Source organism: Mustela nivalis (assembly GCF_964662115.1).
Source record: "Mustela nivalis genome assembly, chromosome: 20".
NCBI classification, from domain to species: Eukaryota; Metazoa; Chordata; class Mammalia; order Carnivora; family Mustelidae; genus Mustela; species Mustela nivalis.
Genome location: NC_139039.1, coordinates 15102253 through 15174341, shown reverse-complemented (window position 1 = coordinate 15174341; position 72089 = coordinate 15102253). Strand labels below are relative to the sequence as shown.

The following is a 72089-nucleotide window of genomic DNA, read 5'->3' as shown; positions in this document are numbered from 1 at the left end:
GCCTTCAGCTCAGGTCATGATCCCAGAGTTCTGGGCTCTCTGCTCAGCAGGGAGCCTGCTTCCTCATCTCTCTCTGCCTGCCTCTCTGCCTACTTGTCATCTCCGTCTGTCAAATAAATAAAATCTTAAAAAAAAAACAAAAACACATATTCATTTAGTACTAGGCAATGCAGAGTTTAGGTAAGGCCCAATAATTACCCATAAAAAATGGTCAGCCTGAGTGACGGGAGCAAAAATAAGAGAAAATTGCATCTAAGTTTGTTATCATACTAATTTTCTCCCCTTTGCGGCTATTAGTGACTCTCTCTGTCGTGATATATTTGGTACAGAGTAACTCCTTCAGATGTATTTTTCCTCAGGTAACATTAAACTCACCATTATCCATTTTACATAACCTTAATGTATATCCAGAGATGCCTCCTCTCCCATGAAGTATTTTAGTTGGAGATCCATTTGAAGAAAGTTTTAAGTAACATTTACCCCTGCAAGTTGGAAACAAAAGAGTATAAACATAACGCACCCCTCTAGAAGATGGGACAAGAGTGTCTACATAAGTCTTCATAGGTCTTACTTCCCTCCGTTGCAAGATTCTGGAGATGGGGAATAGGTAAAAAATTGGCAGCGTATGGTGTCAGTACACATTTTCTGGCAAGCTTCATGCCCTTTTGCATCAACAATGTCCAGTTCTTCTCCCAAGAAATCAGTGTCGTGGTAAAATGAGGAGTGACAAAACACTAGGCAGCAAACCACAGATCAGATATGAGACACAAAACCTCAGCACTGGTCAGGCTTGGCTGTGCTGAACTCGAGCAGGAGAAAGTGCTTTCACAGCTTACCTGGGACACTGTGCCTGCAGCTTTGCAGACTGAACCCAGAAAGAGCTTTGCTCTTTTTAATGCGCGTGCTCGGTAATCCACTTTCAGATGTTTTCAGGAGACAAAGATTTCTGAGGATAAAAAAGTGGGGGGGGGGATGTAAATATATCATGTAAGACATATCAAAGAGAAGAACCATTTTTTATAGCACATACAGAAGGCAATTAATTCATGTTGATCCCGGACAGTGAAAAATTTTTCATTTTGTAAGTACTCTTCATATATCATTGAGTGAAACCCCATGATCCACAGGTGGCAGACAGATCTTCAAAACGAAACCACCTGCCTCCATAAAAATTTTCTGAGCTGGTTCTATTGTCAGTGTTCCAAGCATTTTCCTTCTTTACCCACTTTCTTTCAAATCTCCTAGCCCAACTCAAAGATTCCATCACTTTTATGTTAATGGAGAAACCTGGCATCCGGAGTTGCTGGGTGACTCTGGATGGCAGATTTATTCCTGGCTTAGACAGGGATAAATGCATTCCAACACAGACTCCGCACAGGGAGCATCTTCCTAGAAGGAAGGAACTTTTCCTAATTATCCCCAAATCACAGTGTAAAGCAGAACTGTCCCAACAGAATTTTCCGCAGTGATGGAAATAGTCCATGTCTGTGCCATCCAAGGCAATGGCCATTAGCTACATGTGGCTAGTGAGCACTTGGATGTGGCTAATACAACTGTAGAAATGAATATATACTTCTATTTAATTTTAATTAATTTAAATTTAAAAAGCCAAGTCTTGGCCTCTAGTGATCATCCCCTTCTCTCACCCTGTACTGAGGATCCAATGTGTTACTCCTCTTACAGACATTGAGAATTTTATAAAAGGAATACAAAGAAAAAGGACAGCAATGAACCCAACGGTATCAAAGCCATATTTCTAATTTGTGGCATTTATCATTGTCCCAAGGCTCAATCTTTGAACCTCCTTTCTTCTCTGCCTGCTTTCAGTCCTTTAATGTTCTCACCCAGTTTCAGTCACTTGGATTACCATGTACGCTGGTAACACCTGAACACAGATCTAGAACATAAACCTCTCTTCTTCATTCCAGATTTCTCTTTCCAATTGCCAATTCAACACTTCTGGATGTCTACTAGGCATCTCTTCCCTCTTGAAATCTACATCCCCGTGATGGGGTTTTCATCCTCTCAGCTCCCTGGGCCAAAAGTCTTAGTGCTATCATTGACTTTCTTTCCTCCAGAGCCGACGTCAAACTCATCAGCAAATCTTATTGGCCCTATGTGGACAATATATCCCAATCTGATGACTTCTCTATCACTTTCACTCTGGTCCAAATAGGGCAGGGTTTTTATCTGTTTAGTTCATTAATAGAATCCCTGGTGTTTAGAACAGTGACTGGCATACAGTAGGCACCGAATAAATTACATTATGTTGTTGAGTAAATGAAAGCAACAGATATATTTTCATGTGACAGAGTTAATAATTCTGAAAGTGGCTCAACGGAAAACCAGGCTTGCTTGATGGACAAGGAACTTGAGGGCTACCCTGGCTGGATTGCTCTTGGGGACAATCCCCATGTAGGCAACCAAATCAAGTGAATACCAAGGATTCTGAGAATTCGGATTCAGACAATATAGAGAACCTAGATTTTGAAGCAAACTTAAGGGTTTTTTTTTTTTTTAGTAACTCTTATTAATGAGGGGCAGCAACCCCAAAAGATAACCCTTTAATGATCAAGAAAATTCCTATCCTTTACTATGGTTTCCTGTATCAATACCCATCAGTAGGGAAACACCATCTCAAGTCTCAAAACTCCCTCCGCGGTTATCCCCAATTTCATTAATATAGGCCTTCACTTCCCCTTCTCTTTATGGTGATTGGGCATTTCACTGGTATTCCTAGCTTTTTCTGCTCAATGATCTCAAACTGGGCATTGGACGAAGTTGCCTCTTAATGGTCATCCATGCTTTCTTCATTCCGTTAAGAGCTAGGCAACTCTCTCTTTGCTGAAGGCAGGGACCTCCCCCAGCTAAAGAAAACAAGAGTCCTTGCTAACATGGGATTTGTGGCCATTAGGCTGGGAACAGAAAGAGAGAGAAGCAAGGAATTCTTCTTTGCAAATTTGATCTACTCTATGCAAGCATTTAGATCAAATGTGTAGCAGCTCAGAATTGTTAACAATGGATTTTGAGCAGTTGTTTTAAAAGATACCACATTAATCTTAATCTGAACTCCTTACCTTTCAGATTCCTTTGGCCATTCTTGAGAAAAGAAGGTAAAAAACAAACAGCTGGGATGGTGAGTACAAATGCGGCGACAGACAAAGGCATCTGGAGCCACGACACTGTCAATGTTACTGTCTGCAAACGCTGTACCAGGGAAAATGTCCCTAATGCAAGCTGCACAACAGAAGACACTATGCTTAAGGAATCAGTTCTCCCATACAATCGGTAAAATCCCAGTTATCATATTTGTAAATGCCATATGAAAATTAGTTAGGGGGCGAGGGAAGTATGAATAGGCTAAGCACAGAGGAATTTGAGGGGGCAGTGGAAATTCTCTGTATGATACTGTAATGACATTGTCCAAACCCATAGAATACACACCACCAAGAGTGCATGAGAAAGTGAACCATGGACTTGAGGGGATTAGGGTGGGTTCACGTACGTTAATCAACTGTAACGAACATACCACTCTGGAGGGGAATATTGATTGCGAGGGAGTCTGGGCATGGGTGGGGCACAGGCGTGTATAGGGCATCTCTACTTTACCCTCAACTCTGCAGCAAATCTAAAATTGCTCTAAAGTAATAAAGTCTCCATAACAATTTTTTTAAAGTTTTTTGTAATCTCAGGATCTTCAAATTTTTCTTTTAAATGAGGAAACGTAAAGTGATTATTTTAAATTCCAATGTGGCTCTAATTATACAGAACATAATGAATTTTTTCACAGGAAGAAGGTAAAAGATCATTTGGTCCGTCTCATCAGTGAGCACCCATCGTACATACCATCAGCGCGCACTTACTATTTAATGGCCAAACCATCTCACGGAGTAATAATAGTTACCCAGGTTAGAAAGCGCACAGGATTTCAGTGAAAATCCAGACACCACTGAACCGAGCTTCATTATTCTGGTTGGTAGCCCCATTTGGGTGTATTTCAGTAGACAAATGTTACTAAATAAAAACAAAAATGGAAAAATGTTTTACTCCTCTAAATACAAGTAGGAAAAAACGTAAGGTGATAAGAAATTCCAATGTAGACATTACTTGGGCATTACAGCTAAGGGGTCACTCTGAAAAGCGTGAATCAGAGAACTGGACAGCTGGACTTCAGTCCTTGCTCTGCCAAGACCTGGTGGGCCTGTGAATTTTGTCAACTATGTTTTTCATCACAAAAATGGCAGCTTTGGAGGAAGGATGGTCTAAAGAGTATCGGGTAGGAAGTAATGAATTCTCAAGCCCTTCTCAATTTTAGCAGTTTAACTTTTTTATAATGCCCAGCAACTCCCAAGCTCCTGGCTTGCTATGCCCATTGTGTTAAGTCTTAGATATAAATAAAATATGTAAAAAGATACATGAACTAAGCTAAATATAAACCATGAAATCTTGCTTATTAACTTGAGGGTTTTATCATTGTTTTTGAAATAAATCTCTATTGCTTTATTTGCTTTGCACTGATGTCCTTGTTGTGACTATGGAGAGTGGCAATGTTAAAACCCAAAGGTAAATCCAAATACTAGTCATTTGAACTTATTTCTCTTTCTCTCTTTTGGATTCTAGATAAGTATAATTTACCACAGAACTCAAAAACATCACAAATATTTGTAAATGTAAAAGTCAGAGACATTTTTTTTCCCTAAACTTTTTTTAAAAAGAGAACACAGATTCATCATTAGAGATCAAATCCTTTTTATATCCTACCCATTTATCTCTGGAATATTTCAAAATCCAATATGGGAAAGATTTTAAAACACTTCACATGGGTTTCAGTTATTTAGTCTTAGGTAAGAAACTTTCATTTAGAAAGACCTGAGCGGGTTTTTCCTTTTGGTTCTATAATCCTTTAGGCCAGGAATGGCATAGTCAGACCAATTATAACTCTCAAAACTGTCAAGGAAGAAATGTGTCATTTTTAAATTAGTTAGGAGATGGGTTAATCTTTTTTTTTTTTTTTTTAATGTAACAATGTCAGTAAAAGACAGACTCCTTACTATAAGGAAATGCATCCGAGTTGGGCTTGAAACGCACTTTCTGTGAAGAAGACTATCAGCACTGTACTTACTATAGTGATGTCATTTAGGAGCTAAAAGTAAATTCTGGCATTCAGCTAAAGAGAAATTTTGTTTTTCTTTTTTTTTCTCCTTTTTGAAAAAATTTTATCTTCTCAGTGTTCCAAGATTCACTATTTCTGCACCACACGCAGTGCTCCATGCAATTCATGTTTTTCATCGGATAATGTAATGATCTACTTACTGTTCTTGGGTTCAGCCCATTGCTCACTCACCGATGCTCTGCGCTGGGAAACTGGCTTGTTGCATATGTGAAAAAGTGACAGTGCACATCATTTGTACACCTCTCTTGGCATTCCTGAACATTCCTAGCAATTGAGCCATTATAGTTCATGCCTTTCATGTCCAAGCCCACATACACCTTTTTGTTGCAAGCTGGAAACAAAAGCAGAAAATGGCAATCTTCCAGACTCCAGGGGCAACCGGAATAATGCTACCTTAGCAACTGTCCCTCCTGACTTACTCTTTCCACACTTACTGCCACTGTTCCTCAGAAGTCCTTTGTTTTCATCTTAATCTGCTTAATTTCTACCCTCAGGTGGAAGCCGCAAAACAATACCAATGTCCTTCTTATATTGCAACAATGTAAACTTGTAAATCACTGTTTCAGTTTCCCCCCCTGGCCTCCCTGATCTCCTTTAACCCTCTGACTGATTGACTAAACTATCCAGGAATCTTTTGACTATTAAGACAAGTGTCATCTCAACCTTTACAGCTGCTCTTTTGATTTGAAGTCATATGTTTAATAAGGACTTTTATATAAAACTTTAAGCTGGGAAAGAGAAAGACAACAAATGAATGGTGAGGACTAATGTAGTAAGATCATGTCCTTTTATTGTGTAAATTTTAATGAATGGGGGGATATGCATGCTTAGTTTTTATTCTACACTGAAGGAAATAACTTCATTTGGAGACTCTATGACCATACAGCAGGGTTTTCTAGATAATTATAAAACCATATGTGATATGACTATACATATACATCACAGTAACTAGTATTTACAAATTCTAAGACAACTTACCACTTATTTGGTGTGAGCATTGCTTGAAAGAATATCCAGAAATGGCTCCTGTCATATTCACCCTTGGCAGTGTTTCTGTTACACTGTCTTTCAGGATACAAGTAAACCTATTTAAAAAAAAAAAAAAAAATTACTGCATGAGAATTTACATTTTAAAAGAATGGATCTTGGGGCACCTGGGTGGCTCAGTAGATTAAGCCTCTGCCTTCTGCTTAGGTCATGATCTCAGGGTCCTGGGATCAAGCCCCGCATGGCTGTCTCTGCTCAACAGGGAGCCTGCTTCCTCCTCTCTCACTGCCTGCCTCTCTGCCTACTTGTGAGCTCTGTCTGTCAAATAAATAAATAGTCTTTAAAAATAAAAATAAAAGAATGGATCTTAAAAGCCAGCACACAGAAAGTCAAAGAAAAAGAAACAAACTCCTCTATCTCCTGCCAAAACAAATATTTTCTTGGCAAAACTGCAAATTTGTTCCTCATTCCAACATCCCTACACTTAAAAGATCACATATTGTATCTCCTACTACCTAGAAACGGGAGTGGGTGAACTCTGGCCTGTTGGTGAAACAATCCTCCACCTATTTTGCCTGGCCCATGAGCTGAGAATGGTTTCTATATTTTTAAATGGTTACATTTTAAATGGTTATAAAAGTACTTAAGTAATATTCTTGATTTTGCTTTTTGACCTGTAAAGCCCAAACTATTCCCTGCCTTGTCAAGAAAAAGTTTGCCAAGCTCTGCTCTAGATTCTAGAATAGTAATTTCATAAGTTTTGGGTACTATGTAAGTATCTATGAATGTGGCAACAAGACACAAAGATGCTGATAACTTAATTCTGTAGTAAAGCTTTGTTACTGAATTTTCAGGTTCAACATGGAAACAAAAGTTGTGGATGGAATGTCCTAAAATTTTAAAAATGTAACTCTAGGGCACCTGGGTGGCTCAGTGGGTTAAATGACTGCCTTCAGCTGGGGTCATGAAACCCAAGTCCTAGGATTGAGTCCCATATCGGGCTCCCAGCTCAGTGGGGAGTCTGCTTCTCCCTCTGACCCTCTCCCTCTCATGCTCTCTCCCACTCACACTCTCAAATAAATAAAATCTTAAAAAAAAATAAAAATAAATGGGGTTATGGACATTGGGGAGGGTATGTGCTATGGTGAGTGCTGTGAAGTGTGTAAACCTGGCGATTCACAGACCTGTACCCCTGGGAATAAAAATATATGTTTATAAAAAATAAAATAAAATTTTAAAAAATAAAATAAAAATTAAAATAAATAAAAATAAAACCATAATTATAAACATAAAACCACTAAATGCAATTTGTGATCAAATGCAAATGCAATCTTCTGGAGAAGATTCTGGTTAATAACTATAAATTATATTTGGGGGACAACTGAGATGATATGAAGGGATTCTTGTTAAAATTATATGTTTTTCATGTAGGAAAATGTATGCTGAAATATTTAGGGGTGAAATGTTACAATGTCTTCAAATTAATTCAAGTGGTTAAACAGATAGATTAGATAGATAATAGAAAGAGAGGCAGATAGGGAAGAAATGGCAAAAGTCTTGGTGGTGTCAGGGGACTACTGTACTATTCTTTGAAACTACCATTACAAATATTTATCTCCTGGGATTAGGAGGGAGACAAACCCTAAGTGACTCTTAATCTCACAAAACAAACTGAGAGTTGCTGGGGGGAGGGGGGTTGAGAGAAGGGGGGTGGGGTTATGGACATTGGGTAGGGGTGTTTTGGTGAGTGCTGTGGGGTGTGTGGACCTGGCGATTCACGGACCTGTACCCCTGGGGATAAAAATATATGTTTATAAAAAATAAAAAATTAAAAAAAAATTTATCTCCTAATAAAATAATTGAGGGAAAAGCACCAGTTTAAATAACATCCAAAATCAATAACAATCAAAAAGCAAAGAACAAAATGATTAAGAGGCATAAAAGTGGAGAGAAATAAGAGAGAAAGTGCACCATTAAAATTTAGACCACAGAGAAGTTGGAAAGTCCACACTGAGGGGCACGTCTGCTCCTCACTTATCTGCCAAAACACCATCCTTTTTTTCTGTAATATTTTGTATTTTAATTGAAAGACAGTATGTTTTCCAACTATTGACCATACATTTTATAAAATGGTAGATGAATACTCATTGGTAAGTAATCCTTATGTAAAAACTATTTCTGCTACGTAGAAATGCAAACATTTACCATTTGGCAGGATCTTGAGAAGACGATTCAGCCATGAAGGTGAAAAGCAAACAGCGTGGGTGGTGGGTGCAGACGAGCTGGCAATGCCTGGCACTTGGTGTAAAGACGGTAGTGATGTCTCCTCCTTCGAAGCAGGTGTCTGTGAACAGCTCAGTCACACAGTCTGTGATGTAATACATTGCATGCCTTATTTTGGATTTTAGTTGCATGTAACTGATTAGAAAATAATCTCACAAAGGCCAGCAGAGCAGGTCTACATAACAGAAAATATGCCTGACCTTGGAAATCAGAGCAATCAATACTTTTATGGTAGTTTATTGGGTGAGAAGCCTCAGACAGAAAAAGAAATCACAAAATGGCACGTTTGCCTTAATGGAATGGTGCAGATGGGGGTTGTCTGGGAGACATGGGAGCTTTGTGGGTGACTGAATAATTGCACAGAGCTTTACTGGCCCAAGATGTTCTTTAGCGTTGCCACCTGCTTTTTCCTTTCCCTGCTGATTGCTTGTTGGAACTCCACGTTTCTATGAAACAAAGGATCCAGACTGATCATTTTTCAATAGTGCTCAATGGCCCTGGATGTGATATTTGGTATCATATTACTATTTTTTTTCAAAGATTTTATTTATTTACTTGATACTTAGAGATCACAAGTAGACAGAGAGGCAGGCAGAGAGAGAGGAGGAAGCAGACTCCCCGCTGAGCAGAGAGCACGATGCTGGGCTTGATCCCAGGACCCTGGGATCATGACCTGAGCTGAAGGCAGAGGCTTTAACCCACTGAGCCACTCAGGCGCCCCTCAAATTACTATTTTAAATGGGCCAGTTTAGTAACAGGAACTTTAGATGCTCAGAAAAATAATTGAATCCGATTATAACTGAAACCATACACAGGTTTGGTTTTTTTCTTTTAAAGCTAAAGTGCATAAGATTAATTTTTTTTCTGTTTCTAGGAAGATATAACTAATATTCCAGATTATGACTCTTTGGGTCATTATTATTTAGGCTGTAGTTTTTAATCTTGGTATATTCCTATTAAGAAGTACTACTACACCGCCCATGGTCTTCTTAATATCTTTATATACATTTACTATATACATACTACATATGTAAATGTATACATACAGATTTGGTAAAAATGAAATACTTAGGGAGGATAAAATATAACTCAAATACTTATTGTAGCAATAACCAACATACCAAATATATAGGAAAATATGTAAGTAGGGAGCAGTAAAAACGATCACTAGAGGCTTACAGGATTTAGGTAGCCCATGGCATTGGATGGGGGAAATTCCAACTTTATTTTCTCTAACCTCTAACTGAAATGTGGCATAGACTTCTCTTGTTAACGTAAGTAACAAAGCACATAGTGTTCACGGTATCTGCAACTTTGTCATAGTGCAATTATAAGATTTTAAAAGAAAATACTACCTGCAGATACCTTAAAATACCATTATCCTCATGACTAGTTTGGTAGTAATTATTACTCTGCATTTTTAGACCACTAAAATTTTAGACCACTAAGATACGAAGCACATCTATTTTTATATCAGAGTTCAGGGTTTTTTTTTAATACATTAATTAACTATATTGCAATATACTTGATTTTCTTGGTAATCCTGTGTATTTTTACTTTATGCCTTTAAAGACATTATTTTGAGAATATAGTCTCCATGGATTTATGGGGAAAAAGGAGTAAGGATCCCTGCCACAGACTCTGCTCAAAATCCACCATATACACCTTCTAAATTACCCAACTACAACCTCTGCAGATAGCATAATTTTCTCCAAAATTGGCAGCTAGCCAAGAATGACCTGGAGGTTAACAGAAACCTGCCCTGGCTCAAGTTCTGTGTTGCTTCCAACAGAACTATACAGCAGTTCCCCCCTCCCCTGCCTTAATGAAGTCTATTGACAGCTCAAAATACTCCCACTGCCCACACATCCCACCTCTTGGTGCAAAGCAAGTACTAATTACCACCAAACTAGTAAGAGTGATATGGATTTGGATATAAATATAGGTACAGATGTGTATATAGACATACATACAGATTACTGCTATTACGAAGAGTTCCTGTACATTCCCTGTTTTGAAAACCCCCAGAGCCTTAAGTGAAAAATAAAACTATGATATCCTTCCCTGGAATAGATGTCATGGGACCTCGGTGTGATTTCCATCCCTGGGATCAATCCCTTTTGTTTCCTAGTTTTCAAGTCAGGGAACCAAGTTCTTTCCAATTCATACCCAAGATTAAGCTCTACTTACCACCAGAAACGGAGGCAAATAAAATGAAATGTACCACTTGATATAATAAAATCATCCTACAAAGAGAAAAATGTTCATGTGTTTAAAACATAAAACGTGAATTTATAATTCGCTTACTGCCATCAGTGTTTACAAGACATAGGGAGGGAGGGAGTGGTTAATTTCATAGTGTTCCCAGGGTTCTTACCACAATGCTGAATTTTACTTTCCCCACACCCCAAGACATTCTTCATCATGGTTGTGTGTAGAGTTCAACACTTTCCTAGTTCTGAAGAACCCAGAACTGACAGGGCAGATTACACCCCACATCTTTGTTTTCTCCCCACCCCCACCCCCACCCCACCTGCCCCTCACCATTAACCAGACATTTCTCACTGCCATGATCTGACCCTTCCCCAACTCCAATTTTTCCACTTTTATTTTCCCTTACAAATTGCTTCCTTACTTTCCATCACTGAAGTCTCTATAGCTGTTGACTCCAAATGATTTTCTACTTACGAAGTTTCCCATTTTAAAAATTCTGCTGCAAATATATTCATAGACCGTCTTGGTCATCCATAAATGTACTCATCCCCACAAAGTACTGATTTAACTCTTCTATAAAAAACCGACCATCAGTGAGAAAATTCAAGATTTTTTTTTTTTTTTTTTTTTTTTTTGACAGAGAGCACAAAGTACACAGAGAGGCAGGCCAGGGCAGCGGGAGTGGGGGCAGACTCCCCACTGAGCAGGGAGCCTGATGCGGGGCTCGATTCCAGGACCCTGAGATCATGACCAGAGCCTAAGGCAAGAGACCCTAACCCACCGAGCCACCCAGGTGTCCCAAGACTTATTTTTTAATATTGATCTTGAAAACCTTTTTAATTTGCAAAATACTTGTCATTGATTACAAATGATTAGTCTTCTCTCATTCTGCATCTTCTCTCAAACTGATTAGAGATATAAGCTTCTAAAATGTCAGGTCAGACAAATTTTAATAAACCAATCACTCTCCATTGTAAAAAAAAAAAAAAAAAAAAAAAAAAAAGAATTTTAAGCCCCAGTGGTAGAAAAAGGATAATTGCTTGGGAGAAATCTTAAATAAGAATTTTCAGAAACATACCTGAGAACATTTTGTTTGTTTGTTTGCAGCATTCTCAGCAAGAGTGTTTCTCTTCTTCCGAAATAGTCTTCATCCTCCTCTACATGAACTTATGCAGGTAACGCTCACTAATATTTACTTTAACTGGTTCCCAATGTTATGCAACCTTGTCTCTTTGTGGAGCACTTCCGCAAGGCCCTTAAAATCTCGGCATATCAAAAATGTTCATCGGTCGAGTTGCTTGCTCTTTTTGTCTTATTTTACTGTGTCTTCCCAAAAAAAAAAAAAAAAAAAAAAAAAAAATGATGCCCAGAGAGATTGCTAGAGAACTTGGATTTGTCTGCATGTCTCTTAGCAGTTGGGCAAACTCCCATTAGTGTATGCCTGCTTGCCAAAGGCTCACAGAACCACATGTTCAAATACCAGCTGTTAATCATTAAACCCCGCCGAACCTGAGCCTCGCACTCCACAAAGAAAACAAGGACGACCTGAGGGACCTACTGATGCTCAGTAGAGCAGCGGGACGGAACCTCACCTGTTGGAGGTGGGGAGGCTTCTGCCGGGGTCTATGCTGATAGTTCTAAGAAGCCAAGCTCTTTTTTATTCCACTCACAAACACTGAAAGTCTAACTTACCTTTTTTTTTTTTTTAAACGGAAAAATATGGGGCTTTTGTATCTTTCTTTGGATGTTGGCGCCCTGAGACAAATGGAGAGCTGGGAAGTCACGTGTCTAGCCTTTGCAGGAAAAGCAATAAAAACAGAACAGGTCGATTCTCTCTGCCTTGGAGGGTGCCCCCTAGTGATAGGACCTGGTGCAGCTCACAAAGAGGAAAGCTTGTGAAACACTTTCTTGGGTTTCGCCTGGTTATATTTGTTAAGAGCCTTCCCATTGATCTTGAAAGAAGGGCTAAAATCTCTACAGAAGCCGAGGAAGAGGCATGTCCTCTGTTACTAGTCATTAGTTTACTATTCATGGAACTGCAGCAGAAACCATCTTGCTGCTCTGTAAACCAGCTACCTGTAGGTCCTTGGCCAAGTTGCCTTATCTCTCTGAGCTTCAGGTTCCTCATTTATAATATTAGACAATAACTAGCCCTAAAGATTTCTATGTGATTTCCTGGAAGCCTAAAGAAATTAAAAAAAAAAATTTAAGCCTTTTTAGGGGTACCTGGGTGGCTCAGTCCATGAAGAAGTCTTTGGCTCAGGTCATTGTCTCACCATCCTGGGATTGAGTCCCTCACATGGCTCTGTAAATAGTGTGGAGTCTGCTTCTCCCTCTCCTCTGCCTGCCACTACCCTTTCTTGTGCTCTCTCTCTCTGTGTCAAATAAGTAAATAAAATCTCTTTTTTTAAAAAAACCTTTTCAATATATCTGATTTACATATACTTTAGTTCCCTCACAAAAATAATGTAGACAAATAAATAAATAAATTTAAGAGAAAGATAATTTTATGGCTCAAAGAAGACTTCTATTTTCCAGAGAGAAGCAAAATAAGATTTTTATATTCACAAATGAAGTCACAATTTTAAAAAAGTTCTGAAGAGGAAAGAAGAAATAAAATTATAGGTTTGCCTCCATTTGAGATCTTGCTGAAGTTATTGGTATCAGAGGAAAGATACTTTGTTCAGGGACACTGTACTAATATGAGTGTGATCTTCCGATCTTAGAAAATGCCACAGTTACTTTGAGCCTCTCGATATTTGGAGATAGAGACAATCTCATTTTACGTCCATTATAACAAGGTCAACATTATCTGAACAGTTTCTGACAGTGTGTTGGGGTGCCTGGGTGGCTCAATTAAGTGACAGACTATTTTTCAAAAATATTCTTTATTTAAACTCAATTAGCCAACATATAGTACATTAGTTTCAGATGCAGTGTTCAACAATTCATCAGTTGTATATAACACCCAGTGTTCAGATTCTTCCTCTCCCTCTGTCTTCCCCGCCCACCACCACTCACATGTGCTCTCAATAATGAAAGTGTGGAATACCTAGTCTCCATTGGCCAACTGCCTGTGTAGAAAGACAAGCAAAGATTAGGAACACTGGACACCGCTTTCAAAATTTGCAGAAATGGAACTGCAGTAGAAGAGAACTTACTGAAGGAGACAGTGAGACTATCATTAGTGAAGTGAAGTAGATTTGAAGCTTAGCCCCATATAAATTCATTGGAGACTTTCTGAAAAGAAGAGAGAGGCCAGTGTTATGTTGCAGAGGGCAGAAAATGATAAGGGGGATTTGGACTCAGAAGAAGGCTTTATGCAAAGTGCTGGGGACTGTGTGACATTCTATCTGGAAGGCAGTTCTTCAGACAGTTTTAATTCCTCCATTGCCAAGATTGTGTGACCAATCTGGACACAGAGTCATTAACTGCTTTCTTGAGTTTCCCATTTGAAATTAAGTACATTCCAGCCAAACAAAGAGCCCATATTTACGATGCGATGCTTTTTAAGAAGCTCAAACACAGAATGGCAAATTTATGCCAAGACAGGTTTATATGGAAAACTGATATATGAAGTGATATAAGGTCCTTACATCCTTGATTGTTTACTTCATGAAACCACATCTCTATCCTAAAGCTCCAATAAAAAAGACTATAATGATAACCTTCCAATACTTTTCGGAGAAACAGAAAGACTCTAGTGACAGCAATACTTCATTGGGAAACCAGATAATATCGTACTAAGTTTGGTTTAGCTAGTTAGTGAAACCTCTAAAGCCTTTGAGATAATATAAAAATTTCAAAATATTTTTGTCCATTCAAATAAAAGCATAATAGGAGTTCTGCTTGCATGGAAGCTCTTTGAGATTAAGTAGACCTTCCTTTCAAAGTGACAGTAAGTACTCTAAAGACTTTTTTCAATTAATGCCACTGCAGTTTAGAATTCCAACGTCAACTGCTTTTATCTTAAAGGTAAGTTTCCCCACCACCACCACCCAGTGAATTAAAAAGCTTTTGAAGGCTAATGGAAATAGGGAATTACTAGACAAAATCTTAGGAAGAATCTAGAACTTAGTCTACAGAGACGCAAGTGCAAGTCAGAGCTTATAAGCATTGGTGACCTTAAATCCCCATCTGGGACAAAGGAAACCACACAGACAGACACATTGCAGGTAGAGACCCCGTTTTAGGTCACAGCCACAGTCAATTTGCTCTTGGAGCTCTTCTTGCTCTCATCAAGATTTGCTTTGAAAAGGGGCCCAGACTCCCATATCCTACAATCCCATTCTGCCATTCCCTTTTCATTATAAGGTGTTAATGCTGACCTTCAATTGGGGTATCTCGACACTGCCATTTTTGATATTTGGACCAGATCATTCCTTGTGGTGAGGGACTGTCCTGGGCCCCATAGGATGGTTAGCAACATCTCTGGCTTCTATCCGCTGGATGTACCCCCTTGCCCTGGTGTGAAAACGGAAAATGTCTCTAGGCTTTGCCAGATGTCCTCTGAGTGAGGATTGTTTGCAGTTGAGAGCCACGGTTTTAGATGCTAATGAAAATAACAAATAATGGCTTTCAATGCTCCCATCACCTTTTATCCTTTTCATAGAATGAGGCAACATAATCAGGACTAGAGACACAATCTCGGATATATGAATGCCATGTTCAGTCTGAATCTGTCCTTGACAGTGACCTTGAACTCATCAAGTCTCCCACGGCCTCATATCTAGAATAAAGATGCATTCTTTCATAAGATATTCACTGAATGCCCATTTATATGCAATATGAATGAAAGAGAGCCTCCTTCAACGTTGCTCACAATTTAGTGAGGAGATAGAGGTAAACAATAATTAAAAGTTTTTCATTTAAATCAGAGGTTTCGCACACCTTGGTGAGGAACCAGATGGATGTTGGAGCCCTGGGCTAACCTCGGATTAGATGTGCACCTATCGGATACATGGGCACATGGGGGACATGCCAAGAAGAGCAGTGCAAGCTTCCAGGCCTGGCACTGCCACCACCCTCTCCTGGGTGGCACAGCTGAGGACCCACAGCTCCTCCTCACTCCTCCTCGTGAAGGTGACGTCATCCCAACCCCTTGCCTTCTTAGCCTCTCACATTTCTCAGTCCCACTTGGTTCTTCCTGCGTGACGGGCTCCTCTGTTCGCCCCCGTACATGACAACACCGTGAGTAACAGAGACCAGGCCCGGACCGCGGGCCCCGATCAGCAACTTTAAAATAATCGTTCATACCCTAGGGGAAGTCCACATTTCAAAACTCTGCTCCTGGTATCGCCCAGATGAGGTCATTGCCTGACCAGTGTTTTGTCCAGCAAGCATTCCAAAGTCCTGTTCAAACACCCATTTGAATTAGTACTAAAAGCCAGAGATAGGCGATTCTCATAGCAAACCACTTTTTTTTTTTTCCTTTTAAAGATAAAATGACACCCACACAGAACAAGGGCCACTGTATCTATGGCATGCCAAAGTACAAGGTGAAGACGTACTTGTTTTTATATTGTAGAACCCAGCCACGTTTTATAAAACCTAGAGCATTTTTGGAGTAAACTCTTGGGTCTTCAGATTCCTAGTGTGTGGGGTATGACTAACTCAGACCTTTTGGTTTTCCTTCCGTCCCCTCTCCCCCATCTTTTTTTTTTTTTTAAGATTTTATTTATTTCTTTGACAGAGAGAGATCACAAGTAGGCAGAGAGGCAGGCAGAGAGAGAGAGAGGGAAGCAGGCTCCCCGCTGAGCAGAGAGCCTGATGTGGGTCTCGATCCCAAGACACTGAGATCATGACCTGAGCTGAAGGCAGCGGCTTAATCCACTGAGCCACCCAGGCGTCCCCCCTCCCCTCCCCCATCTTTAAGCCCTTTCTATCCCTTACTGTGTCTTTGAGTGTGGAAGGAGAAAAAAAAAAATTAGAAATTTCACTTTTCTATTTTTTCTACTTATTTTGCACAATATTTTGTCAACGGTCAACTTTGTAAATGTGAACTCAGTTTAATGGAACTGAATATACAGGCTAGTGTCGGTTGCAGTAATCCTGGACAAATTGGAAATTTGTGACCCAGGCAGATTTACATTAACTCTTTTCTCCAGGGCTACCATAAGTTGACAAGACTGAATTTCTTATATACTTTATACCCAATGCTTCTTGAATTACTACTGCAGAACCCAAAGCCATGGACATCCCCACTCTCACCGCACAGAGCAGATTCCTTGTCCTCCATGAAGGCTGTGTGACACCACCCCTTCCCAGGCCTCTCCTGTGCACCCAGCCCCGGGGCCTTGTGCCAACACCAGCTAACGAGGTAGGAAGGCCCAGATGTAAAGCTGCACTGTTATTCTCCCACGTTCAGAAAACCCATCTCTTTCTTGGAAAACTGAATCTTCTGTACTTGGCAAAACAAAACCCAAGCTTACTGGCTCTTCACTCCAAGTGAAGCAGGCAGTAGTAGGTTTTCATGACCATGCAGGTGAGGAAGAAAGAAGAAATTACCAGCTCTAAGAGAGACTGAGCCCCAGAGCAGGCAGTCAGACAAGAGTGATCCCCGTCCAAGCACTGTACTAGAATCAGGAGTACCTTACCTTCCATTCTGTCTCACAATCAGAAGAAAACACTGGTAAATCACATTCTTTTGCCATTTTATTTCACAACAAATAATCCTGGAGATGTTCAGTTGTTGTCGCCTGTTATTAGCATCGTTACTGAATGTCTAAAGCATGCCTCTACACAACATTTTCCTCTCAGCAGCGCTGAGTGCATTGTCTCTTTTTGCCCTTATGACAAGGACAGGAAGGAGATACCACTCTCTGCATTTTTGCAGACAAGTGCCCCAAGGCTCACTATTTGGCTTGGACCCAGCCTGCAAAACTTACACTACAAACTGGGCTGTTTCCCACTGCTAGAAAGCTTCTTCATGCTGGTGTCTTCATCAAAGACTGGTGTGCTCGTCACTGACCTGTGTTTTCTCTAAAATCCAGTCCACATACTCCGCAACTTTGGTGTAGACACCTGGCTGTTCTCTGCGGGCACAACCATCACCCCAGCTGGTGATGCCCACCAAATGCCAGATTCCGTTGTGTTTACAAACTAATGGACCGCCAGAGTCTCCCTGTGTCACAGTGGGTGGAAAAATAAAATAGAAAGTTTGAGAGATGTGCCTTTCAACTTCTTTAGTCACACTGCACACAACACACACATCCAGGTCCTTATAGTTCTTCAGGTGTCTTCCATTCCTCAGTAGCTATTGGACGTGATCAAAATAATTTAATTCAGTAATGTGTGGTTGTATTTTTTGTTTAGTCCAACAAGGAAATGTTTACATCATGATCTCAATGTCGAATATATCTAATGCTCTAATATTTTAGTACTATTATATGTACAATGGTGCTCCCTTAAATATAGTGTGCTTCTGCACAGATTGTGAGATACATATATAATATAATATAATATAATATAATATAATATAATATAACATAAATTATATACATGTATATTCAGTTCATTAAATGTTACATAGGAAATTGTCAGATTATTTGGCTCTGAATTTTTAAAGAAAAATATAATAAAATATACTATGGAGAATATATTTTGCGGTTGATTTTTCTCAAGCAGACCACTGTGTGTTTTTTTATAATTGAATATATTACCTTACAGGCATCTTTCCCTCCTTCTTTATAGCCAGCACAGATCATCTGTTTGGTTACTTCATAATCTCTGTACTTTTTCTGGCATTCTTCATTTGGTACCAAAGGAATATTTGCCTTTTGCAGAGTATTTTGGATTTCCCCTAGGAAGTAGCCAATATGAAACTTCAGAAAGAGGAAATACAATGAGTATGAAAATACAAAAGTCTTAAAACAAGTCAGAAGAATGAACCTTTCATTAAGGTCATTTTTTTTATGATGAAAATAGTAAGGGTGGGGATGCCTGGGTGGCTCAGTGGGTTAAGCCTCTGCCTTCAGCTCAGGTCATGGTCTCAGGGTCCTGAGATCGAGCCCTGCATCAGGCTCTCCGCTGAGCAGAGAGCCTGCTTCTCCCTCTCCCTCTGCCTGCCGCTCTGCCTACTTGTGCTCTTTATCTCTCTGTTGAATAAATAATAAAAATCTTTAAAAAAATATATAGTAAGGGTGAAAAAGTAGAGTTAATCACACCAACAGAGAGAGAGAGTAAAAGAGAAAGAAACTGAGAAGCAGAGAGAGGGAGAGGGAGAGAGCACATGCCATGTATTGGCCTGTGCTGTGCAATGTTAGGACCACCCCAGCTCCTCGGGCTGACCAAAGACTTTGCTTCCAGATTCTCTGCTATCCTCCTAGCTCAAAAGAAGTATCTCAGAAATTCCCTCTTATCACCTCCAACCCCAAACCTGGAAGTCCTTACCTTTAAGTTTTTGTTTTATATAATCAACATGATCATTTAAAAATACATATTTACAAATAATTGAATTTCTACCGGTGTCTGGGTTCCCCTTGAACATACGTTGGGAGCTTTCCTTGTTTAGTTAAGGTTACTCTTTTTTTTTTTTTAAGATTTTATTTATTTATTTGTTTGACAGAGAGAGATCACAAGTAGGCAGAGAGGCAGGCAGAGAGAGAGAGAGAGGAGAAAGCAGAAAGCAGACTCCCTGCTGAGCAGAGAGCCCGATGCGGGACTCGATCCCAGGACCCTGAGATCATGACCTGAGCTGAAGGCAGCGGCTTAACCCACTGAGCCACCCAGGCGCCCTAGTTAAGGTTACTCTTAAAATGTCTTCCTGTCTTAAGGTTCTAGTCAAAAACTTGAAAATTTTGAATTCTTTGAATAAAGGACTACATTAGGAAAGAAGGAAAGAGCTTGACAAGCCTAAATATGTAAAGAATGATGCCTATACTGTCCCTTATAGTCTCTATCAGGAACAAAATTTTGGAAAGGGAGAATAGTCTGTTTCCTGGGAAATTCAAGGGCAAATGAGATATATCAACTACCCGTGGGTCAGGGGTTCTTAAACTGGGGTCCACAGAAAGAATTCACTCGCTCTATAAACTTGGAGAGGAAAATGCATCTTTATTTTTACCGTCTCCAACTGAAGCCTAACGCTACCTTCAGTTATGAATGCAGGCAATAAAAAAGGCAGAATCAGCAGTGACTTTGATGACTTTGCCATCAGCCGAGAGCACAGATATTTTTGCATCACAGTCATGATATTCTCACATGACAGATGTGGCCAATAACGGAAAATATCAGTTAATTTCAAAATTGTGGTAGTTACTTGAAACACTTGCTATTTAACATATTAGTAAAGAAACTCATTTATTACCATGTTACATCTCTTAAAAGTATTTTGATAACCCTATTTGCAATTTCACTGGTTTCCTTCCTATTTCTGGGTATTTTCTTTAAGTGTTTAAAAGCACCATTACAGAAGGGGCTCATCAGCTTCATCGGACTGTAGGAAGGATGCATGAAACAACAAAAGATTTAGAACCTTCCAGAAAGAGAGACGGTGTGCCTGCCTATATTCCTGGCGCTCAGTAGCAAGGCAGAGAAACAGCACTGAGAGATGGGAACATTATGAATAGTGAGGACAGGACAATCTTGAGTGATCTTGTTAGCCCCATATGGGACCAGTCCTTTATATGAAGTCAAACAAGTGATCTTTATTAGTAAGTAAGATGCTTAAAAGGTTACCTCTAAAGTTTTCCAGACCCAAACCAAAATACATCTCAGAAATCACTGAGGAAATATTTGGGAATGGATAGACTGGAAAGGTCATGAGTTTGGAGAAAATTTCACACACACTGATTTAAATCCCTCCATGTACTTTAACATAAAAAACTTGTCTTAGGAACAACATTTAAAATGCCATACTGTACCTTTTTCTTTTGTGAAGCCCCATCCAGTTACCCAACAATTAGTATAAATTGTATTTGTATCAGCTTTGGAAGGTAGGCATATTGGTTTTTGGAATTCTGAAAGTTAATTTTGAGATTAGAGTTTGGTTAAATAAAGTTACAGATATTGACCCAAAATACACATTTTCTTTTTCCCATATTCTCTTTCTATAGAGTAGCACCAAGAAAAATCACCCTTTCACTTTCTGCTCAGTTGCTAAGGTCAATGATTCAAGAAAATTTCTCTTTACCAGACTCATTTTCACATGACATTTTGCGTGTCAAATTTTCTGGATTAAATCTTAAAACTCAGAACACACATTCTGTCAAAAGCATTTAGAAGTTTGTGTGTTTTACCCTGTGTGTGATACTTTTAAAAGTAATAACAAAGTGTCTCCATTGTCAGAGGCACTATTTTAAGTGCTGCTTAAGTACTTAAATTATTAACTGACAATTTTTAAAACCAACAGGTGACTATCATGCTCATTTTACAGATGAGGAAATCTGAGGAGCAAAGAGGTAAAAACAACTTGCCTGAGGTCGTGGAAATGATACCTGACACAGTGGGCATTAGCCAACTGTAGTGCCTTGTACCAGAGGCCTTGTCTTCCACCACCAGACTACCTGCTTCCTAGAGTTCCTGCTGCATCGGTGTCTCTACTCAAGTTAGAGGCCTACTTGCCTTCATGCATTCTTAATATGCCCAAAGCAATGGTAGTCCTACTGTTCTTGTCAAAGGGAGCCATTCTTCCCAAATGGCCATGTGCATTATTTCAATAATGTATATGCCTTTCTATTCCTACCTGAAGAAACCAATTACTATTTCTTCCCCCATAAACAGAAGAGATTTATCCAAGTCACAGGTGTTGTTCCCCTTGGCAACTCCTCACCTTGCCTCCAACACCACCAAGCAGAAAATAAAGACAATCTCTCCAGATTCTGCCCTCTTGTTCAAGTTGATGTGAAATTAAAACCACTGAACTCGGCTGTATAGCTTGAATTATACATACCCGTATAATTCAAAGGAGTCTCGAGTTTTATTAAGGCAATATCATGACCACCGCCATCTGAGATTTTGTAATTTGGGTGAATAATAAGCTCTTTTATTTCTGAGAAAGGTGTTTCTTTTGTTATCTCTGACAGTTTTAAAATGCCACTATAAATGCGCCAAACATTCGACAAGGGAAGCCTAGGAGGGAAAAATAAAGACCTATGTGAAACCAGAAAGACCAGCCTTTGATATTGGCCCATTTTCCTTTCAACTTCACCTTTTGAAAATAGTACTTTTCTGGGAAGAAAATACTACCACGATATATTTTTACTTAACTAATTTTTCTTCCTTGCAGTTTGTCATCACCACCAGCTGCAGTACTGAATCTCTGAAGATTTAGTTAAAAACACTGAAATGTACATTTATGTAGCTATTTAATGTTACTAACCCCTCTGTGTTCTCTCTTTCTCTTTCACTCTCTCTCAAATAAATAAAATCTTAAAAATAAATAAATAAATAAATAGATAAGGAACCTCCATGCTGTTTTCCAGAATGCCTGCACCAGCTTGCATTCCCACCAACAGTATAGGAGGGTTCCCCTTTCTCCACATCCTCGCCATCCTCCTTCCTGACTTGTTAATTTTAGCCATTTTTTAAAAGATTTTATTTATTTATTTGACAGACAGAGATCACAAGTAGGCAGAGAGGCAGACAGAGAGAGAGGAGGAAGCAGGCTCCCTGCTGAGCAGAGAGCCTGATGCGGGGCTCAATCCCAGAACCCTGAGATCATGACCTGAGCCGAAGGCAGAGGCTTTAACCCACTGAACCACCCAGGCGCCCCTAATTTTAGCCATTTTGACTGGAATCTGATTTCTATTTCCCTGATGCTGAGTCATGCTAAGCACTTTTTCATGTGTCTGTTGGCCATTTGGATGTGTTCTTTACAAAAATGTCTGTTCATGTCCTCTGCTCATTTCATGATTGGATTGTTCTTTGGGTGTTGAATTTGATAAGTTCTTTACAGATTTTGGATACTAGCCCTTGATCTGCTTTGTCATTTGCAAATGTCTTCTCCCATTCTGTCCATTATCTTTTTATTTTGTTGACTGTTTCCTTTGCTGTGCAAAAGCTTTTGATCTTGATGAAGTCCCAATAGTTCATTTTTGCTCTTGCTTCCCTTGCCTTTGGCAATGTTTTAGGAAGAAGTTGCCAAAGGGGCACATGCACCCCAATGTCTACAGCAGTAGTGTCCACAATAGCCAAACTATGGAAAGAACCTAGATGTCCATCAACAGATGAATGGATAAAGAAGATGTGGTCTATATATACAGAGTGGAATACTATGCAGTCATTAAAACCCTGATATCTTGCCATTTGCAATGGCATGGATGGGTCTAGAGGGTATTATGCTAAGTGAAATAAGTCAGTCAGAGAAGGACAATTATTATGTCATCTCTTTGATATGAGGAATTTGAGAGGTAGGGTGGGGGGTCATGGGGGGAAGGGAGGGAAAAAATGAAGTAAGATGGGACTGGGAAGGGAGGTAAACCATAACAGACTCTTAATCTCAGGAAACAAACAAAGGGTTGTGAGGGGGGTGGGGGTGTAGGAAAAGGGCGGCTAGGTTATAGACATTGGGGAGAGTATGTGCTATGGTGAGTGCTGTGAATTGTGTAAGACTGATGATTCCCAGAGCTATACCCCTGAAGCAAATAATACATTATATGTTAATTTAAACATAAATAAATAAATAAATATTCTCTGTCTAGGCCTCTGGCTGCAGCAAGGTGAGTGGGAGCACCAGGCATGGGGCTCTGAGAGGAGCTCCATGGTGATTTCAGACAGTAGCAGTCAAGCAGAGAATCACAAGCTTCTGTCAGGCCAAGCTGAGGAATATAGAGTCTCCCTCCAAAGACCACTGGGCAGGAGAAGCAGAGTGAAATTTCCTAAGAACCTAGAGGATTCTCCACCCCTGTCATCTTGGAGACAGCCCAGTCCTGACATGCAGAAAAGCCACCTGCAAAATGCACAAGTGACAAGCTTCACCATGACCCTAACGCCCTGAGCAGAAGCCACCAGCCTGTGGGTTTCTCAGAGGACCCCTCATTCAAACTGCCAATCCTCCAGTTTGCCTTGGACTATTAGGGAAAATTATTTATATGTTTAATGAAAACAAAACACATCTCATGGCATGGCCAAAAAACAAAATCATAATATAATAAAACATAAAAACAAATATAAAAAATAATAAAATATATTTTGAGGAGTGTGAAAACTTATATTAATTCTTTTTTACTTAATTATTCTTTAAAAGATTTTATTTCTTTATCTGAGAGAAGAGAGAGAATGTTCAAGCAGCTGGAGGGGCAGGGGGATAAGCCAACTCCCTGCTGAGTGTGGAGCCCAATGCCCAGCTCAGTCCCAGGACCCTGAGATCATGACCTGAACCAAAGTCAAACGCTTAACCATTGAGCCACCCAAGTACTTCTAAATTAATTTTTTAAAATATGAATACATACAAAGTCAATCTAAAATTATGTCTATAGCAAAGTCTTATCTTGTGGTAAAGATTTGAATATTTTTATCATCACTGAGAGATGCAAAATACATTTGCATAAAATTCTAGAGAAAACCATGCAGCTAGGGACAAGGTGGTTTTCTTTCAATTAAATCAGTGTTTCCATGTATATTATCTCTTATAAACTCAACAACACTGAGCCTTCGAGAATGAAAATTCTTAATATAAATTGGAAAAGCCACTATAGAAAACAATATGGAGGTTCCTCAAAAATTTAAAAATAGAACTATCCTAAGATCCAGCAATTCCATTTCTGGGTGTATATTCAAAGAGAATGAAGATACTTCCTTGAGGGATATCGGTACCCCTGTGTTCATGGCAGAATTTGTTATAATAGCCAGGACACAGAAACAACCTAAGTGTTCATCAATGGGTGAATGAATAAAGAAAATGTGATATAATATGTACAGTGCCTACATACACACATACAATATATACATATATGTATTATATACACACATATGTGTATTTAAGTCTGTGTGTGTGTGTGTGTGTGTGTGATGGAATATTATTCAGCCATAAAAAAGAAGCAAATCCTGCAGTGTGCAGCAACATGGATGAGACTTGAGGGTATTATGCTAAATGAAATAATTAGACCGAGAAAGACAAATGTTACATGTTTTCACCTGTATGAGGAACCTAAAAAACTGAACTCACAGATGCAAAGAACAGACTGGTGGTTGTCAGGGGAGTGTCGTGGCAGGAATGAGTGAAGGGTACAAACTTCCAGTTATAACGTGAATAAGTTCTGGAGACCTCATGTGCAGCACCGCGAGCACAGTTAGCCATACCTGAAATATCTGAACGTGGCTAAGAGTGTGAATCTTGAAAGTTCTCACCACATTCACAAAATGGGATTCATGTGTGGAGCTGGGTCTGTGGATGTCTTAACTAACCTTACTACGGTAATCATTTTGCAGTGTATGCCTATATGACAGCATTACATCATAAACCTTAAATTTACACTTGCTAAAGCTGGAGAAAAAGAATGAAAAGTCTTGGTCCCAAACTGGGGTACATTCAGTAAAAAGAGGACCCGCTATTCTCCTTCCCAGAGTCTTTCCTACCAAGTCAATAGCTTTCCCCTTGTGGAGCAGAGCCACTGACTGGAGCTCCCATGAAGCAATGCGGAAACCAGGAAGGAGGCCCGTCTGCCGCCATGTCCCAGACTCTGATATACTTCAGTGGCCGGATGCCCAACCCTGACCTACGGCAACCAGAGCCCTACCCTTTTATTTAGTCAGGGGAAGAGGGAGAATTTTATGGGGCAATGGGGAACAACTTTCTGAGAAAAACTGAGTATCTTTTATTTTTAGGGCTATTAGTATTTCTTGCTATTCCTATGCTTTGTCCATGTTAACATTTCTTATTTAATCATAGCTTATATTTTTGGAATTTTTATGTTCCAGGTATAGGTCTTTAAGTGTGTCACTTAACCCTTCTCATAACCTTATGAATTAGATATCATTCCTCTTCATATTTCACAGATCGGGAAATAAAGCTTAGAGAGATTTACAAATCGCCCAAGGTCACTCTAATAAGTGACAGAGCTGGGACTCAAGTCCTGTTTTAAATACGAAGTTGAAGTGTTTTAGAAATATCATATCGGATTTTATCCACTGAAATATATAGGGTAATAAATTTGTTTTTTTTGTTGTTGTTTTCACTATTACTATTCTTTAGCGCATTTGTGAATCGAAGAGCTGGAAGTAAAATCTCTATCGCCCTGGAAATTAAGTCTTTGAAGAATATACTTGGGGAGTGGCAGATGCAGGTGGCAGGAAGTGGGCATTTTCCCCTTATTCTTTAAAGCAGGAATGACATCCTCTCCCGGGAGTGTCAGTCCTGTGAACAGACCACACTGTGTTCTGCTGGGTCAGTTCATTCAGTGCTCAGACCCTATGAGTTGTTCAACAATTTGAATACCAACTTTGCTTTAAAATGTCTTTGATTAGTACACTGATGGGCTGATCGAGACACCAATCACAGATTCTTCCAAACAAATTTGCAAGTTAAGGGTACCTGGATAAAATGCATTCAAAACTTACCCATCAAAGCAATGGGCAGCAGTTAGCACCCACTGGTGTCCAATGATTGACCCTCCGCACAGGTGGCTCTGATCTCTCAGCTTCACTTGCAGGCTGACTTGCCAGGGCCACTCTCCCCAAGAAGAGTTGGTTCCTCCAACAATGCGTGTGTTTGTTTTTGTTGTGCAAACTAAAAAGAGAGTCTTGACCTTAACGGTTGGAATTCAAGGTGAGTCAGAGTTCACCTCAGCCAAGGAAAACAGAATACATAATTCGATTATCTAAGACCAAGCAAGCTATTGAGACAACACAGACATCCCTTGACAGTTCCATGAAAAAGTGAGACTTACTTACCAGAACTACCCCCACTTTTACACAACCTCAAAGAATAACCAGAGCTCGCTCGTGTCCTGTACGTAATCCTAGTTGGCGAACCGTCCAAAGATAATCGTAAGGAACAGTTGCACCTAGATAAAATGATCGATATAAAGATTACACCTTGACAGAGGGGGATAATTCATGAAATTGTCTTGCTGACTGTCTTTGAAAAATAAATGTTCACTAACTTCTTTCCTCTACAGTCTTCTGGGCGTAAAGAATAAGTAAAAAACTGACAGCGAATCATCTTTGTACAAGTCTCTTGGCAAACATTCACTCCTTCAACAAAGGTCACGTTCAGTTCTTCCCCTTCAAAATCAACTCCTGAGTAAATTTTGGGATGACAGGGCTCTGTGTGAATTAGAGATGTAAAAAGTTATAAGATGAAAACAGCAATAAACCCACACTTATCCAGGTTTTTGGTACTGAAGACTGTTTTCATTGCTATTACTTGTTAGAAGATCATACAGTGTATCACATTTTATGTACTATTATTATTGAATCACATTACCAGGCAAGGTTTTGCAGGTTAAAAGGCTATATCCAGACATGGTGTTTTCCTGAGGAGTAGGGGAACTTGGTGTCCCGCTTCTGGAAGTCTTAAGAACACAAACATTTCTATTTAAAAAAAAAAAGTAAAAAAGAAAGTAACAAAACTGCATTAAAGGCAAATACAAAAGCGCATCGTATTTTTGGAAAGCACCTCTGCAAATTTCATTTCTCTGAGAAACTCTTTTCAAAGTGAAGCACACCACAGGACTGTAATAAATCACAGAGATTAAATGTAAACCAAGCCACATCTCCCTCTGAAGAAAACTGATAGGCACAGATAACCTGGAAAGGGCAGAATGGTAAAGTTCCACCTTCTCATTGAGAGGAAAAAGAAAAAAGAAAAGGAAAAAAGAGCCAAGACCAAATTCTGGGGGCTACTGTATAACTATGCATCCCTCTCTTAGGTCTGTCTTTGTGTAGAAGGACCAGGGCAAGTTATCAGAGGGTAAAGAGGTCAATCAGGATAATTAGGGCTCTAGTTTCTGAAACACAGGAATCAGAGACGACATTAATGGCTATGCTGCCAGTGAGTGGTTTTTACTTCAATTTAATAAGACAAAATATTGGGGCGCCTGGGTGGCTCAGTTGGTTAAGCAACCATCTTTGGCTCAGGTCATGGTCCCGGAGTCCCGGGATCGAGTCCCGCATCAGGCTCCCAGCTCCATGGGGAGTCTGCTTCTCCCTCTGACCTTCTCGCCTCTCATGTTCTCTCTCACTGTCTCTCAAATTAATAAATAAAAATATTAAAAAAAAATAAGACAAAATATTAAGATCAGTTAGAAAGGTATCTGATCCTTTCTCCCATGAATCCAATGCTATGTTTCAGGAAGAGAATGTAGGTGGGAAAGATGGCTCAGCTCTTAACTCATCTACACCTGGCCGGAAAGTACCTCCTTCACCCGTGGCTTCAAGTGCTCGGAGGGAAAGGAACAGAACTATAAAATTACAGTGATGACAGGCAGGAGCAAGTGTTACACAGTCTCACTCACCTTTGTGGTTCCAGATGCCACGCCTTTGTGTAGAATGTAAAGAAGAGGCAGCTGGGATGGTAGGTGCAAATAGTTTGACACACAAAAGCATCAGGGGTGACAGCTCTGCCGACATCCACATCTGAAAATGCGAGGTGCTGGAAAATGTCCATGCGGCAACCTGTGAACTCACAGACGGAAGACAGCCCTCAGCAGGTGACGCGACGCTCAAGGGACTTGTCCTTTGTCATCACGGCTAAGGAGATTATGACTGTTATTTACAGTACCAGATATCCTAAGTGGAAAAAGTGTCAGTTAAAATATCCTCAGACTTGTGGGGTGCCTGGGTGGCTCAGTCGTTAAAGCATCTGCCTTCAGCTTGGGTCATGATCCCAGGGTCCTGGGATCGAGCCCTGTATCGGGCAGTCCGGCTCAGCAGGACTCCCACTCCCCCTGCTTTGTTCCCTCTCTCACTGTGTCTCTCTCTGTCAAGTACATAAAATCTTAAAAATAAGTAAATAAATAAATAAATAAAATATCCTCAGACTTGTTTGCCATTTGGAAGAAGGAAAAATTGGTCTAAATCTGATAAGAGATATATTCTTATATCAGAGAAATGAAACACCTCGACCTAGGCTCTCAACTCCATCCCAACTCATGTAAAATATTTAGGCTACTTAGCATACGCTCAGCTTTTCTTTCTATTACCCTGACCCTCAATTCCAGATTTTAGGAGATAAGGTTTTGTGTTCCATTTTCCTGAATATTATGAAAAAGATTTTGATAAAAACAGATTAACAAAAACATCAGGTAGCTAAGAAAAATGCCATGGGCCCATTGAAATTAGAACAGGAGAAAGTCCACTTTCATTTTCCACATATAATCTTATTTTTTATTTATTTATTTTTTTTAAATTTTTATTCATTAGAGAGAGACAGTGAGAGAGGGAACACAAGCAGGGGCAGTGGGAGAGGGAGAAGCAGGCTCCCCACTGAGCAGAGAGCCTGATGCAGGGCTCAATCCCAGGACCCCAGGATCATGACTTGAGCTGAGGGCAAATGCTTAATGACTGAGCCACCCAGGCACCCCTAATCTTATTTTTTTTTAAGATTTTATTTATTGATGAAAGAGAGAGAGAAAGGGACAAGAAGACTCCATGGTGAGCACCAAGTCTGACATGGGGCTCGATCTCAGCACCCTGAGATCATGACCTGAGTTGAGACCAAGAGTTGAAAGCTTAACCAACTAAGCCACCTCTACCTCTGGTCTTATGTCTTAATTACACTTTAATTTGTGTTCTTATTATTTACTCACTTTACTCAATTTGATTACCCAAATTTTATTTAAATTATGGAATAATGATAGCATAGGAAGGACAAAAAGAGTACTAATTTAAATGAACATAGTTGTATCAAGATAATGTACCTCCATGACATAATACCTACATAGGGGCAGTCTAGGAAATTAGGCCTCAGTTAGTTAAATCTTTCCAAAACAACAGCAACAACAACACACACAGACTCTAGAAGCTGGAAGAGAATTTACAGATCACCATGCCAACCTACAACTATATCCCCTGAAGGATGTCCCCAACAAGTTGTTTACCATTTACTAAGATATTCACCGTGATGAGGGATGCCTGGGTGGCTCAGTTGGTTAAGCAGCTGCCTTCGGCTCAGGTCATGATCCCAGTGTCCTGGGATCGAGTCCCACATCTGGCTCCTTGCTCGGCAGGGAGTCTGCTTCTCCCTCTGCCTCTGCTTGCCATTCTGTCTGCCTGTGTTCACTCTCTCTCTCTCTCTCTCTCTCTCTCTGACAAATAAATAAAATCTTAAAAAAAAAAAAAAGATATTCACAGTGATGAGGTGCTCACTGCCTCATGGCAAGGCCCAATTGCTGGACCATTCTAGGTGTTAGGTATGTTTTTCCTATTTTCTTCATAGGAGAATCTACCTTAATCTGTCTAATGGAACCACACAGATTAATCTAATCCTTTCTCTAATGAAAGCCTCTATAAACAAAAATTAAGACAGTCATCCTTATCTTTTTTAGCTTAAATGCCTTTAACCGGTCCTTCTAGTGATTTTGTGTTTTCCATTACTTCTAGGTATCTTACTCTCCTGGCTACCTCCTTTTGAAATGCTCAGGGTTGACCGTTGCTACATACCACATATGCAACATGAGCTGTATACAATGTTTTGGTCACTCCTTGGCCCATCTAGATGACAAAAACACAGGAGCTAACATGTTAAGAACCATTCTCTTTTTTATTTTATTTTTTTTTTTTAAAGATTTTGTTTATTTATTTGACAGACAGAGATCACAAGTAGACAGAGAGAGAGAAGGGGGAAGCAGGCTCCCTGCTGAGCAGAGAGCCCGATGTGGGGCTCGATCCCAGGACCCTGAGATCATGACCTGAGCCGAAGGCAGAGGCTTTAACCCACTGAGCCACCCAGGCGCCCCCCATTCTCTTTTTTAAAGCTAGTTTTTTGGTTTCGTGTGTTTTGTTTTGTTTTATCAAAAGCACCACAGGATGTGAGTGGAAATGGCAGAGGAAGGTCCTCTGAAAATCCTCACCTCCATAGAAGAAATGGGAGCACGGGCAAAATTGTCAAAATCAATGTTTTCAGAGCTCTAGAAATTAATCAAAATTAATCAAATTATAACAGTCCAGGGAGCACTTGTTCAAGAAAAATGACTGAATCTCTCTAAGAACAGTGAGTTTTGTGGGGTTTTCATTTGCCTTGTTCCCATTCTCTTCTTCCCAGCACCATGGAAGCCTTGAAAACAGCCCCACCATCATGCTGGAAACCAGCCAGTAGTCCAGCACCCCTAGAGGGCCAGACTGGGTTTGGGGCTACTCCAAGGCCCCATTCCCCTACCCAGTTAAAACCATTATTTGACCTGTCTGGAAATTCTCAGGAGAATTCCACTCACAGGGATTGAGTTTATTTAACGTGACTCAGAACTTCCTTCAGTATTAACAGCTTTTTCCTTGTATGTGTTTGTCAAAAACAAATAAACAAAAAGTGCCAAGTATGTAGCACTGCAGCTTCCTAGGGCAACAGGAATTGCTGGAGCCAACAATAAGCTGACAAAAGTCTTAAAAGGAAAGTGAAGGGCAAGAGGATGGTGGTGAAAGTATTTATTTACCACATTCCTGGGAATCTAGAAGACCATATGTAAGTACAGGGCTATGTCCATGACCAGGACTGTGCACATGTCCATGAAAGAGCTGAGAAAGTTCTAAACGCTCAGGCTAGCTGACATTGCACCTGGGGTCAGCAAAAAGCAAAGGCCAAGGCAAAGTTGCGAAATGCCTGTCTGCACATTGAAGCCATGCCCAGCACTCCCAAAAAACCCTGTCAAAGGCTGGAAAACACTGATTCCGGGCAGGTAAGGACCAGAGGAGAATGGAAACAAATCAGAAAAGAGATACCCTGTTGCTAACTTCCCGATCTCCCTCGGAGTGGGCTGGGGGTGAGTCCTCCCCAGAATCTGCTGCAGAATTCGCAGGAGTTGATGCTGGATACTGTGTAGCATTGAGTATTGGTGATTCAGTTTCAGTAACATCTTATTGTGGACATGCTGGCAATTAAGTGAGGTGTAAAGTTATGACAATTTTCTGGATAACTGAATTGAAATTACCTAAATGTCTGAAACTATAGCAGTTTCTTGATCATTGTGTTGAGTCATTTCACTACGCAATGGACACCACCAAGAAACGATCTTACGGTTTTCTCCGCAATGTCACTGCTGTAGTTCCCTAGAGCTGCTGTAATAAATTATCACCAGTGCAGTGCCTGCAAATAATATAAATTTAGTATCCCACCATTCTGAAGGTCAGAAGTCTGAAATGTGTCTCACCTGGCTACAATCAAGATATCGGCAGGGCTTTGTTCCTTTGGCAAACCATTCGGGAGGACGTACTTCCTTGCTTTTCACGGCTTCTAGGCTACCTGTGTTTCTTGGCTTGTGGCTCCTTTCTTTATCTTGAAAGCCAACAATGTAACCTCTTTAAAACTCTCTCTCTCTCACTATGACCTTTCTGTCTTCCTCTTTCTCTTATAAGGACTCTTGGGATGACATCGGGCCCATTCACAGAATCTGGAATAATCTCCCATCTCGAAATCCTTAGCTTGATTACATCTACAAAGCCCCATTTGCCATGTAATATAACATAGACACATGTTCCGGGTATTAGGATACAGATGTCTTTGGGGGACTCCAATTCTGCCTACTACAATCACACAGGAAAAAGTAGCCATAGAATTACCAGTTTCTGAGAGTGCACAGGGCTTCAGAGAGAATCCAGATGCCACATGAGTCAACACCTTTATACTGGTGGGCGTTCCTCCTGGACCGTGCTTTAAAAGGCAGCTGTTTCTAAATGTGAAGAAAGGAAGTTAACTTCTCTTCCTAAATTGCAAAGACATGTGTAGCAATCCTTTTTTGCATTGAAATAATCCTTGGTCAGTGGGAAATAAAACAATCAGAAAATTGAGTTTGACGCTGATTGGCCCATGTCAAAGAGACATTTTTCTGCTCTGCACTTGTAAGGTTATGGTGAGAATGGGATGGGCGACATTTTTCAACCAAACCCTCACTCTCCAACCAATGGAAATTACTCTCCTTAGCAAAATGACACCAAAACAGAGTAAATAAAAAAGCAAAATGGTTAGGTCTGAAGGCCCTGTCTGGTCTTCCACCGGGGGAAAAAAAAAGTTACAGAGAGTACCATTAAATCTTAAAAGAACCCCAAAAGATCAAACACTATGCATGTTACTTACCGGTGCTCTGCACTATAAAATCTTTCAGTGGCGTATGTGAAAAATTGGCAGTGAATGCTATTGGTGCACTTTTTTTGGCATTCTTCAACACTTTTTACCTTAGAGACATTAAAATTAACTCCTCTCATATCAATTCCTTTATGAATGTCTCGGTAACAAGCTGTACAAATAAAATGCACAGAGAAAATTTAGTAAGCTTCCTTCCAGAAGTACATGATCATTGAGTCAGGGTAGTTTCAAAGGATCCCGTCCTGCTTTTCACAACTGCACTTTTAACTACAAGGTTTAGGTTTTTTGTTACATCGGGACATTATCAAACTCTTCTTGAAATAAACACATTCCAGAATGTTTCAGAGCACTAGCCCTGAGAAGCAGGGGGAAAGGGTTTGTTTCCAAAACTGTATAGTATATGAAACTGTATAAGTAATATTTCACCCTGAAATTATCAATGAGCAATGGAAGAGAGAAACAAGGCAATGATAGTGAGGGCCCTGATGATTGTGCTAGGGATCTAGCACAATCGAAACAAACTCATATGTCCTTGACAAACTAGTAGGAAAACAATATATTGAGGTGGGCAAGGCAGTGGATAATTCACAGTGATTCATGCACATAGGACTTTGTAGATTCTAGAAATGAAGTGTCTTTCCAATTCTGCTGCGCACGAGAAAAGAAACCAGCTGAGCTGGGATAGGACACTTACAAAGTAAAAACATATCTTTATGATCAGTGCAAAGCTATAAACCTACCTATAAATGTTTTAAACCAAAACTGATCCCGAGTTTGGGGACTTTATGTCCTTGAGAGTAATTACTCACTTTAATTTGAGATACTCGGGTAGAGTTAGGAGGGAATATTAAATCAAGTTCTGAAGGATGAAGTTTGAGAAAAAAGTAACAATAACTAGGAGTATTGAGGAAAGCAAAATACTGTTCTTTAACTTGTGCTATGATAGCATAATTAAAAATAATTCTTAAATGAATGATTTGCCCTAAATTGTATTAAGATACAAATTTGACCTTATAACATAGGACATGTACTCATCCTCAGGTAAACTACATATTGACTAAGTCACATATCCTTGTGTCCCTAACTAAGGACAGGTTTCCATATAAACAGCAGACACAAAGCACACATGTGTATTGAGGGAGTGGTATTAACAGAGGAAGGGAGGAGAGAAAACCTTAAAACATCTGAAATTTGAAAGTACAAAATTAACTATAAATAGTAAAGGTAAAATAGCAATGATGGACAGTCACAACATGGTTCTTTCAAGTTTCTGCCAGCTTGTCAGTTGAATCTTTTTAGTACTTTTCGCTTTCAGATAGACCAGTTATGTCGGAGAAATTGCTCATATCTCCTTTAAATTAGGATAGGATTAAAAACAGTTTCCCAAGACATTAGTAGCAATAAGTGTCAGAATTTAAGTTTCCTGGCCTCTTAGTCCTCATATTTTCTTCTAAGAAGTATAATTCTCATTAGCAAGATTTACAGAGCCCAGACCTTCAGTTTGGGGGCTTAATGAGGTTTCTTAACTTCTGCATTATTGACATTTGGGACTTAACTTCTGCATTATTGACATTTGGGACCAGAACATCTTTATCAGGGGGGTGTCCCTGGGCCTTGTGGAATGATTAGCAGCATCTCTGACCTCTATCCACCAGATGTCAGTTGCAAGCCCCTAAGCTGTGACAACCAAAAATGTCTTCCGTCATTCCCAAATGTGCCCTTGATGAAGGACAAAATCACACCTGGTTAAGGTGTGCAAATTATCTCAAGTAAAACAGGGAGAGAGACCGCCCTCGGTATTCTCTTTAAGATTCTTAAAGTCAGGGACGGGGGAAGGGGGCAGCTACCATTGGGATGTGTATTCACTTTCGGCAAATCATACCCTGTAGTGCTGACCTCATAAGTAATAGGGCCCTTGAGCATGGAACTGATAACGGGAGAGGGAGGATACAACCAGTTAATAGCGCCCCCCCCCCCACCCCATTATCTTTCTGAGTGCTCCCTTCAAAAGTCCAAGGTAGTACAGAGTTTGGGCAGAAGACATTTTAAGGTAAACCCATTATTCACTCAGATTTAGCTAGAAATCAACAGCTTACCACTTATTTGATGACCACATTGCTTTAAGGAATGTCCAGAAATTGCATTTCTCCGTGACACTCTTGGCAGGGTTCCTGTAGCACTGTCTTTCAAGAAGCAACCAAATCTGTTTTTAAAAGTACTTTCAGTTAAAAGTAGAATAATAAACACACATTGAGGAGATATCTGAGGTTTTTTGGAAACTAATAAATATGTCCAGGAATAAGGAAAATAATAGAGCTTCCCTGACACTTGCTGGAAAGAACTACACTTAGAGGAAAGTCCACAAAATCTAACAGTCTTTGTAATATCTAACTTCAGCATTCTTTTTCATTTTTAAAAAACACTTTTGGGCGCCTGGGTGGCTCAGTGGGTTAAAGCCTCTGCTTTCGGTTCAGGTCATGGTCTCAGGGTCCTGGGATCGAGCCCTGCATCGGACTCTCTGCTCAGCAGGGAGCCTGCTTCCTCCTCTCTCTCTTTCTGCCTGCCTCTCTGCCTACTTGTGATCTGTCTGTCAAATAAATAAATAAAATCTTAAAAAAAAAACACTTTTAAGTACAGAAAGTTGATCATATTAAAGAGGTAATGATTTTTCCTGTGTTCCTATAATTTGGGGAATTATGTTCTCACCTGGTCATTGTTTTTATTTAAGAAATTAAATCAGTCATGAGAGTTGGATCTATCTGTAGTGTTCAGCTTTTTTATTAACTCCTTCTGGTTCCCACTAATGGTAGACTTCATTCTATCTCTGCTGTTAATCCTAACGATATTCTTTCATAAGGATTCTAGAACCTAACTCAACAAAGTTGATGCCTCACCCACAGTCTGGGTTTTCTGTACAAGTTTAACATGTAGAATCTGGGGGTGATGCTCTAATTCCTAGTCTTTAAATTCAAATGGAATTAAGATAAAAGAATAGACTTATGGATACAGAAATAAGAACAATGAAAAAATGCTCATTCTGGATATTGATCAAAGCAAAAGAAAATTATGATGAAACCATGGCCACACTCAGTCAACTTTATGACCAAATAAGATCTTTAATGACTATTTTTTCAGGGCTCTTACTTTTCCAAAATGCCAGTTAATAATATATTTGTATGTGCACACTCATGCACATAGACACACACACACACACACACACACACACTCTACATCACAGATGCCCCCACAGGCCCTTTCTGAACAGACCTTTCCCGAGGTCACAAGCTCTGGATCTTACTCAGTAATATTCTCAATAAAATATTTGCCTTCTATTATATTTTCTTAGGCCTGTGCTATCCACAAATATAATCCTGACTTACACAGTTTCCTTGCTCAGGAGAAATATTCACCTATTTTTAGACCCTTTCTGGAGACAACCACTTAACCCAATGATTTTCAAGCATTCTCCCTGAGGCCTTGGATAAACCCTAACTAGTGTCTATGACTCTAGGTCATTGCAGCAACTGTTTGATATGCACATTGCCAGGCCCAAGACACTTGGGTTCAGTGGGCTGAACCATTTGGGTCTGAGGCTATGGCCCAAGAATCTGCTAATATAAGAACCACTCCAGATGATTCCAGTGAAACTGGCCCTTGGATCCCATCGGAAAAACATAACCCTACAATATCTATATCTTTTTGCACACAACTGGTTCTATTTTGAAAAATGTCTGGCTTCTCCAGTAATGACATAACAGCATTTACCTTTTGTTTGTGTCATTAGTGGAATCTTCAGGAAGAAAGCTAAAGAACAAACACCTAGGATGGAACGTGCACATCATCCGACAGTGTTGAGCGTTTGGGGTGTACATGGCCGTGAGGTCCCCACCTCTGAAGAAGGTGTTTGTATATAGTTGAGTCAGGCATCCTATGATACAATCATTGAAAAAAAGGCATTAATTTGCAATGAATGCAAATAATTATTTTGATAGAAATATGTCTGTGTTCTGAGCCTTCTTACTGCCTCCACTAAATACCGAAAGAGCTTTACAACAGGACTTTAATTACAGAGGAAGTATGAAACATATTAAGGTGACTATTTGAACAAGGTATAATGTTATTTAAAGTCAGTCTATGGGTACTTCTACATAAAAAACTTGGTTGATTTGTATGAAATCAGAGGATAATTTGCATATAAATTATCCATAAGAAAATACAATTCTAGCTTGGTTTCTCCCTATAGCCTAATGTGCTATGAGAATGTTGTTACTTTAAAAAAAAAACGGGCAGGGTCCCTGGATAGCTTAGTTGGTTAAGCATCCAACTCTTGATCTCAGCTCAGGGTTACAAGTTCAAGTCCCCCACTGGGCTCCCTGTTAGAATGTGAAGCCTACTAAAAAAATAAAATAATAAAATAAAATATAACGGGCTTCTAGTTATGGAATAAATAAGTCATGGGCATAAAAGGCACAGCATAGGGAATATAGTCAATGATACTAACAACAGTGTTGTATGACGACAGATAGTAGCTACACTTGTGGTGAGAATAGCAGAATGTGCAGAGAGGCTGAATCACTATGTTGTATACCTGCAACTACTTTAACATTATGTGTCAACTATAGTCACAAAAAAAATTTTTTTTTAAATGTAGAATCTATTTCTCCAAACCTTCCATAATAAATATCTCTGTAAGGGGAGTTAGAGACAGACTCATTATAAGCCTCTGACTATTGTGCTTGTTGTGTTGTGTTTTTACAGAAAGAAGTTGAGTAACTGAGCCTTAGGGCAGTACAGACTTGTGCAAAACCCACATGGCTAATGAATGTCCTAGGAGAGAAACCTAGCTCTTTTCACTCCCAGTCCTGTTCCCTTTTCTAGTGTGCAATGTTAAATGTTGTTCCTCATCTCAGTTTAATTTAAATAAACCAAGAGTTATTGGGTACTTACTGGGATCAGTACATTTATTTGCTCGGTTTCTATAAGCAAACACAAATGTGTGCATATGCTAAATCAAAAACCCATTCCGGACTATTTGCTGTTTAGAATTGTTCACAGTTCTAAAGTACCCTGCATCCCACATATTATTAGAATATTAAGTGCTATCTTTACTGTTCTACTGTTTCATATATTAAAAGTAAAATTTAATACATGAATTTGAGTTTACCTTGAAAGACCCACTTTAAAGTCAGCTTAATAAGCTTTTCCAACTCAGACAGTGCATTTTTCTGTCAACTGTCTGTTAACCACAGGATATCCCAATGGCAACTCTGTCCATCCCCTAGAACATCTATTTTTGTATTGCCCTTCAGGGAATGGACAGCTTAGACACGTGTGTTTCATTAAGCACTGAAGACTAAAATTTCCTTTACACTATCCTACCCCTCTGGGGAGTCTAACCCTGAGCTCTGCTAGGATGACCTAACCCAGGAAGATTGCTTTTCTCCCTCTTAGAGATGTGGCTAAGATGACTAACCCTTGGGTAAGTTTCATATTTTGAAAAAAACAGAGATTCCCTAGAAGTTGCCAGGTGTATATGCCTGGATTTCATATACACACAAAACACTGAGTAGCTGGTCCAGTGACAACACTAACTGCAAAGTGACCTGTGTTTTAAACAGTTGGTGTATTTGGCTGATTCCTAGTTACCAAGCAGCCATCTTTCCCCCATCCCCACAGACATGAGTACAAACAATATCCTATGCTAGCCTGGGAGTTCCCTTTCTGCAGCCAAGCCTTGTGAACAGCCATGCAACTTGATGGGTGGAAAGGGGCAACCAGAAACACACCAACTTTGGAGCAGTTTAGGAGGAAAGCTCTAATAGGTGTTCTTGCTTATCCTCATAAGCTGGTAATGAGGATGATAATGGTGATGATGATATCGAAGATAGGCTTGTTGGTGTTGTATTTTAGAGTGTTTTAAAGCACTGTTATAAAAGTTATCCACCACATAAAATAATATCACACTGCCTCCTGTGTCCATGGACTTTGGGCAGGTTATTTGTTCTTGTTTAAAAAAAAAAAATCTACATGATCAATAAGAAGAAGAAAACCACTACATTTTTTTAATTGGGCAAAGGATATGAAAAGGTAATTTACAAAAGAAACATAAGCAAATACTAAGTATACAAACATGGAAAGTATCATAAATGCAGGCAAGTCAAAACAGTTGATGCCATTTTACTCACCAGAGTAGCAACAATTTTTAATTATCTAAGTTACCAGTGTAGATTGGCTGCAAATGATTTAAACAAAAACAAAAACAACCAAAAACAAAACCTAGTTCAACGTGACTTAGTATAAATGAAACGTATTGGTTCGGAAGCCAGAGGCCATGGCAGGTTGGGCTTCAGGAATCACTGGACAGAGTACTTGGCTGATCCCATCAAGATTCAATTTGTCTTCATCCCTTTGCTCTGTTCACGGTGTTGCTGTTGCTCTCAAGTTCCACATAGAGGCAATATGCCAGAAGCTCGGGGCTTTGCACTCTCCAATAGTTCAAGTCAATTGGAAATAATAGTAAGAAGGAGAGTCTTATTTCCAGAAGTGTAAGCAAAGGTCTTATTGCAACCCTTTGGCTCTGATCGGGTCACTGTAGCCAGCAGGATGTGTGCCCCTGTTTACTAATTCAGGTCAGCTTAGGTCACAGCCACATAGACCCAAACTTGGAGGCGGCAATTTCCCAGAAACAGATTAGGATACAGTTTCCAGAAAGGTGAATATATGTCAAGCCGTAGAGAAAACTACTAGAGTTGGCCCAAGTGGCATAAAGATCACTCTTGGCGGCTGGTGGAGAGAGTTAATTGGAGAATCACCTTTCTGAAAGATAATTTCATGATGTACATCACAGAACCTTCCAAACTATTTACACCTTTCTATCTAACATTTTTATTTCCAAAATTTTATTCTACAGAAATAACTGAATATGTGTATAAGAATGTGCTTACAGGGGCACCTGGGTGGCTCAGTGGGTTAAGCCTCTGCCTTTGGCTTAGGTCATGATCTCGGGGTCCTGGGATTGAGCCCCGCATCGGGCTCTCTGCCCAGCAGGGAGCCTGTTTCCCCCTCTCTCTCTGCCTGCCTCTCTGCCTAGTTGTGATCTCTCTCTGTCAAATAAATAAATAAAAACCTTTAAAAAAAAAAGAATGTGCACACAAAAATACCATCACTTGGGGCACCTGGGTGGCTCAGTGAGTTAAAGCCTCTGCCTTCGGCTCAGGTCATGATCCCAGGGTCCTGGGATCGAGCCCCGCATTGGGCTCTCTGCTCCTCTTCCTCCTCTCTCTGCCTGCCTCTCTGCCTACTTGTGATCTTTGTCAAATAAATAAATAAAAATCTAAAAAAAACCCAGAAAACAAAAAACCATCACTAGGGAAGATTACTAAGTTCCAAAAAATATAACATATATAAAAAATAGTTATAAATGGGTAACATAAATTATAAACAAAGTATCTATAATTAATAACATCTTTGTTAGATGTGTAAATAGACATAGAGAAAAATATCTGAAAGACTAAAAAATATTTTAACAGTAGTCATTTATGTATTATAGGACTAAAGATAATAGGCAACTTCTCATTTTCTGCTTACCTGAACCTCTAATTTTCCTAGCATGAAGATAATTTTTTTTTTTTTGGCCAAAAAGATAAAACTGAAATGACCATGGTCCATAGCATCTCTGGTTTCTACCCTTCAGCATTCAATGGATTTAATGATCATGGCTTAAAAAAACAATTAGACATGGAGGGGTGTTGGTTTAGGAGGGGAAAAAGAGCTTCCTCCTGAAAAAAAATTATATCTCTTATAAATGTAACCTTTACGCAGGAGGTGTTTATCCTCGCCATACATCTGAGAGGTAGGTAAATAATCACTGCAGTGTCCATCTTAAGTCAACACAGACTCAAAATCTATCCATAACGATGGCACAGAGAAAATGCCATTCTATAATGATTAATAAAGAACTGGGTCCAAAGTCGCCTTTATTCCCTGAAAATTTAACAGAATGGCTAGAGAGAGAAATATGTTCAAAAATTGGTGTTCAGGGGTGCCTGGGTGGCTCAGTGGTTAAACCTCTGCCTTGGGCTCAGGTCATGATCCCAGGGTCCTGGGATCGAGCCCCGCATCGGGCTCTCTGCTCAGCAGGAAGCCTGCTTCCTCCTCTCTCTCTGTCTGCCTCTCTGCCTGCTTGTGATCTCTGTCTGTCAAATAAATAAATAAAATCTTTAAAAAAAAAATTGGGGTTCAAACCAGAATTAGTCAAAGGGATGATTTACTAATTTAAATTTAAACCAAATACTTTTGTTTCTGAAGCAATTCCCCTGTGGCCAAAAGAGTAAAAATATGCACCCCGTACCCATTACAACACTTGGGTTTTGGATCCAGATATTACAAAATGCCTACACAGTAAATATTAAGATAAAGTTGATTTTTAGAATATATTGATACTAAAAATAGAGGGTTGAGTGTTTAAGATCTGCTTTGTAGAGAGTCATTTGCCAACAGCCATTTCTGCTAACACAGGCACAAAGACATTCTCACTTCCGGGCTCCCACGCCCGTACATCAAGGGCAATACTTCTGAGAAGTGGCAGTTGCCCCTGGATATTAAAAGGATATGTGTCCTGACCTCTTGGATCTGCCTCCTTCCCAAAGCTGTCTGTTCAGTAGTTTTCTTCAGGTCTGGCATGTCTGATTAACTATTCCTCTCCCTCACACAATTTGAGATTTTAGAGACAATTCACTCACCACAGGAAACAGTAGCAAAGAAGCAAGTGAGATAAGCTGCTTGCATGGGTGAAATCATCCTAAAAGAGAAAGCAACACATGCGTGACCCTGCTGGTGACAGATCATATTTAACATGAACCTTCATTTAAGGTAATAGAGATCTTCTTATAAATGTCCACATTGCAAGTCTAAGCACATAATTACCAATACAGGGAGCAAGCGCTTTCTGTATATTTTATGCCAGGTACTTGGCACAAGATACAAACTGAGATCTCTAGACTACTACTGCGTTCATAGCTCATTTGTTGCCGATATTGATAATTATGGAAAGGGAATTGGGAGAGGGAAATTAAACAGTTGTGAAACCTCTTGATTTGAGCAAAAAGAAAATGATTGTAAATAATGGCCAGCATATCAGTCCAGAATCCCTAAGAAAATATCTCAAAATACTAAAGCTCATTGAAAAATTTTTAAGCAGTCAATATCCTCTTTGATGTTAAAATATCTTACACTAAAAGATTTCATATGTAAGAATGTCAGTTTCTCCTATATTCTTAAATACACCAGAAATTAGAATACATACTGATAGCTTCTTATCAAAGTAGAAGAATGCTTAATTAAAAAAAAACTATTTGGAAGGAATCAGAATAAAAGAAATTCTCTACCTGAGAGCACAATTCTTCTATGGCTCTGGAGGTGAGGGTGTCTCTCGTCACTTAAAAATGGACGGTCCTCAAGCTTTCCTAACGGGGCACTGCAGGCCGTTATTTGCTTGGCTCTGATATTGACTTTGATTTTCTGCCAACAGTTTCAACTTTTTGTCCTGTCAACATATTCTGTGAATGTCCCATTCCAGTGTTCAGCTATTTAATATATTAACTATTTCATGTTAGGGCCCCACAATGCATGCCTCGATTTCTATTTTTTTTATTCCTTCTTTAATTGATTTTATTTATTTATTTATTTATTTATTTATGAGAGAGAAAGAGTGGGAGAGCATGAGAGGGGAGAGTGTAAGAGGGAGAAGTATATTCCCCATGGAGCTGGGAGCCCAATGTGGGACTCTATCTGGGGACTCCAGGATCATGACCTGAGTCAAAGGGAGTTGCTTAACTAACTGAGCCACCCAGGCACCTTAGATTTCTATTTTTCTAAATGTTCATAACTTTCCCCATTATTTGGAGTCATGCAGCTTAAATCTTATTTAACTTTTCCTATTGTAATTACCTGGATGACAACTGAATAAGGGACAGATATGGGTAGCTCTTTTGGCAGGATCTTTTGATGAATGATATCTATGTTTTTTCATACCCCCATCAAAGAAGCATGTAACACCGAAGTTTTGAGAGTGGAAGGGAACTGGAGGATGATTAGGTCCTTCTCACACCCAGTTTAGGAAATGACATATAGCAGGAGTTGACAAACCACAGTTCACAGACCAAAACTGGCCTGGTGACTGTTTTTATACATAAAGTTTTATTAGAACACAGTCACGCCCATTCATTCATATAATTATCTATACTTGCTTTCATTCTATAACTACAGAGTTAAGTAGTTGTGACAGTATGGCCTACAAAGCAAAAAAAGTTTATTATCTGGTCCTTTTCAGATGAAGTAAGCAGAAACCTGCTATATATGGCACTCCTAGTAGAATTTAGACTTCTTTGTCAGGATGCCTCATCTGGAAAAAAAAAAAAATACGTTTTCCTAGAAATCTGTTCCTTTTCTATTTTATTTTTTTAAAGATTTTATTTGTTTATTTAACAGACAGAGATGACAAGCAGGCAGAGAGGTGGGGGCGGGGGGGAGCAGGCTCCCTGCTGAGCAGAGAGTCCGATGTGGGGCTCGATCCCAGGACTCTGGGATCATGACCTGAGCCAAAGGCAGAGGCTTTAACCCACTGAGCCACCCAGGTGCCCCTCTATTTTATTTTTAATAAAAAGTCTCATTATATACTGAAATGCACCTTCTTGCAACTACTTTAAAATTTTAAAAATTTACTTATTTATTTATTTAGCCTCTGTGTGGAGCCAGGTGAGTGGAGGGGCAGAGGGAGAAGGACAAAGAATCCTTAAGCAGGTGCCAAGCTCAGCACAGAGCCCAATGCAGGACTCAATCTCATGACCCTAAGATCATGACCTGAGCCAAAATCAAGAGTCAGACACTGAATCAACTGAGCCACCCAGGTACCCTCTTCTTGCAACTTCTATCCTTCAGTCCTAGATTTACTTACTAGAGCAATACAAAATAATTTATTCTCTTTTTTGTGTGTACTTCTATTTTTTTGTATTTTTTTAAAATTTTATTTATTTTCAGCATAACAGTATTCATTGTTTTCGTACCACACCCAGTGCTCCATGCAATGCATGCCCTCTATAATACCCACCACCTGGTACCCCGACCTCCCACCCCCCCGCCCCTTCAAAACCCTCAGAATGTTTTTCAGAGTCCATAGTCTCTCATGGTTCACCTCCCCTTCCAATTTCCCCCAACTCCCTTCTCCTCTCTATCTCCCCATGTCCTCCATGCTATTTGTTATGCTCCACAAATAAGCGAAACCATATGATAATTGACTCTCTCTGCTTGACTTATTTCACTCAGCATAATCTCTTCCAGTCCCATCCATGTTGCTACAAAAGTTGGGTATTCGTCCTTTCTGATGGAGGCATAATATTCCATAGTGTATATGGACCACATCTTCCCTATCCATTCATCCGTTGAAGGGCATCTCGGTTCTTTCCACAGTTTGGCGACCGTGGCCATTGCTGCTATAAACATTGGGGCACAGATGGCCCTTCTTTTCACTACATCTGTATCTTTGGGGTAAATACCCAGTAGTGAAATTGCAGGGTCATAGGGAAGTTCTATTTTTAATTTCTTGAGGAATCTCCACACTGTTCTCCAAAAAGGCTGCACCAACTTGCATTCCCACCAACAGTGGAAGACGGTTCCCCTTTCTCCACATCCCCTCCAACACATGTTGTTTCCTGTCTTGTTAATTTTGGCCATTCTAACTGGTATAAGGTGATATCTCAATGTGGTTTTAATTTGAATCTCCCTGATGGCTAGTGATGATGAACATTTTTTCATGTGTCTGATAGCCATTTGTATGTCTTCATTAGAGAAGTGTCTGTTCATATCTTCTGCCCATTTTTTGATATGATTGTCTATTTTGTGTGTGTTGAGTTTGAGGAGTTCTTTATAGATCCTGGATATCAACCTTTTGTCTGTACTGTCATTTGCAAATATCTTCTCCCATTCCGTGGGCTGCCTCTTTGTTTTCTTGACTGTTTCCTTTGCTGTGCAGAAGCTTTTGATTTTGATGAAGTCCCAAAAGTTCATTTTCACTTTTGCTTTGTTTGCCTTTGGAGACATATCTTGAAAGAAGTTGCTGTGGCTGATATCGAAGAGATTACTGCCTATGTTCTCCTCTGGGATTCTGATGGATTCCTGTCTCACATTGAGGTCTTTTATCCATTTTGAGTTTATCTTTGTGTACGGTGTAAGAGAATGGTCCAGTTTCATTCTTCTACGTATAGCTGCCCAGTTTTCCCAGCACCATTTATTGAAGAGACTGTCTTTTTTCCACTGTATATTTTTTCCTGTTTTGTCGAAGATTATTTGACCATAGAATTGAGGGTCCATATCTGGGCTCTCTACTCTGTTCCACTGGTCTATGTGTCTGTTTTTATGCCAGTACCATGCTGTCTTGATGATCACAGCTTTGTAGTAAAGCTTGAAATCAGGTAACGTGATGCCCCCCGTTGTGTGTACTTCTTAAACTATTTGAAGACCATAATCACTTGCCCACTAAATCGCCTTTGTTTCCTAACCCTCAAAATTATAGTACATTATTCTGACTAGTAAATCAGATTTGTAGGGAGTTGATTCTTATATAAATATTTTATGCATATTACTGCAATGCAGAAACGTGTTTATTAAAAATGTAGCATAATGTTGCTGGTAAAATATTTTCTGGCTGTAACGAAGTAGCATATTCCAAATATGCCCGCTGTACCACCTCGTAGATTCAGGGTATCAACTAGTACACCAGCAATCAACAAAAAACCCCTCTGCCTTGTGCAATATAAAAGAATTTTTTTTAAGATTTTATTTATTTATTTGACAGACAGATCACAAGCAGGCAGAGAGGCAGGCAGAGAGAGGGGAAGGGGAGAAGCAGGCTCCCTGCCGAGCAGAGAGCCCAATGCAGGGCTCCATCCTAGGACCCTGGGATCATGACCTGAACCCAAGGCAGATGCTTTAACCCACTGAGCCACCCAAATGCCCTAATATAAAAGAATTTAATATAAAAGATATAAATATGAAAGAATATAATATAAATATAAAATATAAAAGAATTTAAGCTTGGGCTCTCATCTGTTACCAGCCTCAACAACAACAACAAAAGATGAGAGGAACAGAGCTACCTTGCCTCCAAAGCACAGCAGAAACTCTAGAGGTTGTTTCCTTAAAAGGTGAGATTACAGATTTTAACCTTTTTATATCCTTCTGTGTTCCATTTGAACATTTCTTACAGCAAAACATATTATGTTTTAGTAATACAATAAAACTAAAAATTTCCATTTTAGAAGAATGAAATCAGAAATAAGTTGAAAAGAGGCAATGGTAGGCAGAATTGTAAAATGTTCCCCGAGATTTCCCAGTCTAATCCCAGGGACTGAATGTAGGATGAGATGCCTGTCTGTCCATCATTGTGCTGGGTTACATGACAGAAGCAATTTTGCAAGTCAAAGTAGGATTGCTAAAGAGTTGATTTTGAGCGAATTAAAATGGAGATGATGTGGGAGCTTAATCCCATCCTGGGGGTGCTGCTCTTTGAAATCACAGTTTTCTTTTGCTGCTAGCCTAAGGAGAAGGCAGAACCCAGGCGTGAGAGGGAGGTCATTGGCTTTGACATGGAAGGGGCCTGTGGCAAAGCCCCCACAGTCACCTCTAATGTTTCCAACAACTGAATGAGCTTGGATGAGGATTCTTCCCATGACACCCACATCTTTATTTGGGGCTTGTGAGATATCAAAAAGGGCGGGAACTCAGCTAAGCCCACCTACTGATGCCCAAAATGCTAAAAGGTAGATTAGGGTTGTTTTAAACTGCTAAGATTGCAGTCAGTTATTACCGCAAAAGAACACTAATACGGAAGAGTTAATATCAAAAGTGACAGTGGCCTGGAGAGTAGGGGGGTTGGAGCAGGGCACTTCTGGAGGGAGGGAATGGAGGAGTCCCTAGTGGAGCCCAGGCCCTGTGGGTGGGAAGGTGGGCTGGCTGCAGGGTGGTGATCTGCCATGGGAGCTTTCAGAGAACCTCTGGAGTGTTCTGTTTTGTTTTATTTTTAAGATAAAGCCCTGAGTCTTTATTGAAGCTGCTGTGTGGCCAGAAGATGGGGTGATCAGGAAGGAGATCAATGAACAAACCTACACTATGCTGCTCATTAAGAAAAGAATCTCAGTTCACTGAGGAAGGTCTTTGGTGGTGACCTTTGACTCTTGAAAGATTTCTGCTCTCCACATTTCTATGGCATTAAATGTCCCTGTGAAGGGTCACAGTTTAGGCTCTGCTCTTCCCAGTGCACCTCAGTGAGAAGTAAGATATCTGATATATATAACACTGCTATTATAAATGTATACATAAATAAAATACATATTAACAGAATAAAGTACGAAGTAAATATCTTAGCAGAATAGGTGAGGTAGGGCAACAGCTGGGAGGGGAGGGTAGAAGAGATGCTATTTGTAAAGGACCAAAAAGAGGAAAGAGGGCAGCTGGAAACACAAGATGGCATCATCAAGCATCTCATTTAAAAAGGCATCTTCCATCCCTCAAGTCTCTACTATGCTTTATTTTTCTTCATAGCACCGACCACTATCTGATGTTGTGTGCCCTATTTGCTCCTTTTTATATTGTTTTTCTGTGGCATGCTAGCTAGACCTCACATCTTGCTGATAGGCTTGGATCTCTATTCCCAGAGCCCTGAGTAGTACTTGGCAGACATTTATTAAAGGAAAGAGTGAAATGATGAATAAATATGCAAATAAATAAGAAATTAAATGTTCTTAAAAGAAGGAAGGAAGAGAAAGGAAAGAAGAAAGGAAGGGAGAGAGGGAGGGAGTGAGGAAGAAAGAAAGAAAGAAAGAAAGGGAGAGAAGAGAAGGTGAGGAGAGAGGGGAGAAGAGGAGAAGAAAAGAAAAGAAAGAGAAGGAGGCAGGGAGGAAGGAAGGGAGAAGAGAGAAAGAAAAGAAAAGAAAAAAGAAAGGAAGGAGGGAGGGATGGGAGAAGGGAGAAAGAAGGAAAGAAGGAAAAGGAAGAGAGGTAGAGATTGAGGACAGGAGGGCCTTTACCCACAGCTGTGGACCATCTAAGTCAAGTATGAAAGTCACTGTCACTCTGGTAAATGAGGATGAGCTGCCGGTTGTAGATAACCCTGACAACAATTATTAGACAAATAGCCAGACTGGCCTTAATCCCATGAATACTCTCTGTGGGGAGCAGATGTCCTCTTGAGGATCCATCCAGTTGCTCAGTAGGAAACACTGCAGTCCTTGGCTTTCATAAACAACATTGTTTCCAGCGATAAGGAATCAGCATTGGGTCCAACATCAAGCATTACTGATGGAAAACAATTAATGAGGAAGGCACAGGAGACCAAAAGCCTGAAGGACAATCACATGCCTATGAATGGAAAACATTAATTGTGCTTGAGTGGATTAAAAGTCTTAATTTACTCTATTTCCAGAAGCATACATCAAACTGGCAACCCAACTTGAGGAAGAAAGGAGCAAGATGCCCTGTATATATGTGTATAGCATTCAAGAATAAGTTTAAAACATTCTAAAAATAAGAAAATCATGCCTAAATATAGTAACAATTTTTATTTTGAGGAAAAGCCTATCATAAGTTTTTATACAGAAATAGGAGTTTGAGTACAGCCTTTATTTCCAGGAGACATATGTTGGCTAACACCAGGAAAGGCAGGAAAGAATTCATGTAAACTGCAACCAAAAGAAAAATGCTGGGGAGGAGGAGGCAGGAAGTAATGGGATGGAAAAAGAAGGTGCCACAAGGTAACTCATGGGATCAAGAGAGCAGGAGGAACAGCTACAGTCTGGGAGTAAATTTAGAAATTGAATTCAGTGTAAAAGGCCCAAAGAAATACTCCCATTTTGTGAATTCCTGCAGAAGAAGCAGAGGAGAGAATACACCATCCATTTGTAGTAATTACAGATGAGAGATTTGTCCCTGGAATTGTCTCTGGTATTTGCAATACAGCTAGTCAGAAGGAAAACTGAGGTGAATCTGGCTTAATTAAAGCAAGAAAAAATGGTGAACTAGTCTGGGGAATACATCAGAATCTAGCTGAGAAACTCAACTCTTCTGTTGGGCTAATTCCTGCTGTATTGTAAAATAAAGTATTGGACTTCTAATTCTGCTACTCTGTAGAAAAGATGGAAAACCTGCATTTCCTTAAATGCTATTGCATTTATCATTTCACATACATATGAGCATCAAACCATGGCTGTTATATACCTGAAACTAATATAATGTCAGCTAAATCTTAATTTTTAAAAATTCGATTGCATCTAAATGATTAGCAGACATATGTTATTGGATGATGTTATCCAGCCTAGGGAAGTATTGAACAGCAGAAAAGAAAGAGGATGAAGATCTAAGATCATGTCCGAAGAATAGAGCAACTTTCTTCATCCCACAGCTGAGCTAACAAATACTAAGTTGCCTCTGGTTAGAAATGAAAGACCATCAACCTAAGCAAAATGGCAATAGCCTGGCTGTCGGGCTCCAGGGTAGAGTGAACTACTCAGCAGTGCACAGGGCAGGCAAGCATGATATGGGTAGAAATCTCGTGATAATTCATTTCAAATATTCTGAGAACTCAGGGAAATCTCGTGACCTATGTCCAAATCTCATGAGATCTCAATCCACATCTCATGAGATTTCAATCAAATCCCATGAGATCTCCGTCCAGATCTCAAAAGATCTTGGTGCAAGTCTCATGAGATCTCAGACCAAACCTCATGAGAACTCGAGCATTTCCCATGAGATTTCTACACAAATATCATGAGAAATCTTTCAAAATATCATGAGATTTCAGTCAAATCCCATGAGATCTCTGTCTAAATCTCCTGATATCGCAGTCCAAAAATTCCTGAAATGTCAGGCACACTTAATGAGATTTCTTCCCAAATCTTGTGAGATCTCTGTCCAAATCTCATGAGATCTCTGTCCAAGTCTCATGAGAATTCAGTTACTTGTGAGTTTCTTCCCAAATATCGTGAGAACCCATTCCAAATATCATGAGATGTCAGGGAAATCTCATGAGACCTTAGTTCACATCTCATGAGATCCTAGTTCAAATTTCATGAGATCTCAGTCTAAATCTCATGATCTCTGTCCAAATGTCATGAGATCTTAGTTGAAATCTCATGAGAACTCAGATCCCTAGAGATCTCAATCCAAATCTCATGATATCTCAGTCAAAATCTCATGAGAATGCAGGCATTTGTCATGAGATTTCTACCCAAATCTCATGAGAACTCATTCCACATATCATGAGATGTCGGGGGGAATCTCATGAGGTCTTAGTCCAAATTCCATGATATCTCAACCGAAATCTCGTGGGATCTCAGTCCAAGTTTCCCAAGAACTCAGGCATTTCTCATAAGATTGCTACCCACATCTTTTGATAACTCATTTCAAGTACTGTGAGAACTCAAGGAAATCACATGACCTCAGTCCAAATCTCATGACATCTCTGTCCAAATCTCGTTATAACTCAATTTGGAGTGCTGACTACTGCCACTGGAGGGAGTGATGAGCTTCAGTGAGAGATGCTGGAAGAAATGGCATTGCCAGTTCCCACCACTGGAGGCCATGGTGAGCTGCACAGTGAGAGGTGCTAGAAGATGGGACACTACAGCTTGCTGCCACTGAAGGCCGGGATATGCTCCAGTGCGAGAGGCTGGAAGAAGTTGCAATGCACTTTCACACCACTACACCTGTTGGAGAGTTGCAGTGGGAGACCCTGGAAGGCATAGCAGTGCAGGTCCCCACCACTGGAGGTTATGGTCAGTTGTAGTGTGAGTGATGCCTGAAGGCCTTGCAGTGCTGCATATAGCCACTACAGGTAGTGCTGAGATGCAGTGAGAGACCATGGACGGTGTGACTGTGCAGCTTTTCGCCACTGGAAGCAGTGCTGAGCCTCCATGAGAGACGCTGGAAAGAGTGGCAGTGAAGTATCCCGCCACTGGAGGCAGTGTTGAGCTGCAGTTTAAGAGGCTGCAAGAGGGACGCCTGGGTGGCTCAGTTGTTTAAGCAGCTGCCTTCTGCTCATGATCCGAGCGACCTGGGATCAAGTCCTGCGTCCGGCTCCTTGCTTTGCAGGGAGCCTGCTTCTCCCTCTGCCACTCTGTCTGCCTGTGCTCACTCTCTCTCTGACAAATAAATAAATAAAAATCTTAAAAAAAAAAAAAAAAGATGCTGCAAGGAGTAGCAGGGCAGTTTCCTATTACTGGAGGCAGGGGTGAGCTGCAGGGCGAGATGCTGGAAGGCGAGTCAGTGGTCAGTGCTACTTACCACCACTAGAGGCAGTGTTGACACACAGCGGGAGACCATGGATAGCATGGCTTTGCAGCTTGTCACCACTGGAGACAGTGATGAACTACAATAACTACGATACAAGATGCTGAAAGCAGTGTGAGTGAAGTATCCTGACACTGGAAGCAGTGGTGAACTCAGTGGGAGATGCTGGAAGGCATGGCAGTGTCAGCTCCCGCCACTGGAACTGGGGTCACCTGCAGTATGAGGGATGCCTGAAGGCATTGCAATGCTGCTTACTGCCACTAGAGGTAGTGTTGAGATGCAGTGTGAGGCCATGTATAGCGTAGCTGGGCAGGTTGCCACCGCCAGAGGCAGTGGGGAGCCTGTCCCACTCCCTCAACTCAGCATCACAGAGAGCTCACATAAGCACCAACAGATGGGGCCTGCCATGACCTTAGGCCCTAACCCTCACCTGAGATTTCTGGCTTTGGTGCCTCAAGGTCTGGCACCCAAAGCCTCCAGATTGGGACACCTGAGCCATACCGCAGGACTCTGAATGCCACCCAGAAGGAAACCGTGCTTTTTGGAACTCCACAATGGTTTTAGAGCAGGAGAAATTTGCATGCCCACCTGAGGCCACCCCCACTTTAGACAGCCCCCTGGACAAAATCCCAGAGCCTAACACTCAGCCTGTCACATGTCCTCAACTCAGCATCCCCAACCCCTGTGGGAGTTTGCCTCAGTTCCTACAGATTGGGCCTGCCATGCCCCTATGCTCTAACCCTTACCCTAGCTTGGGTTTTCAGGCTTCTGTTCCCAGAGGCCTGGCATCCAAGCCCTCCAGACCAGGGACACCTGAGTCATACCAGAAGATTCAGCCTGCCACCCAGGAAGAAACTGTGCCATTTGGAACTCCAGAAAGGATTCAGAGCAGGAGAATTCTGATAGAAATAATCAGCAAATCCCTGTTTATGTATATGTTTGTTACCATACTGAACACAAACCCTGAGCCTATTACTCTCCCTATCTGTAGACCTCAAAGAAGTCCTCTACGACATTCTCCTCACATCAGCAGATCACTCCTTCTATGCTCCCAAGCCTTAACCCTAACCCTCGCACAAGACATGGATGAAAATCTGAACAAGCATTCCCTGAAGACCATAAACAAGTGACTAACAGACACAGCAAAGAGTGCTCAACATCACCAGCCATCAGGGAAATGCAAATCAAAACCATGACATACCACTTGACACCAGTTAGAATGGCTAAAATTAACAAGTCATGGAATAACAAATGTGGTTGAGGATGGAGAGAAAGGGGAACCCTCTTCCACTGTTAGTGAGAAGGCAAGCTCATACAGCCAGTCTGTAAAATGGTATTGGGTTTCTTTAAGAAGGTACAAAGAGAGCTATCCTACAACCTAGAAACTGCACTACTGGGTATTTACCCCAAAGATACAGATTGAGTGAAAAGTAGTGGAACCTGTGCCCCAATGTTCATTGCAGAAATATCCACTATATACAAACTACGGAAAGAGTCCAGATGTATACGGACAGATGAATGTATAAATACAATGGAATATTACTCCGTCATCAGAAAGTATGTATACCTACCATCACATCAGCCTGAATGGAATTGAAGGGTATAATGCTGAGCAAAATGAGTCTATCGGAAAGAAAACTGTCATAGGGTTTCACTCACACATGAAACAGAAAAAACAGCACAGAGCATCACAGGAGAAGGGAGGGAAAACAGAATGGGAAGTCATCAGAGAGGGAGAAAAACCATGAAAGACTTAACTACAGAGACAAACTGAGGTTTGCGGGAAGGGAGGTGGATGGGGGATGGGGCAACTGCATGACGGGCATTAAGGAGGGCATGTGACGCAATGAGCACTGGGTGTTATACACACCTGATCGACTAATGAACACTACAACTGAAACTAATGATGTGCTCTAAGTTGGCTCACTGAATTTTCTTTTAAAGATTTTATTTATTTATTTGACAGACAGAGATTACACGTAGATGGGGGGGCGAGCAGGCTCCCTGCTGAGCAGAGAGCCCAATGCGGGACTCAATCCCGGGACCCTGTGATCATGATCTGAGCCGAAGGCAGAGTTTTAACCCACTGAGTAACCCAGGCACCCCTGGCTCACTGAATTTAAATTTAAAAAACAAAGAACTCAAACACTCCTGAAAATTTGTATGCAACCACCAAAGATACTGAATAGCCAATGCAATCGCTCAGCCATAAACCCACAATTATGTGACCAATTAATCTTCCACAAAGCAGGCAAGAGTATCAAGACGGAAAAGGAGAGTCTTTACAAAACAAACAAACAAACAAACAAAACGGTGCTGGGAAAACTGGACAGCTACACACAGAAGAACGAAATTAGACTGCTTTCTTACACCATACAGACTAAAAAATATCAAAACAGTTTCCTTTTTTTAAAAGATTTTATTTATTTATTTGACAGAGAGAGAGAGAGACAGTGAGAGAGGGAATACAAGCAGGGGAAGCAGGAGAAGGGGAAGCAGGCTCCCGTCGAGCAGGGAGCCCAATGTGGGGCTTGATCCCAGAACGCTAGGATCATGACTTGAGCTGAAGGCAGAAACCCAATGACTGAGCCACCCAGGCGCCCCTGAAAACAGTTTCAAGACCTCAGTGGAAGACCTGAAACCGTAAAAATCCTACAAGAGGGCACAGACAGTGTCCTCTTCTCTGTGGTGGACCACAGACTTCTCTGACATGGACCATACCAACCCTGAGGCAAAGGGAGCAAAAGCAAAAATAAACTACCAGGGGGGCGCCTGGGTGGCTCAGTGGGTTGAGCCGATGCCTTCGGCTCGGGTCATGATCCCAGAGTCCTGGGATCGAGCCCTGCGTTGGGCTCTCTGCTCAGCAGGGAGCCTGCTTCCTCCTCTCTCTCTGCCTGCCTCTCTGCCTACTTGTGATCTCTCTCTGCCAAATAAATAAATAAAATCTTAAAAAAATAATAAATAAACTACCAGGACTACATCAAAATCAAAAGTTTCCACACAGCAAAACAATGAAAAATAATCATCATAAGACACCCTACTGAAAGGAAGATGATATTTGCAAATATCCTACAGAATAAAGGGATAGTGTCCAAAATATATAGAACTGATAAAATTCAACACCTGAAAAACAGAATCTAGTAAAAAAAAAAAAAATAGGCAGAAGTTATGAACATTTCTCCAAAGAAGAAATACAGATGGCCAAGTGTCCATGAAAAGATGTTCACCATCACCCATCGTCAGGAAAACACAAATCCAAAGTACAATGTGATATTACCTCACATGTATCAGAATGGTTCACATCAACAGCACAAGAAACAACAGGTGTCTGGAGGATATGGAGAAAGGGACACCCTTGTGCACTCTTGGTGGGAATGCAAGCCGTTGCAACCACCGTGGAAAACAGTATGGATGTTCCTCAAAAAATTCAATTGAGAACTACCCTGTGATCCAGCAGTCACACGACTGGTGTTTACCCAAAGAATAGGAGAACAATATCTAAAAAAGATATATGTAGCCCCATTTCTTGAAAGATTATTTACAATATAAGAATAGGGAATAAACCCAAGTGTCATTTATAAATTTATATATTTATATTTATAATTTATATATCTATTTATAAATGATAGATATGTACACACACATTTATACACAATGGAAAGTTACTCACCCATAAAAAGGAATGAAACTTTGCCATGTACAGATTCATGGATGGAACTAGAGAGGTGATCCTAAGTGAAATCAGTCAGTCAGAGAAAGGCAATACTATAGGATAATACTCTTATGTGGGATTTAAGAAAAAAATAAAGGAGAAAAATGAGACAAACCAAAATAAAAAGTTTTTTTCAAAAGATTTTATTTATTTATTTGACAGAGGGCTAGAGAAAGAGCACAAGTAGACAGAATGGCAGGCAGAGGGAGAGGGAGCAGCACGCTCCCTGCTGAGCAAGGAGCCCCATGTGGGGCTGGATCCCAGGACCTTGGAATCATGACCTGAGCCAAAGGCGCTTCACTGACTGAGCCACACAGGTACCCCACAGACTCCTAACAATACATAACAAATTGATGGTTACCAAAGAAGAGGTGGATGAAGGGATGAGTGAACTAGGTGAAGAGGATTAAGAGTATGATCTTCATGATGAGCACAGAGTATTATATCAAGTTACTGAATCACTCTATTGTACATCTGAAACTAATATACTACTGTATGTTAAATCCATGAACACAAATTAAATTAAATTTCGAATTAAAACAAAACATAAAAAATATTTTTCTTTCAGTAACCTATTCAAAAAAGCCATGTTCATAAGCCTTACTTGGGAGTATTTCCTCAACAGTATTTATTCACTCAATGCCTCAAATTCAAATTTCACTGAGTTCTTATTAAACTGTTAATTTTTAAACTTATTAAACTGTTCTTAAACTGTTAATCCTAGCCCACAGGAGCCATGGTCTCTTTCAGCACTTAGGCATTCAATAGTGTAAATAGAGAGAGATGTCCACATCACAGCCCAGAAAGCTATTATTTCTGTTTTCATGTGAGATAGTCACAGAGTGTGGGATAGGTTTCAGAGCAGGTTTGTTCTCTATCCTGGATCTCTAATGGTTCTTCCCTGGATGCATTTGGCCAATAAGTTCCCTGTAAATGGGCTTCCTTCCAAGCTCATCTATGGAAGATGCAAAGGTGGGTGGGCTTGGTGCAGGACAGGAAGAGGTCAAAGTACAGACAAGGGTAAAATCCCTCTCCTGATCCAGGAACTTCCATGGGAGCGGGTATGGGAGGTATAGGGAACAGGAGACCACCTCAAGGTTGCAGAATCTTGAGATGCAGGGCTTGGAGCTCTGAGCTATCTCTGGGGTCAGGGGTGGGAGAGGAATGAGAAAGACAAACTTTTTGCCCTGGCCCATGCTAGCTGCTTACTGCTCCTGGCACACATCTGTCTACAGAGCTGACACAGAGCCTAGGCTCAGGATGGGCTGGCTCAGGTCCCTCAACCCTCAGTGGGGCAGCTGGCCCCAGGGCTCAGGGACATGCTGAGGGAGGTGATAGGGAGAGGTGTTATCTCTCCCAGGTCATCTCCTCTTTGAGCAGACAGCCCTGCAGGACTGCTGAAAACCCACCAACATGCCATGGATGAATGAAGGCATGGAGAAATAGAAAACAATATTGGTTTTTAAGGTCAGAGCTGTCAGCTCAGGAAGTGGGGACAGCTTCCCTGAGGAGGACGGAGGGGAAGGCAGGCCAGGCTGAAAAGGAAGACATGGCTCTCCTGATTGGGGACGTGCAGCCCCCCTTTCAGGGCAGGGCATCATCCTCACCTCACAGGGGATCCATGGAAGAGTTCCCCCAGGGGACTGACAGAGCAGCCTCTCAAGAAGACTGTTTCACAGAGTCCAGGGAGGAGGGCCAGACGGATGGAGGGCAATACCCTGGGGGGGCCATGGGGAAGAGCAGAGGCTCATGACCATGAAGATGATAAAAAGTAGGAGGCTGCAGCATGGGTGCCAGCGGGAAAGTACCATGGGCACCGTGCCCACAGCTACAGGGACTGGGTGCCTACTGAGCCAGGAATGGCTGACCTCGGGAGTCCTGACCACAACCCTAGGAAGTGTGAACCACCTCTGCCCTCTTTCCCCCCTGCTGCTGCTAAGAATCATAGTCACAGACCCTGGTCAGTTTGGATGGAAATAAAGGAGTCATCCCCCACACACACACACTGCCCCTCTGGTGGCGATCCAGTGAAACCCTTGTGCCTGACCAGAGACTGCTGTCTACCTGTTTCTAAACAACTCAAAAGACAGGAGGGTGTCCCTGAATTCCACAGGATATGATGAGACAGATCCACAGGCCCTGCTACCTTACCCACCAACAACAATCAGTGGGTCACTCGGTGTTGGAGGCCATGGCATGGTTGGAGTCGTGGATCAAACCAGGCCCTGACTTGTGTCTCCTTTAAAGTCTGGATGCCTTGATAAGGGGTTAAGGACAGGAAAGTTGAGTAGCACTGAGAAAGGATCTGTGCTATGTGTTGTGCGCTCGCCTACGTGACTTCCCACACACTCTCCCTACAGAAGGGAACAATGTGGTCAGGGTCATGAATTCTTAGTTGGTCCTTGTTGTTCCTGTACCTCCCATAACCCACTACCTGGTTGATTGTCTTGCTAATGGCATTAGCTGAGAATACCTGGCATCATGAGATTTGCTAATAGTTAAGGTAAACTTGTTATAGGAACTTGCAGTCATCTGACTAGGTACCGATGTATTGCTCCTTCTATTGTGGTCTGCCTTATAAATGCTTGTAAGATGTGGAATAAAATCGGTGCTGTTGGACATCCTCCTCAGTGCTCCTCCTGCCCCCATCTCTTTGTCTCTTAATTTCTTTTCACCATCCTCTTCCCCTCACGTTTCCTGGTCCATTTGTAGTGCCAGCCACGACAACTTGGGACCTCAGCTATTGTCATGAAGCACACCGTGCCCCATTTCTTTCACTTCCAACAGAAACTTGGGTTCTGATCCTCCAAGTTATCATACATCCTGGTTGCTGGCCTGGGTCCATGTCTTAAACCCATATGACACCTTTCCATTAGAGAAGGCCACCCTGCACCTCCTACAAAATATTTCTAAGGAAGTACAAATCCATCAGGGCTACAGTGTGAACAGTGGTACACAGCCTGCATGGTAGTAGTCAGTAATTCTAACAAGGGTTGACCCACACCCCCCTCCCACTCCAGTCTCACAAAACGTTCCTCTGTCTCCATAGAATGTGTGGTCTTTCCTCGTGGTTGGGGGGGGGGGGAGGAAATCTGGAAACTAACCATTAAACCGAACATTCCCTTCACCCTCTATTTCAAATCTTGTCCAACCGCAATGGTAGGAAAGTAGAAATCAGTCACAAGAAGAAAATGGAAGTCAGAATTATGTGGGGATTTAACCACATGCCACTAAACATCCAATGGTCAAAGAAGAAATTTTAAAAAATTTTAAGTATCTTGGGACTAATGAAAGAGAAACTACGAAAACTTAGGGGATGCAGCAAAAGTAGTTCTAAGGGGGAATTTCATAGAAATTTAGTTCAGAAATTTTAATTCAGTTGAAAGTTCTCCAGTATAACCAACTTAATTTTACATGGCAAAGAAGGAAAGAAAGAAAAAAAAAAAAAAAGCAAAGCCCCATACAGTAGAAATAAGGTAATAACAAAAAGGAATATAGAAATAAATCCAATGGAGACAAAAAAGACAAAGGAGCAATGAAAATATAAGCTGCCTTTTTTGGAAAGATAAACAAAACTGACAAACTTTTAGCTAGACTCTCCAAGAAAGAGAGAGGACTCAAATACATCAGGAAAGAAAGATAATTGATTCCGTCTCACATCAAGATCCTAGAGGACAACACAGCAGCAACCTCTTGGACCTTGGACACTGCAACTTCTTACAAGACATGTCTCTAAAGTCTAGGGGAACAAAAGCAAAAATGAACTATTGGGACTTCATCAAGAGCAAAAGAAACAATTAACAAAACTAAAAGGCAACCTACAGAATTGGAGAAGGTATTTACAAATAGCATTACAGATAAAGGTCTGGTATCCAAGATCTACAAAGAACTTTTCAAACTCAACATCCAAGAAACAAAGAATCCACTCAAGAAATGGGCAGAAGACAGGAAGAGACACTTCTTCAAGGAAGACACACAAATGGGCAACAGACCATGAAAAAATGCTCCATATCACTTGTCTCAGGGAATTCAGAACTACAGTGAGATACCACCTTCAGCAGTTAGAATGGCTAACATTGACAAGACAGGAAACAACAAGCATTGGTGAGGAGGTGGAGTAAGGGGAACCCTCTAACCCTATTGGTGAGAATGCAAGCTGGTGTAGTCACTCAGGAAAACAACATGGAGTTTCCTCCAAAAGTTAAAAATAGAGCTGCCCTATAACCAGCAATTGCACTAACAGGTGTTTACCCCCAAAGATACAGATGCAGTGAAAAGAAGGGGCATATGCTCCCAAGGTTCACAGCAGCAATATCCACAACAGCCAAACTGTGGAAGGAGCTCCTTCAACAGAGGAATGGATAAAGAAGATGTGGCACATACATGCTCTAGAATAGTACTCAACCACTAGAAGGGATGAATGCCTACCATTTGGATTGACATGGATGGGACTGGAGGAGATTATGCTAAATGAAACAAGTCAAGCAGAGAACGATAATAATCATATGGTTTCCCTCTTACATGGAACACAAGGAATAGTGTGGAGGACCACAAGGGAAGGGAGGGAAAACTGAATGGGATTAAATCAGAGAGGGAGACAAACCATGGGAGACTCTTAATCATAGGCAACAAAATGCAGGAGAGGCAGGTTGGGGGCAGGGTAACTGAGTGATGGGTATTAAGGAGGGGACATGTGGTGATGAGCCCTGGTGTTATATGCAACTAATGAATCATTGACCATTACATCAAAAACTGTACCTTAGCTAACTGAATTTAAATTAAAAAATGTGAAAATTTTTAAAAAAAGAAAGAAAGATGAACTACTACAATGAACACCACAAAAATACAAAGGATTATAAGAAACTACTATGAGGGTGCCTCGGTGGCTCAGTGGGTTAAGCCGCTGCCTTCGGCTCAGGTCATGATCTCAGGGTCCTGGGATCGATTCCCACATCGGGCTCTCTGCTCAGCAGGGAGCCTGCTTCCTCCTATCTCTCTCTCTCTGCCTGTCTCTCTGCCTACTTGTGATCTCTCTCTGTCAAATAAATAAATAAAATCTTTAAAAAAAGAAACTACTATGAGCAAGTAGAGGCCAACCTCTTGGACAACCTAGAAGAAATGCATAAGTTCCTAACAACCTAGAATGATCCATGAAGGGGAAAAAAAAAAATCTGAACAGAATGATCACTAGTAAAAAGATTAATTCTATAATCAAATCCTCCCAACAAACAAATGCCCAATACCAGATAGTTTTACTGAAGGAATCAACCAGAGAGTAGAAGAAGAATTAATACCAACCCTTCTCAAAAAAATTTTTTTTAAAAAGCAGAGAAGGGCATATGTCCAAACTCGTTTTATAAAGGCAGCATTATCCTGCTACCAAAACAAGACAAGGATTCTACAAGAAAAGGAAAGGCCAATATCCCTCATGAACAGAGATGCAAAACTCCTCCACAAATTACCAACATTAATTCAACAATACATCAGGAGAATCACACAACACAATTCAGTGGGATTTATTCCAGGGATGCAAGGATGATTCCACATCTGCATATCCACCAATGGAATACACCACCTTAACAAAATAAAAGATAAAAATCCTAGGATTGGGGCACCTTTGTGGCTCAGCAGGTTAAGCCTCTACCTTCGGCTCAGGTTATGATCCCAGGCTCCTGGGATCAAGCCCCATATCGGGCTCTCTGCTCAGCAAGGAGCCTGCTTCCTCCCCTCTCTCTGCCTGTCTCTCTGCCTGCTTTGTGCTCTCTCTCTCTCTCTCTCTCTCTCTGTCAAATAAATAAATAAAATCTTTTTTAAAAATCCTAGGATTGTTACAATAGATGCAGAAAGAACACTTGACAAGATTCAATATGCATTTATGATAAATATTCCAAACCATCTGGGTACTGAGGAAACATATGTCAACCAAACAAAGGCCCTATATGAAAAGCCCACAGCTGACATGATACTCAAGGGTGAAAAGCTGAAAACTTTTCCACTACCAGCAAGAACAAGATTAACATGCCCACTCTTATCACTTTCATTCATCATCATATTGAAAACCCTAGCCAAGCCATTTAGACAAAAAATAAAACAAAGAAAAGATATGAAACCTAAATAGGAAAATAAAATGGTCACTATTTGTAGATGACATGATACTATATGTAGAAATCCCTAAAGAGACCACAAAACAAAACACCTGTTAGAATAAACAAATTCAGTAAAGCTGCAGGACACAAAGTCAATATACAGAGACCTGTTGCATCTCTTTTTTAAAAGAATGTTTTTATTTAACACAGAGAGGGAGAGAGAGAACACAAGCAGGGAGAGCAGCAGAGGGTCAGGGAAAAGCAGACTCCCTGCTGAGCAGGGAGCTCAATGCCAGGCTCATTCCCAGAACCCCAGGATCATGACCTGACCTGAAGGCAGACACTTAATTGACTGATTCACCCAAGTGTCCCAACTTGTATTTCTATATACTGATGACCAACTTTCACAAAAAGAAATTAAGAAAGCAATGCCACTGACAATTGCATCAAGAAAAAAAAATTAGTAGTAAAAGTAACCAAATAAGGAAGACCTGGTATACTGAAGACATGGCAGAAAAGGAAGGAAAAACATGTGTGTGTTGGCGGGTGAATGTATGGGCCAAAGATTTGGAAGATAACACAAATAAACAGAGGCATACTCCATGCTCATTAACTGGAAGAGTTAATAATGTTAGCATATCCAATATACCCAAAGCAATCTACATATGTAATGAAATCCCTATCTGAATTCCAATGGCATTATTCAAAGAAATAGAAGACAGTCCTAAAATGTGAATGGAATCACAAAAGACCCCAAATACCCAAAGCAATCTGGAGAAAGGAGAGAGAGAGTCCAAGATGGTGGAGAAGTAGGAGACCTTAATTTCATCTGGTCCAAGAAATTTAGCTAGATAGCTATCAAACCATTCTGATCACCTGCAAATTCAAGCAGAGATCCAAGAAAAGAATAGCTTGCAACTCTACAAACAGAAAAGTGATCACTTTCCACAAGGTAGGAGGTACAGAAAAGTAAGTCTAAGCCAATAGGTGGGAAGATAAACTGTGGGGAGTGGGAGCCTCAGTCAACCACCAAGTGCTAAGGGCAGTGGAGCACAAAATCTGTTCTGGTGAGGGATGTCACTCTGGCAGCTAAGCAGGGGGTGGAACCCTCAATGGGACAGTGCAGTCTCAGGATCCTCAGGGTCCCAGGAAGACCAGAGGCACTTCAGGGCAGCAGAGCTCCCAGGTATCAGAGCAGGGAAGCTGGCTACAAAGAGGGAGCCCAGGAGTGGATTCTAAGCTGGAGGTTGCCATAAACTGTGATCCACAGCACAATCTGACAACTGCTCTTTGAGAAGGGGCCCAAGAAGCAGCACAACTGGGGAGAGCCCCTTCCTCCCCCAGGAGGAGTGCTGCCTGAGCATGCTGCAAGAATCTGCCAGATTTCATGACTCCAAATGGGGTGTCATGAAATGCTTGATCAGAGGTTTGGTGAGCATGGGGCACAGACAGAGACCAGGAAGACACAAAGGATTGGGGGTGCACTGAAGAGTGGGACCCTGAGCTCTCAGCTCTGGGGCCAAGATTAGGAATCCACCATGTTCATTCTTATCCAAAAATATTGGGATAGTTCCCTGAATATTTTCAGACCACAATACTTTGAAAATGGAACTCAATCACAAGAGGAAAGGTGGAAAGAACTCAAATACATGGAGGCTAGAGAGCATCCTACTGAAAATTGAATGGGTCAACCAATCAATTCAAGATGAATTTTAAAAATTCATGGAAATGCAAGAGAATGAAAACATGACTGTTCCGTATCTTTGGGATGCAGCAAAGACAGTCCTAAGAGGGAAGTATATAGCACTACAAGCCTTTCTCAAGAACCAAGAAGGGTCTCAAATACACAACCTAACCCTACACCTAAAGGAGCTAGAGAAAGAGCAGCATAGAAAACCTAAATCCAGATGGAGAAGAGAAATATTAAAGATGAGAGCAGAAATCAATGAAGTAGAAACCAAAAGAACAGTAGAACAGATCAACAAAACTAGGAGCTTTTTCTTTGAAAGAATTAATAAGATTGAGACACACCTGTCCAGACTTCTCCAAAAGAAAAGAGAAAGGACCCAGATCAATAAAATCATAAATCAAGAAAAAGAGATCACACCCAATACCAAAGAAATATAAACAATTATAAGAACATTGGATGGCAACTCTATGTCAACAAATCAGGCAGTCTCAAAGAAATGGATGAATTCCCAGAAATAGAGAAATGAACAAAACTGAACCCGGAAGAAAAGGAAACCTGAAGAGACCCATAATCAGCAAGGGAATGGAAGCAGCCATCAAAAATCCCCCAGGAAACAAGAGCCCAACATCTGATGGCTTCCCAGGGGAATTCTACCAAACATTTAAGGAAGATTTAATACCTCCTTTTCTGAAACTTTTCCAATAGAACTGGAAGGAAAACTTCCAAACCCTTTTGATGGGGCCAGCATTATCTTGTCCCCCCCACCCCAGACAAAGACCTCTCCCAAAAGGAGAATTATGGACCACTATCCCTGATGAATATGGATGCAAAAATTCTCACCAACATACTAGCCAATAGGATCCAACAGTCCATTAAAAGGATGATTCATCACCACCAAATCGAATTTATTCGTGGGCTGCAAGGGTTCTTCAACCACCACAAATCAATCAATGTGATACACTACCTTAATAGAAGAACAAGATCCATAGGATCCTCTCAATAGAGGCAGAAAAAGCATTTGACAAAGGAAAGCATCCTTTCTTGATCAAAACTCTTCACCATGGAGGGGTAGAGGGTATATACCTCCACATTATAAAAGCTATCTATGGGAAACCCACAGCAAATATTATTCCCAATGGGGAAAACTGTGAGCTTTTCCCTTCAGGTCAGGAACAGGACAGGGATACCCATTCTCATCACTGCTGATCAACACAGTACTAGAATTCCTAGCCTCAGCAATCAGACAACAAAAAGAGAAAAAAAAAAAGGCATCCAAATAGGCAAACAATAAGTCAAACTCTCACCCTTTGCAGACAATAGGATACTTTCTGTGGAAAATTTAAAAGACTCCACCCCAAAATTGCTAGAACTCATCCAGGAATTCTTTAAAGTGGCAGGATATAAAATCAATGCACAGAAATCGCTTGCATTTGTCTACAGCAACAACACAACAGAAGAAAGAGAAATTAAGGAATCCATCTCATGTATAATTGCACCCAAAACCATAAGCTACTTAGTAATCCATCTAACCAAAGAGGCAAAGAATCTCTACTCAGAAAACTATACAATAGTCATGATAGAAATGGAAAGACACAAAGAAATGGAAAAACATCCCCGCTCATGGACTGAAAAAACAAATACTGTGAAAATGTCTATGCTACCTAGTACAATCCACAGATTCAGTGCAATCCCTCTCTAAATACCACCTACATTTTTCACAGAACTGGAATAAATAACCCCCAAATTTGTATGGAAGCAGAAAAGACCTTGAATAGCCAAATGGATGTTGAAGAAAATCAAAGCTGGTGGCAGCCCAATTGCAGACTTCAAGCTCTATTACGAAGCTGTAATCATCAAGACAATATGGTACTGGCACAAAAACAGACACATAGATCAATAGAACAGAACAGAGAAACCGGAAATTAACCCTCAACTCTTGGGTCAACTAATCTTCTTCAAAGCAGGAAAGACTATCCAGTGGGGTGGGGGGAGGGGAGTGTCTTCAATAAATGGTGCTGGGAACATGGGACACTATATGCTGAAGAATGAAACTGGACCATTTCCTTATACCATACACAAAAAATAGACTCCAAATGGATGAAAGACCTCAATGCAAGACAGGAATTCATCCAAATCCTTGAGGATAATAGAGGTAGCAACCTCTTTGACATCAGCCAGAGCAACTTCTTGCTAGACACATCTCTAATGGTGAAGGAAATGAAAACAAAAATGAACTGTTGGGATTTCATCAAGATAGAAAGCTTTTGCACACCAAAGGAAACCATCAACAAAACCAAAAGACAACAAACAGAACCATATCCGATAAAGGGCTATCATCCAAAATTTAGAAAGAACTTACCAAACTCAACACCTACAGAACAGATAATCCAGTCTAGAAACAGACCGAAAACATGAACAGACATTTCCTCAAAGACAACCAATGGCCAATAGACAAAATAAAAAAGTGTTCACCATCCCTCAATATTAGGGAAATACAAATCAAATCCATAATGAGATACCACCTTAAACCAGTCAGAATGGCTAAAATGAACAAGTCAGGAAATGATAGGTGATGATCAGGATGTGGAGCAAGGGGAACCCTTTTGTACTGCTGGTGGGAATGCAAGCTGGTGATGCCACCCTGGAAAACAGTGTGCAGGTTCCTCAAGAAATTGAAAATAGAACTACCCTACAACCCTACAATTGCACTACTGAGAATTTACCCCAAAGATACAAATGTAGTGATCTGAAGGGGCACCTGCACTCCAATGTCTATAGTACCAATGCCCACAATAGCCAAAGTATGCAAAGAACCCAGACGTCCATCAACAGATGAATGGATATATACAGATATATATACCATTGAATATTATGCAGCCATCAAAAAATGAAATCTTGCCATTTGCAATGACATGGATGGAACTAGAGGGTATTATGCTAAGCAAAATAAGTCAATCAGAGAAGGATAATTATCATATGATCTCACTGATATGTGGAATTTAAGAATAAGACAGAGGATCATAAGGGAAGAGAGGAAAAAAAGGAAGCAAGATAAAACCAAAAAAGGAGACAAAATATAAGAGACACTTAAACTCAGGAAACAAACAGGGTTTCTGAAGGGGATCAGAGTGGCAGAATGGGGTGGCTGGGTGATGGGCACTGGTGAGGGTATGTGCTGTGGTGAGCTCTGTGTGTTGTGTAAAACTGAAGGATCTCAAACCTGTACCCCTAAAATAAATAACACATTATATGATCATAATAAAAAAGAAGTGAACGAAAAACATTTAGAATATAAATGTAAACTAAGTAAAAATAAATAATAATCTCACAGAAAGAAAGAAAGAGATTAAGCAACCTGGACTCAGAAACTAATCCACACGTATATGGTCTTAACTTATGACACAGCAGCAGAAAATATACAATGGGGGAAGGGACTGTCTCCTCAGTGAACGGTACTGGGAACACTCTACAGTAAATGCAGAAGAACGTGACTGGATGGTGTTCTTGCACCATACATACAAATTATGAATTGGTGAATGACTTGAACATAAGAACTGAATCCATAAACCTCCAAGAAGAAAACACTAGTAATAAGTTTCTCAATATTGGTTTTGGGAAAGAGTCTTCTACATCAGACACCAAAAAGCAAAGGCAACAAAAGCAAAAACAAACAAATGGAAAAACATCAAACTGAAATTTTTGCATGGCAAAAGGAACCATCAAACCCCTAAAAGGCAACCTCCCCAATGAGAAAAAATGTCTGCAAATCCAGTGTATGAGAAGAGGCTAATATCCAAAATACACAAAACACTCCTTCAAAGCCAAACAAAAACTGAATAAAAACTGGGGAGAATATGTCAATAGATACTTTCCAAAGATGGCATGCAGTGGCCAACAGACACAGAAAAAGTTGTTCAACATCACTAACTGTCGTCACGGACACATAAGTCAAAACCGCCATCAGCTCGCACCACACAACTGTTGGAACGGCAGTCTTCCCAGAGACAGACACCAGGCGTGGCCAAGGGTGTGTAGACAAGGGGACCCTGTGCACTGTTGGTGCGAATGCCAATTGGGGCAACCACAGTGACAAATGCTATGGAGTGTCTGGGAAAAAATGAATACATTTACCGCATGCCCCAGTAATTGCTCTACTGAGTATTTCTTTGGAGAACATAAAAACACTCCCTCAAAAAGAAAGATGCACTCCCATGTTCATGGCACCATTACTCACAATAACCAGACAAGGAAATGTCGACCTTAGAGCCATATGCTAAGTAACTCAGATACAGAAAGACAAACATCAGAGGCTTTCATGGACGGAATCCAAAAAGTACTGAACGCAAGCATACTGAGAACAGATTGCTGGTCTCCAGATCCAGGGAAGGGGGAAAGGGATGAAGGTGGTCCAGGGTGCCATGTCTGAATTATAAAATCCACAAGTAACGCAATGTTCCGTGCAGCGTGGAGATGAAAGTTAACCTTACAAGATGGGGTACAGGCTCCCCCGCTACTTGAAAGTACAGTGTTCCTAGGAAACCTTTCACAGAAGAAATGGTGTAAAATGAAAAAGGAATGACCATTCATTTCTATAGAAAAATGAGTGAGCATGCTCAGACACCAGAGGTTCCTTCTCTGTGACCGTTATTAGGCCTCAGAACACAACATCCTAACGGATGCCCAAAATACATGGAGATAAGCACAGCAGATGCTCACAGACACAATTCAAAGTACTGTGGCTGGACACGGAGTGCAATGCCCAGAAAGGAGTGGGCTGGGGTACATGCCGCCTCTGTAGTGGGTCCTCACAAAACAGATGCTGAACACGATGCCCACTTTTTTTTACTTTTTGCATAAGAGGGAAATCCTCCTCTGGTTTCTTCCTGCTACTGGATGGAGCTGGGTAATAATGTAGATCTTTCCAAAAAGCCAAGTGTCTTACCAGGAACTTTGAGAAAAGTGGGGGAGACTTGTACTTGAAAGTTGCTGAGGGGTAGAAGTTCAAAGTTCTCCCAGACACAAACATCAGCAGATCCACTGTGAAAGGCACCTTCCTCAGCAGGTGAAACATGGACTACTCCTTCCGCTAGAAACCTCCTCCTTCACCTTCCTCGGGACAACCAACAAGAGCTGGGAGTTACCTCAATTCCTCCTTTCTCCCACTCCCAATATCAAGCCCGTTGGCAAATCCTGTGAGCTCCATCTTCAACAGGTATCCAGAATAGCAACCTTTCTTCCCAAGGCCACCTGTCTGGTCCACACTAGAACCCATCTCTTGCTTGAGTTTCTGGAAAACCTTCATCATTGACCTCCCTTGCCCCTCCTCAACCCTATGTCATCTGTTCTCAACATTATAACCAGGATAGCCCAGTGAAACAGGGCCCCATGGGGTCATAACCCTGTGATGGCTTTCTTCTGTCACATTACTGTCACCTCCATGAAGTCATGTCCTAAGCTGTCTCCTGTGGCCACAGGGCCTTCTCACTGCTCCTTGACATACCTGATATGCTCCTGCCCCAGGGCCTTTGCATATGCTTTCCCTTCCGTTTAGAAGGCTCTTGATGTGATATCACTTACCTTCTGTAGAACTTGACTCAAGCATCACCTCCCTAGTGAAATCCCACTTGGCCCTTAGGTGAATAGCAAGTACCACCGTCACCTCCCCTTCAGCACCCCAGCCCTGTCTCCTGCTTCACTGTTTCAGAGCAGTTATCACAGTCACCAGGCCATCTCAGCAAGGGAGAAAGGGAGGCCTACTCAGATGGTTTCACCACTGACTCCCTCTGATTTCCTAGTCCAGAGCCCTGGGGGGGGGGGGGGAAGATGACCAGAGCCCTTGCACAGACAGGATGCCCAGGACAATGGGTCCACCTATGACACCCTGAAGACCGTCAGGAAAATGAGCCATAAGAGGAATCCACCTGCACATGAAACCTGAAAGCAGACACCTTCCTCGATTACAGAAGAGCACACACACTTCCTCCACTTGCCTGAGGTGCTCATCTAAGAAACCTAAGCAGAGAAGCAAGCTTCTCTGGCCAAGGTCCTGGGAAACAGACATCTCTCCTTCCTGCACTAGCCACCTGTGATTGACGTCTGGCGTCCTCCTATGCTGGGACAGAATGGTGCACCTGTCCCTCTTTCCTAGGACATCATCACAAACCAAGCTTTGCTGCACACTTTTCAGGAAGGAACCTGCAGCAGCAGAAGCAGCAGGCTGCCCAGGTTCGGTCTCAGTCTCACACGTGAGGCCCCATGTGGAACTAGAGCGTCAAGGAGACTGGTGTGCTGTGTGGCCTTGGAGCCTAATGGCAGCAGCTGAGATTTCAGTTCTAGATGAAAACTGGCCTCATCCACAGAGCACAGGAAAGGGGAGGATTTTTCAAGAAATGCTTCTGGTGGCTGAATTCACAGAGCCAGGCAGAAGACACCTGCAGTGCCTCATTCGAGGAAGCAAGGGGCACATTGGCAAGAATGCCTGTGGGCTGCTTCCCACCATGTCCCCTGCTGAGACAAGTGCTTAAGAACCCAACAGGAAGCAAGTTTCATAAACATGGCTCAATTCCCCTGTGATCTAAGAATATAATTTAGTTAATTTCAGGCTTTAAAATGGGTAGACTTGCTTCGTGGCCCAGCATTTCATCTACTTGGGTAAATAGCCTAGGACCACTTGAAAATAATGCATTCTATACTTAATGTGGAATGTTCCATATATGTCAATTAGTTCACATTTGTTACCAATGTTTCATCTGCTTTTTCTATCAGATATTGAGAAAGGCATATTAAAATCTTCAAACAATGTTACTCTAGTCAACATTGCATTGGAGAATCTACCAAGGGTTATAAGGAAAGAGAAATAAAAAGATTAAGAATTGAGGGGGTAATTGTGACTATTCACAGATAACATAAGAGTGTACATGCAAAATAGAAAATAGACTATTAAATACAATATTAGAATTCAAAATGGAAAACTTAAAAATCTTAGAACCAAGAAAGCAATCCAGAAAGCAGCCAGGGGGAAGAGATTGCTTATGTACTGAGGGAGGAACATCAGAATAATGTCAGACCCGTCCCCAGAGACCTGGCAGGCCAGAAAGGGCTGGGAAGTCATATTCAGGATATTAAATGAGAAGAACATGCAGCCAAGGATACCATATCCAGCAAGGCTGTCATTCAAAGAAATAATACCTATTCTTCTGAAGCTGTTTCAAAAAATAGAAACAGAAGGAAAACTTCCAAACTCATTCTATGAGGCCAGCACCACCTTGATCCCAAAACCAGGTGAATTACCCCATCAAAAAGGAGAATTACAGACCAATATCCCTGATGAACATGGATAAAAATACTCAACAAGATCCTAGCCAATAGGATCCAACAGTACATTAAAAGGATTATCCATCACACCCAGCTGGAATTTATCCCTGGCATGCAAGGGTGGTTCAACATTCACTAATCAATCAACATAATAGAGCACATCAATAAAAGAAAAAGCAAGAACCATAGGATCCTCTCAACTGATGCAGAAAAAGCATTTGACAAAATAGAGCACCCTTTCTGGATTAAAACTCTTCAGAGTGCAGGGATAGAGGGGGACATTCCGGAGTTTCCAAAAACCATCTATGAAAAGCCCACAGTGAATACCATTCTTTTTTTTTTTTTATAAATAATAATGAAAGATTTAATAACAGTAATAATGGATTTTTTAAATAGAACTGAGGTCTGCGTTATTCTAAAGCTTGTTCTCTGATCCACTATTTTATTAACAATAGTGTACATCATTTTCTGGTTGATAATTAATAATTATCTGAAATTTAACAAACTCAGTAATGTTGTTTAATTGCTGAACTCATTTTGGCATTAAATGTCGTTCTGCATACTCATTAATGATTGGTATTTAAAGACTGATTTCTTAAGGAACATTCAGTCCCAGTACTTAAAACCATAAACAAAGCTGCTACTCTGCTTTCTAACAAGACAGGTGAGTGTGCACATCAGCTAACAGAGCAGCAGGTGGAAGTCAGGGTCTGAATGCTACAAGGGGGATAACAAGGGGCTGTCCCCTTGAAGATTCAAATGCTCTCCACATGTAGTCCTATCTTCAGTTATAAAACCAATCCATTCAAATTATGTATAAATCCTTTTTTTTCCATTTTGTTTTATTTCCTTTCAGTGTTCCAAAATCCATTGTTTATGCACCACACCCAGTGCTCCATGCAATACGTGCCCTCCTTAATATCCACCACCAGGCTCACCCAACCCCCTACCCTCTCCCCTCCAAACCCTTCAGTTTGTTTCTCAGAGTCCACAGTCTCTCATGGTTTGTCTCCCCCTCTGATTTCCCCCAACTCACATCTCCTCTCCATCTCCCAGTGTCTTCCGTGTTATTCCTTATGCCCAAGTAAGTGAAACCATATGATAATTGACTCTTTCTGTTTGACTTATTTCACTCAGCATAATCTCTTCCAGTCCCATCCATGTTGATACAAAAGTTAGGTATTCATCCTTTCTGTTGGAGGCATAATACTCCATTGTACATATGGACCACATCTTCTTTATCCATTCCTCTGTTGAAGGGCATCTTAGTTCTTTCTATAGTTTGGCAATTGTGGCCATTGTTGCTATGAACATTGAGGTACAAATGGCCCTTCTTTTTTACTACATCTGTACCTTTGGGGTAAATACCCAGGAGTGCAATTGCAGGGTCATAGGGAAGTTCTATTTTTAATTTTTTGAGGAATCTCCACACTGAGGAGGCACTGTGTCTCAACCACCACCTTGCATTCCCACCAGCAATATAAGAGGGTTCCCCTTTCTCCACATCCTCTCCAACACATATTGTTTACTGTCTTGTTGAAGTGAATACCATTCTTAACGGGGAAAAGCTGAGAGCTTTTTCCTTAAGATCAAGAACACCGGGGCGCCTGGGTGGCTCAGTGGGTTAAGCCGCTGCCTTCGGCTCAGGTCATGATCTCGGGGTCCTGGGATCGAGCCCCGCATCGGGCTCTCTGCTCAGCAGGGAGCCTGCTTCACTCTCTCTCTCTCTCTCTCTCTCTGCCTGCCTCTCCATCTACTTGTGATTTCTCTCTGTCAAATAAATAAATAAATAAATAATAAAATCTTTAAAAAAAAAAAAAAACCACAACAGGAATGCCCACGCTCAACACCACTGTTCAGCATAGTACTAGAAGTCCTAGCCTCAGCAATCAGACTACGAAAAGAAATAAAATGCATTCAGATTGGCAAAGAAATCAAACTCTCTCTCTTCACAGATGACATGATACTTTATGTGGAAAACCCAAAGGGCTTCACTCCCAAATTACTACAGTTCGTACAGCAATTCAATAATGTGGAAGGATACAAAATCAATGCACAGAAATCTGTTGCTTTTCCATTTACTAACAATGGAACTGTAGAAAGAGAAATTAGGGGGTCAA

At 40.8% G+C, this 72089-nt stretch overlaps 2 protein-coding genes across 2 annotated transcripts in view; both read right to left on the bottom strand.

The window, feature by feature from the left end:
* The window catches only part of F11 (coagulation factor XI), a 19697-nt gene extending 7592 nt beyond the window's left edge, over positions 1-12105 (bottom strand). The window contains exons 1-10 of the mRNA XM_082715325.1: positions 11736-12105; positions 10634-10689; positions 8366-8528; positions 6152-6258; positions 5345-5504; positions 3905-4014; positions 3078-3237; positions 837-946; positions 572-734; positions 376-482 (exon numbers count right to left, since the gene is read on the bottom strand). Coding sequence (XP_082571451.1) covers positions 376-482; positions 572-734; positions 837-946; positions 3078-3237; positions 3905-4014; positions 5345-5504; positions 6152-6258; positions 8366-8528; positions 10634-10689; positions 11736-11767 — 1168 coding nt within the window. The 5' untranslated portion in view covers positions 11768-12105. The remainder of the gene's footprint in view (positions 1-375; positions 483-571; positions 735-836; positions 947-3077; positions 3238-3904; positions 4015-5344; positions 5505-6151; positions 6259-8365; positions 8529-10633; positions 10690-11735) is intronic.
* Positions 12106-17293: 5188 nt separating this feature from the next.
* Positions 17294-42314, bottom strand: KLKB1 (kallikrein B1). Its single transcript, XM_082715103.1, has 15 exons — positions 42218-42314; positions 41573-41631; positions 36597-36759; positions 34928-35034; positions 32823-32982; positions 32309-32418; positions 28054-28213; positions 27024-27130; positions 26701-26863; positions 26489-26601; positions 26156-26324; positions 21549-21727; positions 20521-20616; positions 18319-18458; positions 17294-17780 (listed from the first exon to the last, which is right to left on the bottom strand). Exons 2-15 carry the CDS (start codon positions 41628-41630, stop codon positions 17601-17603), a joined length of 1905 nt encoding a protein of 634 aa, XP_082571229.1. The 5' UTR covers position 41631; positions 42218-42314; the 3' UTR covers positions 17294-17600.
* Between the last annotated feature and the right edge of the window lie 29775 nt (positions 42315-72089).

Coding starts and splice junctions, on each gene's coding strand:
- KLKB1 (XM_082715103.1), bottom strand. CDS start 41,630: ATGATTTCACCCATGCAAGCAGCTTATCTCACTTGCTTCTTTGCTACT. Junction 32,419..32,822: donor TTTTATAGTGCAGAGCACCG/GTAAGTAACATG, acceptor CTTCACATTTAG/AAACAGCTGCCTTTTAAAGC. Junction 17,781..18,318: donor GAGGGAAAGATGCCTGTAAG/GTAATATATTCA, acceptor ACTGTGACACAG/GGAGACTCTGGCGGTCCATT.